Genomic DNA, 59,055 nt, shown 5'->3' on the forward strand with positions numbered 1-59,055 from the left:
AAACAAAAATTTGTGTGAGACGTTCTAACTGGTCATATTTTGTGAGACGGATCTCTTATTTGAGTCATCCATGAAAAAATATTAATTTTTATGTTAAGAGTTTTACTTTTTATGGTGAATATCGATATGACTGATCTATCTCACACATAAAGATTCGTGAGACCGTCTGAAAAAAATCAGTATCCCTAAAATATACATTCAAAATGAGAATATAATGCTTGGAGTAATAATAATGATCTGAAAAAGTAAATAAATCCTTGAAAGTTGAGAAATAACGAGCAATGTACAAAATGAAGCAGTTTACTTTTTACCATTCGAGTCCACTAACCCTACAAAACTAGAAATATGATTCGCAAACAGGCCCTCATAGTCTAATCAAATTGCAATTTCTCCTTCCGCGATCTTTTAATTCAACCTCTGCGTTGACTCAAAAACAAGAAGCTGAGCGTCGCTACCGCCGGCAGAGATCTCCGGCAACACACCTCGAACATGCCGGTGTTCCCCCTCGTAGGTAACAATCAGCATCTTTGGCTCATCCTTCGCCCTCTCCACATGCTTCCTCGCCGGGCAATCCTTCGCCGTACTGCATCTATAATAACCCCTGAAATTTGGCGCAAAAAGATCGATTAGCCAAACTGTTTGTCGATTAACGCGAATTCGTTTAATCTATGGTAGATTAGTATTGGTGCACCGAAATTACCGTGGGTATGGGGATCCCTTGATTGGTTTTTGACCGTATTTTCTCCAAGAGTAATCGTCCGCGGGTATATCTGCAACTTTTGAGCTAATGGCTGGCACTCTAATGGTTTTCTTCACCCTCAATTTCCTACAGTCACAAAAGGCGCTATTTTAATAAGAAACGGTCCCAAGTTCAATAAATTCAGCACTTGAATCTGTAATAAATCATTGCGTTAAATTGCTCATGAACAAGAGCGGCCAACAGACACTAATCTACGCCGGGAGTTTTTCTTAAGGTTCAGCTTTTATCATCTGTCCACTTTGTTTCTACCCAATTTTAATTTTATCTGTGTGCCAGTTAGCGCCTGGCCTTCTTCAATAACGCCAAATTACATGGTCAAAATTTCGTCGCCTAAGATTTGTTTTTCGCACCCAACATTTTTCATAGTAATATTATCTTGACTGAATCTGGTTTCAATTTGATGAGCAAAAAAATTCTAGTAATTTTGTTAGATGAGACAGAGAAAGGCAAAAAGGGCAACCGATGGATGAATTCGATAAGATGTTGAGCAAAGAACATGGTATGAAATTACTTCTTTTTGCAGTGGCAGCGGCCAGAACCCGAGATCTTGCCGGAGAAGTTTTCAGAGTGGTCATGCTCCCTGCATCTCTTCCCTGACAGAGGCGGCTTCCCCGCGGAGAAAGCCGGCGCCAGAATCGTCGACGGCGACCCACCCTTTCCATTTGAAACGCTTCCTTCACCAGTAATCGAAGACAAAAAAGTTGAACACGAGTTTCCTGATGTTGTCACCGCCGTCGATAAGCTAAATCCCTCCTTTCCCATTACCTCAGACGTCTCTTTAACTAAGGCCAGCGCCGAGGGTTTGGAGAAATCAAGCGTCGAAGGCTGCGTCGCCGCCGGAGTAGTGGACTCGGGGAAGAAACTCAGAGGCTGATGTTGGTAGATTCCAGAAGCCGGATTTTGACGCTCGCAAGATCCAGATGTTTGGGTTTGAAGCTGAGGAGCATCCGACCCCGCGGCGTGAGGTAGTGGTTGAACAGGAGCACGGCGGAATCGGGCATGCCCGCTACGGTTGAGAATAGAAAAAACTTTTTTGAACTTGGAAACCGTGAAATCGGTTATTTCTTTGCAGTTGAGTTGCTGATTTTGGCTCTGCTGCTGCTGCTGATTGTGAGAGACCGCTCGAATCCAATGCTCCATTGATTTAATCCCGGCCAATGCAGCATCCTGAATCGCCATTTGCTCGTTTCGATTGGAGTAGCCGAGCAATTCCACAGCCATTTTCTGCTGACGAATGAAAAGGGACACCTTAAAAATCCAATATGGAGAGTTTTCTGCTGTAAATTATTCAGTTTTGTTGACGGAATTCAAACAGAACGAAAGAAATGTGAATGTTGAGAGAAGAGTGAGGGGGGAATATATGGGATAAGACGAAAGGTGAACTGGAAGATAGTCAAAGGTCGATTACCATCCAACGGCTGATATTCGGTCTTTGAAAACTACTATGCGGTGGGCAAAAATGCCAAAATACTGGCTTTTTTTTTTTTTTTTTGGAAAACGGGGGAGGTGGGACACCCCTTGAGGGGAATATTTAGGAAATTGGTATTGCCAGATCGATTTTACTTGCTTCCAAATCTTTGTACAGTTTGTGAAGGGCAACGTACTACACCCTTTGCTCTCCCATTAAGACCAAATACTGAAATAACATAAATCTCAAAGTTTTATTTGACTCGTAAGCTTTTTATATATTTTCCTGACATTTAACAAAGCATGGAGGTCAAAAGAAAATCCTTCTGATCTTATTAAATAAAATTATATTATTATTATAATATAATGTTAATAATATTATATTATTTTTTAAAAGGCTGACTAAATAGCTGGAAGACGTAATGTGGGGTTGGGAGATGGTTGACCCACTTTTTGAATTTTCCTATATCCCCACTAAAGGCTCCGAACTTACTTACAACCGCACGATGAAGATAGCTTCATCAACGGCCGTGATGCATTGGGCGGACGCTGACTCTTACTTTTTGGTTTAAAAAATATCTTGCATTAATCATCAAAACCATTAATATGACTCCGCGTGTCTTAATATTCCATTTAATTTAATTAAAAAAATATCGATTTTTTATTTTACTAATAAATTTCTTTTGAATAAAAAATGGAAAGCCATCGGATCCAACATAAAAGTAAATCCCAACTCTTCACTTTATTTAAAAAAAAGCAGTCAAATGCAATTGAAAGCAAGTGTATTCCGCTAATGCTATTTAATACATAAAGATTTTATGAGTTTGAATAGATCTCTTGTGAGATAGTCTCACGAATCTTTATATGTGAGACGGATTCATGAGATGTGTCAACCCTACCGATATTCACAATAAAAAATAATACTCTTAGCATAAAAAATAATATTTTTCATGGATTATTCAAATAAGAGATTTGTATCATAAAATACGATCAAATGTATGCCACTGATGCTATTTAATATATACAAGACTTTATGCGTAATCGGAGTTTTAATCTACATCGTCAAACTTTTGACTTTCTGTTTTTCCATAATTAAAGGGCCAATACTCGCTGACTTTTTTATTTCTTTGAAAATGTGAGCGTTGTACACTTTTTTATAATTAATTTAATTTATATTCAAATCATAATTATAAAAATTAATGATTAAATATAATTTTGAAAAAAACAAAACAAAATCAAAAACAGATAATGAATTTAAGTTTTTTGGTTATATTATTCTCAAACTTAATATTTTACTTCTCCTATATAATTTTAAGCCTTATTTTAATAACAATAGATGAGATCATAAGAAATTTTTTTAAAATAAAAATGTAATTAGTGATGATACCTCCTAAGTTCCAACTAAATTGAATAGTTTTATATGGTAATGGGAAATGTCAATGAACATGTTAGAATATAAATTGGATCAAGCTGCCGATGACATCACTCCCGACCAGTGTAATTGGGAGTAGAACTCTTGTGAGACGGTCTCACGAATTTTTATTTGCGAGACGAGTCAACACTACCGATATTCACAATAAAAAATAATATTTTTAGTATAAAAAGTAATATTTTTCATGGATGACCCAAATTAGACATCCGTCTCACAAATACGACCCATGAAACCATCTCACACGAATATTTGTCTGTGATTAGGATGCCATTTGTATGCGTATCTAGAAAAAAGACAATATTTTATTTAAATACATTTATTTCCTTATCGTAGTAAGAACTCAGTTTTATTTTCGGACAACAAATCAAACTCAAATCTTCCGTCACTTCTATTAATTGGTCCACCGGGCAATAAACAGGATTATTTTGAGTATTTTTCTCCATCGGATATCGTCAATTATTAGGTTTAAGATCATCAACATATATGTCAGCTTTCATAAAAACGAGAGAGACTCCCATGATATATGTGCATGTGTGTGATGTGAAATTTTTAGAAAATTGTGCGTATCAATTAAGACTCATAAGCCATATAAGTTTTTGTTATCTCCTTCAAATTTTTATCATTGATATACAATGTTTATAATAGAAAAAAAGGGTTTAAAAGAACTTAAAAGTAAAAATCAACAACAAATAGCAAATATAAGCTTTCCAATAGTAATTTAATCTAATCTTTAGTTGAGCTGTATCAGCAAACTAAGATCTTTTCGCAATCGCTAACCTAGCTAGAAAAAAAGTAGTTGTCGGACATGAATCTTCACAATTAGGATTGACTTAAATTGTGATGTCAAGATGTTCACGATTTGCTCTAGAAACTACGGATTTTGAGTGGTAAAAAAAAAAAAAAAAACAATATGTCGAGTTACGCTCCAATTCAATCACTATATATTTTATTAATGAAATCATTGAACAAATACTTTTGGCATTTTCATGTTCAACGCTAGCTGATCAAGGCTGCTAATGCTCAAGTGGCGACATTTGGTCCCTTTTGCTCATGCGATTGAATTTTTCAGTTCAAAGACCAAAGCATCTTCGCGTCATTCTTCTAGTAATAGTTTTGATAGCTTAAATTTTCCATAACGTGAACCACTACATTTTGTCTAAAAAAATCTGGTCAACTTTAAATTTTGCCATCAATATGAAACAATAAAAGTCAAATTCCACGTGTGAGGTTAAAAACAAGACAACAGAGGAGGCGATGTTTGACTTTTACATTTCAAAATCCATAAAATAAAACACCCAATTGGAAATGATAATAAATAACACAAATCCTTGGAATTTTTTATTAGATTATAGTAATTCTGAAAAAAATTTATCAAAATTTTGTGGTTTTTTAAATTATTATAAAAAAATAACAAAATTTTGTGTCACGTTGCCCCGCCCTTTCTAAATTATTATAAAAAAAATAACAAAATTTTGTGTCACGTTGGCCCCGCCCTTGGAAGAGACGGGTTCCACTCCCCTGAGTGTTTTAATTTATTAATTTTCACTATCTCGCTTGTACAACGGACGCCTGATTTGTATTATATATAATTTATATATTAGGCAAATAATATATAATATAATAATTTATATATTTCATAATATATAAATATATATGTATTCATAAATAGGTATTTGAAAATAAAAGAATTCAATATTACAAATTTGAGATGATGAAAATTATTCATTTTCAAATATGAATTTAAACTCTAATTTGCTCAAAATAATTTAAATCAAATTTAATGGATACCAAAATTTTACTTTGGGTTTGGTCTGGAGAGCTAGTATTCGAATCTTCACAGCTGAGTGGATCGGGTGGCTGCTCTGGGTTCTGCGTAGACAGAAGTAGGGTTAGGGCGAGTCAGAGAGTTTTCTGGTGTGACCCCTCCAATGCTTAAGTTATTCAGGAGAGCAAAATTAAAAAAGATATATAGTAATGTTAAGTCAACAAGAGAATTTGATTGCTCTAAAACTGTGATCAATACCTGATATTTATAGAAACAAAATATGTTAGTTACCTTGTTGGATTAGAATTCTTGCTTTGAGGGAATCCAACATGAGATAGGAAACATCATACGGTAGGACTCATTAACCATGGAGGCTAGGACTCTTGATGGCAGCTAAGATTTGTGCCTTGTATCGATGAGATTTGATTGAATCTCATATTTGTTTGGACCTCTTATTTATTTACGAGAATCTCTTCACATTCCTTAACTGCATTAGGGATCGGGCTTCCTGACCCCCTGAGAGGACTCAGACTTCTAGTAATCAGTTCAGACATTTAATAAATAGGGTTGAGGAGTCCGGCCCTATTAAAAATTCATGAGCTCGGACTGTTGGGCTTGGACACCTTACTGTATGGTGATAGGCTCATAATAGTTTATATTTTTGTTGTCATATCTCTCATTGTTATCACTTTTAACATGCTTAATTGACACATTTTTGTGTGATTTTATTGTAGGATGAAGTTTTCTATTCTTGGGATAAATATGTGCTAAAAATAGTGATTTTATATCACAATTAAAGTTGCTGATACGATCTTAGTGGAAGCTATAAAAGCAGAAAATTTCAGAAGTGATTTTTGGACAAGGCGTGATCACGTCTTGTGACTATTCTTCAGCTGCCTAGTGAGAATCAATGAATTTTATATCAAGGAAGAATACTAGATAGTGTTTTTTCCATAAAAAAAAACTATATATTCTTGGATGAAATTTTCAAGTATCTTTTAATTTTTGGGGATTAGGTTTTATTTTAGGTTATTGGTCTTTTATGTTTTTGGGCCCATTATTCTTTTTTTTTTTTGATTGCCTGCAACTCACGAGAAGAAGGCACACAAGAAGATTGGAAAGAAAAAAAGAGAAGCTCCCTCCAACCAAAAAACAAAACGCACGATCAAGGAGGAGCAAGAAGAGAACTCTTCTATCACCAATAACTCACGAAAAGAAGAAGAAGAAAATGGCTCAAAGATTTTCTCTTCAATTTTCTCCACAATTCTAGTACTCTTCCTTTCTTTATTTATTTTATGGAGATTGTAAACCGAGTCATGCTTGGCTAATTTTCTAGTCTGGTTTAAGGGTTATTTTCACTGTGAGGCATTTGTTCTTATATTTAATATTTTTGTTATTCCAAGTATTTGTTGATTTATGAGTTAATTCTATGAATATTGTATATCAATTAATCTGAAAATTTATTTTGATATATGATTTTCTACTGCTAACCATGAATTCAGTTATCTGTAATTGTCATGAATGATTGGTACGTGAGTAACATAGATTAAACGTGTTGTTCTATCATAATATATTTAATCTAAATAAATCAACATAACTGAATTTTTCAATTGCAACTATCTCGGTTGTTAGATTTCAGGATTAACTGTTTTCACGAATCTAAAAGCTATCTTTAATTAATATGGAACGCTATCGTGCCAAATTGGTTATTGATAAGTTTTGACGGGATGCTGGGTTCGATCAATTAATTTAGAAAAACACAAGAATTTTAGCGGCTATCCCTATAATTCTAAGGTTAATTACTTGGAACAACTTAAACAAATTATTTGTTAGCCGATGAACAATGATATAATGAAATAATAGAACTCCCTTGAATCAGATGTTTTCTCATATTAAATTCTTCATTTTATTCTAATTGACTGAATTATTTGTCTAATTTTATGAGTTATTCATGTTTTTACCGAATAATTTTTTGATTAGTTTTTCATATTACTGTGACTTTTGGTGAGTTATTATATATTTGTAATATTACCAAATTATTTCACGATTAACATTGTAATTTTTTTACGTGGATTAGAAATGACGAAGACTAAAAAGAAGACTAAAGAAAATACAAATGATAACGGTAGAGATGCTTGACCAACCGTAAAAGGAGGATACTGATAAATTTTTGCTCCAGCAAAATTTTGATGTGTAATGGAGCAATTGGTTCCCAAATTGGGTGAATTACAATTAAAGAGGATAGAGGCTGTCAGTACTTATTTTTCCCTAGACAAAAAATTGTTTGACACGGTCTCACATGTCGTATTTTGTGAGACGGATCTCTTATAATATGTAATAAAATATTTGATATTCGAATATGCAATGTAAGTTCACCAAGTGTTGGTCTTTCCATGAAAGATGCATTTGGATGACATATTCATCGTATTTAATATTTTTTTATTAAAAAAAAAAAGACAAATTCCCAACTAAGTATGAAATTTTAAAGTAATCTGTTTTACTTGAAAAGTACCTATTTTGAGTTTGCAAATACTTGATTTTGTAAATGACATAATATGTATTAAAATACTGGATATTCGAATAGGCAACATAAGTTCACCAAGTGTTGGTATTTCCATGGAAGAGGCAATATTTAGCTGACATATTCATCTCATTTAATATATTTTTGTAAAAAAAAAATCCCAACTAAGCGTGGAAATTTTAATGAAAATTTTAAAGTACTTAGTTTTACTTGAAAAATACATAATTTGAGTTTGCAAATACACGATATCGTAAATGAGATACTCACAATATGTATTAAAATACTATATATTCGAATATGCATTGTAAGTTCATCGAGTGTTGGTGTTTCAATGAAAGAAGCATTTGGATGACATATTTATCTCATTTAATATTTTAAAAAACAAAAAACAAAAAACAACTTCTCAACTAAGCCTGAAAATTTTAAAGTACTTCTTTTTATTTGAGAAATACCTAATTTCATATTGCAAATACTTGATTTGGTACATGAGATACTCATAATATGTAATAGAAAATTGGATATTCAAATATGCAATGTAAGTTCACCAAGTGTTGGTCTTTCCATGGAAGATGATCATTTAATATATTTTTTTTGAAAAAAAAAAACAAATTTCCAACTAAGCATTGAAATTTTAAAATACTTAGTTTTACTTGGGAAATATCTAATTTGAGTTTGCAAATACTTAATATCGTAAATGAGATACTCAAAATATGTATTAAAATACTGATAATCAAATAGACAACGTAAGTTCACCGAGTGTTGGTCTTTCAATTGAAGATGCATTTGGATGACATATTCATCTAATTTAATATATTTTTTGTTTTAAAAAAACAAATACCTAACTAAGCATGAAAATTTTAAAGTACTTAGTTTTATTTGAAAAGTACCTAATTTGAGTTTTCAAATACTTGATATCGTAAATGAGATACTCACAATATGTATTACTGGATATTCGAATAGACAACGTAAGTTCACAAAGTATTGTTCTTTCCATGGAATGTGCATTTGGATGACATATTCATTCCATTTAATATTTTTTTGTAAAGCACGCCATATCACCAGGTGGTGAATCCTTCTTGAAGTTCCGATTAGGATTTTGGTAAACTCGTTGATTCTTCTTCATGAACCTGGAGAACTTTTTCACAAAGAGAGACATAGCATCATTGCTGATCTTTTCAGTAGTTATTTCAGAAGTACTCTCAATGAATGTAGCAGCTACTGCTTGTGGAATGACTACAGCAGTAGTAGTAGAAGTAGTAGCATCAGTGACAGCAAGAGCTTTGGTTGGTAGACTTGTTGAGGGCTCTTCTCCGCTTCTTACTTCTAGCTCGAACTCATAGGCTTTTAAGTCGGCGAACAAGTCATGTAACTCCAACTTGTTTAGATCCTTAGAAACTCTCATAGCCATTATTTTGACATCCCATTCCCTAGGTAAAGTTCTCATCACCTTGAGTGCTATTTCTCTGTTGCTATGCTCTTTACCAAGGGCTGCTAGTTCATTAACCAGGCTGCTGAATCTTTCATCAAACTCATTTAAAGTTTCACCAGCCTTCATTTTCAGATTTTCAAACTTCTGCATTGCTACAGACAGTTTGTTTTCCTTTGTCTCCTAATTTCCTTCACATATTTGAATGAGCTTTTCCCAGATTTCTTTCGCGGTAGAACACATCTTGATTTTACTGAAGGTGTTTTTATCAAGAGTTTTATAAAGAATATCCTTTGCAACATTGTCGAGATTATCTTTCTTCTTATCTTCTCCAGTCCATTCATTTCTTGGTTTTTCAACCATTTGCGGTGCTCCTTCAGTAACAGCAATAGTTGTATTTGGCTTTAAGATCTTCAATGGGCCGTCTGTGATGACATACCACATGTCATCATCTTGGGCTGCAAGATGAGCTTGCATCCTGATCTTCCAATCATCAAAATCTTCCTTCGAGAACATAGGAACCTTGCTAAAATGTGCCATAACTGTTGCAAATTTTCAGAACAAGAGAAATCTGCTCTGATACCACTTGTTGGGGATCGATATAGAGTTTAGAGGGGGTGAATTAACTCTTTTCCTTTGATGATAGATTTTTACAAAGGGTGCTAGAATCCTGTTAGAGATTGTAGCTGTTCTTGTTCGAGTGTAGTTCCAGTAGATCACTAAAGTAAGTGCGAAAACGATCCAATGGAGTACGGTGAAAAACAGTAATAGCAGTAGGTAATAGAACAGTAGTTGTTTCTGGAAGTTCGAAGATAAAATCTTCTACGTCTGATTCAATACAACAAAGTTATGGAAAAGACTCTTTTCCAGTTTACAAACTCTTCTTCGAAATATGGTAACGTGTTTTGCTTGAAGAGATGAAGAAACAGCAGTACAAAATGATCTCCAAAGATCAGATGTAATATGAAGCGGGGACTGCTTTTCTGTAAGTTTGAGCTTTAGAAGATGATGATTGATTCGCGGTTGCTCAAAGTAATTTTGGATAGATAAAAATAGTCAGCGATAATCTCTGAATGGTTTTGATCCATATATATAGATAACTTGAATCCAACGTCAGTAATAAAAAACGGCTCTTTTGATTTATGAAAGAAACAGCTTTATTCCTTAAATGGATCCTGCAAAAGGCTTTCAACACAATCAGTCTTGTTACTTACCAAAATGGGTAAAGCGAATTAAATGACTTAGTAAAGCATTTAATGGTGCAATAAATACTTGAACTCGATAAAGTAACGGTAACATTTAAGACTACTTTCGTTAGCATAGAAGACGTCAAGTTATCCTAATTCCAGACTAGGTTCTGCTTCTGGTTATCTAAGTTCTGAAAACTTAGTCCTGCTTTTATATTGTCTACTGATTTTTAACTAACGGTCTGCTGGTTTTGATTCTTATCGCCACAGTTAATTTCAGTCTAACAACGAGTGAGCTACTATATTTTTGTTAAGAGTAAGTGCTTATTTTGATCTACAAACAACTTATTCTTATCTCCGATGAGTAATGAACTATGTTTATTTATTTAAATGACATGGATAAATATCCTAATAAATTTTCCATGGCAAGACCAACAATGATTGAATTTGTGTTGCCAACTCGAATATCAAGTATTCTATTATATATTATGAGTATCGCATGTACCAAATCAAGTATTTGCAATATCAAATTAGGTACTTCTCAAGTAAAACTAAATACTTTAAAATTTCATGCTTAGTTGGGAATTTGATTTTTTTTTACAAAAAATATATTAAATAAGATCAATATGTATCCAAATGCATCTTCCATAGAAAGATCAACACTTGGTGAACCTACGTTACATATTCGAATATCCAGTATTCTATTACATATTATGTGTATCTAATGTACCAAATCAAGTATTTGCAATCTGAAATTAGGTACTTCTCAAATAAATCTAAGTACTTTAAAATTTTCACGTTTAGTTGATAATTTATTTTTTTACAAAAAAATTATTAAATGAAATGAATATGTCATCCAAATGCATCCTCCATGGAAATACCAACACGTGGTGAATTTACGTTGCATATTCGAATATCCAGTATTCTATTACATATTATGAGTATCTCATGTACCAAATCAAGTATTTGCAATATGAAATTAGGTACTTCTCAAGTAAAACTAAGTACTTTAAAATTTTCATACTTAGTTGGGATTTTTTAAAAAAAAAAATATTAAATGAGATGAAAATGTCATCCAAATGCATCTTCCATGGAAAGACCAACACTTGGTGAACTTGCATTTCCTATTCGAATATCCAGTATTTTAATACATATTGTGAATATCTCATTTATAATATCAAATATTTGAAAACTCAATTTAGGTATTTCTTAAGTAAATTAATTACTTTAAAATTTCAATGCTCAGTTGAAAATTTGTTTTTTTTTACAAAAAAAATATTAAATGAAATGAATATGTCATTCAAACGCATCTTTCATTGAAATATCAACACTTGGTGAACTTAAATATGCATTGTATATTCCATGGAAAGACGAACACTTGATGAACTTACGATGTATATTCGAATATCCAGTATTCTATTACATATTATGAGTATCTCATGTCACAAATCAAGTATTTGTAATATGAAATTTGGTACTTCTCAAATAAAAATAAGTATTTTAACATTTTCATGCTTAGTTGAGAATTTGTTTTTTTTTTTTGTTTTTTTACAAAAAAAATATATTAAATGAGATTAATATGTCATACAAATGCTTCTTTTATAGAAATACCAACACTTGGTGAACTTACATTGTCTATTCGAATATATAATATTTTAATACATATTGTGAGTATTTCATTTTCAATATCAAGTATTTGCAAACTCAAATTATGTATTTATCAAGTAAAACTAAGTACTTTAAAATTTCAAAGCTTAGTTTGGATTTTTTTTTACAAAATATATTAAATGAGATGAATATGTCAGCCAAATGCATATTTAATGAAAATACCCGCATTTGATGAACTTACGTTGCCTATTCAAATATCCAGTATTTTACTATATATTGTGAGTATCTTATTTACAAAATCAAGTAATTGCAAATTCAAATAAGGTACTTCTCAAATAAAACTAAGTACTTCAAAATTTTCACGCTTAATTGAGATTTTTTTTTTTTACAAAAAAAAATTAAATGAGAACGTCCATATGTAACATCTCTATACAAAAATAAAAAGCAAAACATGGTTCGAACCAAATTTTAGGCAATCAAACAAAACTTGCGTAATTACTAAACCAATCAATAACCACAAAATATTATTCAACAACATTCCCTCATAGGCTCCTTGTCTTTAGCCTTGGGAAGCTGTTGAGGTGATAGATCAAAAGAATTGTAGCATTCTTAGCTTCCGCAACATTGACAATTCCTGAGCCTCCACCAACAGCAACAACACTCATACCATTATTATTCAAAATTTAATGATTGTTCCTATATATGTAAAAAATTTACAGTTTTGAAAGTATTGGCTTCAAACAATTCCAACTCTTTAAAATGATTGTACAATCTTGTGTTAATTAAGTCTCATATTATCAAGTGGCTCAAAATTCAATCCTCTTAACTCTTGCTTTGACCTCAGGAGAAGAGAACTTTTCGTGTACAAATTCACTCTACGAGGGACAAAGAAAACGGTTGAAGTTCATAATAATCACGTAAAGGTAACATTTCAATGTTCCCAAATGCTTCTACGTTTTAAAAAAACACTGACCAAAGTAGTTGAATTAAAAGCGAGATATGGTTGAAACTCGAAACAAAATAATAACAATAAAATGCAATCGGCTTAATTGCTTCTCACAACTAAAACAAATCATCAAACACGTAAAATGTATGAATTTAACCAACAATATACTCATATTCATGAAAATTACTAAAACAAAATCGGAATAAGAGACTGATATTTACCTTCAACAAGGCCGATCTTAGCAATTTTTGGGCCCGAGTCTAAGTTTTTTAAAAAATTCTCTCATCGTGTGTTCATATTTTTTAGTTCCATAACAACTTTTTCGAATTAAATCAAAATATTAAATTTAATATAAAAAATAAACGAATAAAAAGATCAAACATGTCCAAAATGATAACTAAAAAAATCACCTTATAGAGCAGATTTATACATTTCGTCGAACAGATTGTAGATAACAGATGGAATTGTCGGATACTATAGCAATACTACTGGTCTAGTGCTATGATACAAAATTTTAGTGCTATGAAGCAAAAAAATCTTGTACGAGAAAATAAAAAAGAAAAACCAACCGCCAAAAATAGTCAGATATGGTAAAGAATATAACGGAAGATTCATGATTATCTAGAAAGATCGAGAAACTTTATGGTTTAGACTTTCTAGAGAATTCACTATTAATCGAATAACACCAAATGAATCTCGATTCTAGGCGCGACTGTCCCGCTTGCTGGCGACAAGAAGCGGCAGCGAACGTTTTTTTCAATAGGTTCTCTGTAGTCAAATATTTCATACAAACTAGTAGTGTTTGGGCATGAGGATTGCGCGAGTTAAAAAATAGGGTCAAAAATATTTTGTCCACTAATTAAACATTGAGTAGGCAGAGCAATTTTTTTCTTTTATGCGGGTTAAGACTTAAGAAATACTAGTTACTCTGCACACACGATGTGTATGTACAGTCTTTTTTTCATTATCGATGGATTAAAGTGAAATTTGACAAATTATGGAGGGACTAAATTGATATTTGAATTGTTGAAATAAAAAAAATAAAAATAAAAGTCTGTGTTGAAATTTAAAAATAAAAAACAAAAGTGTAATATTATTATCATATAAGAGTAAAATTGGAAGAAAAAGTTGGTGTCCTTCCTAGGTAGTTACTATCATGTACTCAACTTTAATAAAATAGAATAGATACATGAAATATTAAATTGAAATTAACAAAAAGAATGACTGTTATTTTTGTAATAAAAATATGGAGATACCAACTTACCAAAGGTAGTTATTATAATATTCATATTTTTAATAATATAATTGTAAGAAATATTGAATATTGGAATGTGTGGAATAAATTCTGAGGAAGACAATGACTTTGTTATGAAAAAACCCAAAATAATATATTTATGTTGGAAAAACATATACTAATATATAATAAAATTTTCAAAAAATTATAGGTCCCATAAAATAAATGGGCTTGAGTCAATGGACTCTCATGCCTCTACATAGGCACGGCCCTGACCTTCAATCACTATTTTTCAAGCCGCGAGGAAGGATGATAGATATATGTATATATTTTAATTATATATAAATAAAAATAAACAATCAGTTTTTTTAGCAAAATTTCAACTTCAATGCTGAAACAAATTCTTGAATATTTTGATCGGAGCTCCCTCCTTCATCCACAGCTTCCCTAGCCAATTCCTTCCACTTGGTCGAATTCGATCTCATCTCTCTCCCCGTCTCGCTTCCCATCACATGTTTTACACAATTAACTATCTCCGCTCGTCCAACGAGTCTTCTATCGTCCGTTTTCGCCCTGATCCCCATGCGCCAAACATCCTCGACAAACTTTGCATTCGTGTACTGATCGCTCCACTGTGGCATCGCCACCACCGGGACGCCCAAACTCAGCGCCTCTAACGTCGAATTCCACCCACAATGTGTCACGAAACACCCTACCGCCTCGTGTTTCAAGACTTGTAGTTGAGGGCACCACGCCAGAACGAGCCCCTTGTCACGTATCTCCTCCTCATAATTTTTTGGAAGTTTAGATTCCTCGGATGCTCTAACTACCCACAAGAAAGGCCAATCGAGTGATTTTAGTGCAAGCGCTAATTCTTCCATCTGCTCGACTGATGGCCTTGCGAAGCTTCCAAATGATACGTAGACCACCGACCCGATGGGCTGGTTATCGAGCCATTTGAAGCAAGTATCGGTTATTGGCGCGAAAATACTAAGTCCATATTGGCTGTCGTCTGGAATGCGTTTGTCCAGGAACATCGATGGTATGGTTGGGCCTATCGGCCTCATAGCCATGAACTTTGACATCCAATCTGTTACCTACTTTAGACGAATGGATTAAATAAGTTGGTGGCATTTTATTGATGTATTAAATTATCTCTATTAATTGATGAGTAAATTAGTTGTTGGGAGCATTTAAACGTTATCTCCAATTTCTAATTGAACAATAAATTATGAAATTAACATGTTGCAATAAGGGAAGGGAAAAACTTGTGTGAGACGGTGTCACGGGTCGTATTTTGTGAGATAAATCTCTTATTTGGGTCATCCATGAAAAAATATTATTTATTGTGAACAAATATTTTATGCTAAGAGTATTACTTTTTACTGTGAATATCGGTAGGATTGACCCGTCTTACAGATAAAGATTCGTGAGACATTCTCACAAGAGAACTAGTCAGAAAGAAAATTGGTAGGGTGCTTAAATTTTAATTTGCCATCTTAGATACCTTTATCTTGTTTCCTGACTCGCTGGTCCGTCAAATATTCGAAGTTTAGTTTTGTTGCAGTCACTTTGATTTTTCAGTCTTTTGTTTTATTTTACCAATGTTGATGTAATGACATAAAATGTTGACGTGTCGTTTGAAAATGCTGATATTATATAAAATGATGCTGACACGACATTAGAAATTGATAATGTGTTTGACATTACGTGGGCAATTCCATCGAAATAATCGAAAATTAAATATTAATGCAATGAAGCAAAAAATTTACAAGGTGATGGACTAAGCCAAAACCAAGTAAACTAGTGGAAGAAAAAATAATTTCCATAAATTTTATTAAGCTTAATAGTCAAATATTAAAAAGTTTTTGACTAAATAAATGTTGGAATAGTGCCCTAAAAGCATTGTTATTAGACTATGTTTTTATATTATTAATAAAAGTGACATTTATTATTGAACATATTTACATGAAATTTATTGTCTTAAATATCATAGAAAAATCCTTAGTTTATTGGATGTAACCATGATTTTAGTATATATAAAATTTATATATACAAGAGGATTAAAATTATGGATAATAAACTTAAATTAAGTCCGTGATGAAATTAATTAAATTATGGGATCTTTAATTAAAGCATCATTAATGCGGCCCATAAACATTAAGAATGTGACCGTCTTATCCGGACTGTCGATGTAGAGACATCTAGATGGGGGAATTTATATATAATGAGATTATGTAGCACTTGGACCGATTTAATTAGACATTTCATAATAAATTCCGTTGTTAATATGAAATTTAAATTAAATCATAAAGATGATCATATATGAATAAATCTGAATCCTGAGTGATTATAGACTCCTGTTCATTTCAATGTGATTCTTGATTTGCTTGTTTAAAGTTTGCAATTATGCATTCTCAATACTTGCATTTTAGATTTACATTTGAAATTAATGGCTGGGAATATGAATTCACAGACATGGAATCCATTCATTCTTGCGAGAAGCAGAAAGATAATTCTCTCATGTGTTAATTCTAGAACTGAGTTGTTAATTCTAGAACTGAGTGTGGGCCCAATTAATTTATAATTGAATTATAAATTGAATCACTCACTAGTGAATTAATGGTAAATGAGGATAAAAGTAATTGAAGAGGTAAAACGGAAAATTCCTAGCTTCAATTATGAATTGTCTATGGAGGATTAATTCATATGTAATGATTATAAGAATGGACTACTCGTTTTGTAGAGTAAATATTTCATAATGAAGAAGGGTGCAATTTCATATTTTTAGTGGAGTAATTATGGAATTAATAAATTGGGTAAATTATTTAAAGAGTTTAATTATTTATCTAATTTATTGGAGCTTCTAATTATGAGTCCATGGTCCCCAGTACGTTTTTCAAATTAATGACGGATAAGAAATGCAATTTAGAAATCACTCGAGATAATGGAAATTTGTTTCCATATCATAAAAGGCTTAGATATAAATATAATTTAATATGAATTATTAATTATATTTAAATTATAATTATGAGATAATTATAAATTTAATTATCGTGATAATATTATAAATGGACATACACATTGTTTTAAAAAACGAGAGACAATTGATTTAAAATATATATATATATAAGTATATCAAATTATACTTATATATTATTGAATTAAACATGTGTAAATTGTTTTATTGTTTAAAAATCAATTACGTAGAAAAATTGATTTTCTATAATCATTTCTTTGCTATTGTTGAATTGATTGTTAAAATCTCAATTATTTAAAGAGAACATTACAGGCAATTCAATAAGAAAAAAAAAGAAAAATCGAGAATAAGTCATTTTGAGAAAATATATTTGAGCATAATATATTTTCTGAAAAATTTGATTTCTAAGTTTGTATATTTTTGAGTGCCCACACACTAGCGTATCGATAGAAAAGATTGTAATAGAAGTCTGTGGTTTCTACAGATCTCGGATTCACAAAAAGAAAGAAAAACTACAAAAAGGTTAGTTTTTCTAGAAACTAATTTTATTTAAATTCATCATTAATGTATATTGATATGTTCGATTATAATTTATGAAGTTATGTAATCGATTCCGCTGTGTTTCTGATTTGATCAAAATAGTTTTTATAGCCGGAATAGTTCCGAAGACTCTATAAATTTCCAACAATAAAAACATTTTGTTGCCATGTTGTCAAAATTTTAAAATAAGAAGACGATTAATAAATTGCGCACCTCTTGTTCCAATTGGTGAAATGTATTAACAAAAACCCAGTCGACCCGCTGCACATTCCTGAACTGCTCCATCATGATCTCGGACCTCGTGGGATCCGACTCATGATCCCGGATAAACGAAGGCAGATCGGAGCGGTCCATAACCGGAAACCCGCCGGGGATCCGAATCCTATCCTCCATAACCGGAAGTTTGAGCTCCCTTGTGTACGCGTTGAAGTAGATACAGTTGACCGAATTAGGCTGCGTAAAGAAAATGGCGGTCATCAATCCAAACTTCTCAGCCACGTCGAATACCCATGGGTAAAACGGGTCGTATATCACGCAATCAGCGGGAGACCCCGAGCTCCGAAGCTTCTCCACCAGCTCCGCCAATGTTCTCGACCCGTATTCAGAGCAACGACTGTAGGCTTCTTCGGGCTTCACGGCCTCCACGCCACCGTCGTCGAAACCGTCTGAGATTGTCTCCACCGGGAAGCAGGCGTCGGGGAAATTTTGAACGGATTTAAGGAAGAATTTGGTGGTGACGAGGGTGATTTTCGGGATTCCGGTGTGTTTTAAGCGCTTGGAGAATTGGAACATGGGGTTAATGTGGCCTTGCAGAGGGAACGAGAGCACGAGGCAGTGGGGTTTTCCTTGTTCGTTTTGCTTTTTCTCCATTTTCGAATGATCTGATAGCTTTCGCTTCAAATATTAATATTTGCATGAGGTTTTCGTAACTTGTTGGGGGAATTTAAAGCTTCGACTCCCCCTATTGCCATTCTTTTTCCTTTTATTAATTAATAATAATAATAATAATTTATATTTCAATTTTAACTTCATTACTCGTACACTCTGACTTCATTCCAATTAAACTCGATAAAACATATCAAAATTGTACATTAATTAAATAAATATCTCTTTAATGAGAGACACAAAGATAAACATAATCGGTGCATATCATATCAATACCGCTTCTACAATATTATAACATAGTAGGAAAGATTTTAAAACATCGAACCAAGTGGTTTCTTATCGAAAAACTCCGTAAAATAAATATATATTAACACAAAAAAATTGTAGTAACACATAAAGATTTTTTATTTTGTATTTTTCTTTTAACACCCTATGATTTTCCATTTTTTTCAACTCTAGAATCAAAGATAATATATAAGAATGATAAATATTGACTAAATGGCAATATCGTCAAGATATTTATTTACATAATTTAATAATCAGTGTTACATTAAATATTGTGAGTATTTTATTTCGATTTTAATACTATATTCCAAGTGTCGTGTCTTCTATAATTAATTTGACTGATTCAATGTCAATCAAAAAAATTTATTATAATATGGAAATTATTTTGAGTTACGCAACGAACAAATATGGTTGAAAATTACTTGGGGGATTCAGCATATCTCTATTTAAATTAAGATAAAAATTTGTGTGAGACGATCTTACGGGTCGTATTTTGTGAGACGAGTCTCTTATTTGGGTCATTAATGAAAATATATTACTTTTTATGCTAAGAGTATTACTTCTTATTGTGAATATCGGTAGGATTGACCCGTCTCATAAGTAAAGATTCGTGAGACCGTCCCACAAGAGACATACTATTAAATTAATGTGAGTTATTTATTTTTAAAAAAAATCACTCTCTCTCCAGCATGAGTATAGAGGTCTCACCCTCAATTCCTGCATCGTTATCAAACCATATGTGGATCTAACTACGATCTTATAATAAGAATAAAAGATCTCCGATCCGAAGATTTTTTCAATCCAAAGACTCAAAGCACTTGCGTAATTAATTATGGTTCCCTGAATATTATTGATGGGGTTTGGAATAATAATCAAACGTGTTATCAATTGCTGATTGCATTAAGGACAAATAATTAACAATTATTAATAAGATAACTTGACGGGGAAGATAATTGAGATTTCCGGATAAAATATAGATTATATAAATGGACTTGATGTGATTTGTAAAGGATATAAAAACTCATAGTTCTATTAATTGTATTTTTTGCTCACAGTTGTGTGTATGAAACATATAAAATAAATTTTTAATTTTTAATTTTTTTATAGTATAAACTAAAATTATTATAAAGAAATAAAATATAATTATTAATGGTGGATTGTTTTGAATAATTTTAAAAATTATTATTAATGTGGGAATATTGAAATTTTGGTGATAAACATTGATATCATAAAAATTCAAAAGCATCAAAATTCAGCAACATTAGCATAAATCAGAAGCAAATAAATTCAGTACTCTAGTCAGAATCGATCATAAGGACTATCAAATATTTCGAAACATCGATTTTTGTATAAGATTACTGATCATTTAAATGGTCATATGAGAAAACATTTACTAAGCAGACGAAACATTCAGAAAAATGTCCAGTACGCTAAGTCGAGAATCAGACTTCCGCTGCTAATTCCAGTAAAAGTATTTGAGGACAAACCTAAAGAATTTGAGGAGGTGTTTATTCATCATCTCTAGCTAAATAACCTCTACATATCTTAATAAGTGGTATTTGAGACATTATTTGCTCAACCTCTGAACCGGTACACATCAATGGCATCCTTCAGCAAAATTCTCATGTTCTCAAAAGAAAAGTTTGACGATTGGAAGATCTGAATGAAAGCTCAACTGGATTCTCAAGATGATGATAAGTGTTATGTCATCACTGAGAGAACAATCAAAATAATGAAAGTCAACACTGTTTGTTGTGTTAGATAGAGAACCTTAGATGATTAAGAGGCATAGATCAGAGTGGAATACTGATGACAAGAAAAAAACAATTCTGAATAGCATGGAAAAATATATATTGTACATTACTTGATAAAAATATTTTTAGTAAAATCAAGATGTGCAACATTGCAAATAAAATATGGGAAAAGATGATTCAGCTCTGTGAGAAAAATAGTAAGACAAAAGAAAACCAATTCACAGTAGCCATGCAAAAGTTCGAAAATATCAAAATGAAACCAGGAGAATCTCTAAATGACTTTGATGAGAGATTCAGTAGCATTATCATTGAACTAGCTGCCCTTGGAGTACACCAATCTAGAATTATCACTCAAGTTGATGAGATCTCTCCTAAGGAAATGACACGTAAAACCAATTGCAATGAGAGAATTACAGGATTTGAACAATTTGGAATTGCATGAATCGTTTGCTAATCTAAAGACTTACGAGTTCGAGTAGGAAATCAGAAGTGGAGAAGAAATCACATCAAGCCATCCGACCAAGGTTTGTGCCATGACCATTGCTAACCCAGTACCGGAGAATACTGCTGAGCATATCAGCAACAATTTTACGTCTCTTTTATTCAAGAAATTCTCAAGATTCATGAAGAAAAGTTATAAAGCATATAAGAATCCCAACAAGAACTTCAAGGAGTCACCATCCCTCGACATGGCATGTATCAATTGTGGGAAGACCGATCACTTCATTGTTGATTGTCTTAAGCCCTATACAGATGATTACAATAAGAAAGAACAAAAGAGCAAGGGTTAAAGAAGTCCTGAAAAGATCACAAGACGATGGTTGCTAAGGAATAAAAAGTCAATAGACAAATTTAAGTTCTGAGTCTTCTGACTTGGAGAGTTAATTTAGTGATAGTGATTCTAAAGAATTTCAGTGTCTCATGGCCGATACTGACCCAAACTGCTGATGAGAGAAAGAAAAGCTCTACCTGACATTAGAAGCTCAGCGTGGTGCTTAGACAGTAGTTGCTCAAGACATATGACTGGTCAAGTTAATATACTTTCAGAAGTTATCAGTTGTAATGGAACAAAAATTACATTTGGAGACAACTAGAAAGAACAAGGGATACAACCAAAATATTCAGTAGCTCAAACACCTCAACAAAATGGAGTAGCTAAACGAATGAATATAACACTGTAAGAAGCAACACATACGATGCTTGATGATTCAGGAAAATCTAAAAAAAATTGGGCATAGTGAATCAATAATGCCTGCCACACTCGGAATTGGATCATGATCAACAAGAAAGGTGAAAAGACAACATATGAAATCTGGAATGAGAGTAAGCCGAATTTATGTTATCTAAATATTTTTGGATGCAAATGTTTTATTCAAAACAGTAGTAAGAATCATCTAGGTGCCTTTGATAAGAATTCAGATGTTGTTATATTTATTGGGTACTCATCAGTAATCAAAACATTCCGACTTTTTAATAATAGAACTTTAAATGTTGAAGAGTCGGTACATGTGCTATTTGATGAGTCCTATAATGACTCTAAACAATCTAACATGAATGATTGAGTATTAAAATAGAAAATGTTCAGTTGGAAGAAGACAGTGAGATTATGCTCTCAAGAGATCAAATCAGACCCTTGAACCCATTGTTCCTGGGAGAGAGTCGGTAGCAGAGACTGATAGAAAACATAATCAAGAGACTACTAATCAACCTATTCAAGATGATGCTGAAGTAACTTAGATAACAAGTAATCCTGATCCAACTAATATTTTATCAGGACCAAATTACTGATGGAGCAAAACTCACTCTCCCCCATTTGTAAACGGTAATCCCTCAGCACCTTTCAGAACTAGGGAGCAAATGATTCGTGAATATATGTATGCCGCTTTCATCTCTTATTTAGAACCTAAGAAAATAAATGAAGCTCTTATTGATTCTACTTGTATAGAGGTCATGCCAGATGAATTTAATCAATTTAAGAGGAATAATGTTTGGTATTTAGTTCTTATATCTCATCATCAAATTGTTATCGGTACACCATGAGTATTTAAAAATAAATTAAATGAGGAAATAGTAATCAGAATTAAAGCAAGATTTGTAACACATGGTTTTGTATAATAAGAAAGAATATATTTTGACGAAAATTTTGCACCGGTAGCCCGATTAGAATCTATCCGAATATTTCTTACTTTTTCTGCTTATAAGAATTTTAGGGTATATCAATTGGATATGAAGAGACCGATTTTAAATGGACTACTGTAAGAGGAAGTGTATATTGAACAACCTCCAGGATTCATTGATCATACACTACCGAATCACATATACAAACTACACAAAGCTCTTTATGGATTAAAACTGGCGACAAGCGCATAGGGGTGGACGCGGGTCGGGTTTTCGGGTTTGGGTATCCGAAATTTCGGGTACCCGACAAATCGGGTAGTAAATTTTACTAACCGACACCAACCCGATCATGTCGGGTACCCGAAATATTTTTTTTTATTTTTTTTGAAAAAATTATATATTTTTCACATTTAACAAAAAATCACGTCATCATGAGTTATGGCTAGTAAAATTTAAAAAAAACATGTATTTTTCATATTTCACAAAATATCATTATATCATTTTATGATTAATCATTTGTCATTATATCGGGTTACGACTAGCTACAAAAAAATATATGTATTTTTTAAATGAATAGACATATAAGCCTCATATTTTTTTAAAAAAAATTTCGGGTACCCGATATCCGATCAGGTATCGGTGAAATACCCGAATCTGAACCCGAAAATTATTTTCGGGTATCGGGTACCTGAAGAACCGATTTTTAAAAAAATACCCGACCCGATCGGGTTTTAACCGATCGGATCGGGTACCCGATACTCGAAAATAAACGCCCACCCCTACAAGCGCATGACATGATACTATGTCTCAATCCCTACTTAACATTGCTTTCAACATTGGATCAGTAGACAAAACTATGTTTAGATTTATTAAAAATGATAATATCTTATTTGTAAAAATTTATCTAGATAATATCATTTTCAGATCTAATAACCCAAAGTTGCACGAGAATTTGCCAAGTTAATGCAAGATAAATTTGAAATGAGTATGATGAGAGAATTAATATTCTTTCTGGGTTTGCAAGTCAAGAAAATGGAATCTGGCATTTTCATCAAAGTTAAATAAAACACGAAGGAGTTACTGAAAAGTTCAGGATGGAAAACTGTTCCTCACATCCACTCCAATGAGCTCAATAACCAAACCTGACAAAGATGAAATGTGAATCTTGGTAGTGGTAACTCAGTATTGAGGCCTAATTGGCTATTTATTATACCTAACTGCTAGAATACCAGATATTATGTTTGTTGTTAGCATTTGTGTTCGATTCCAATATATTCCTAAGCAATCTCATTTTCTTACTGTAAAGAAAATACTGAAATATTTGAAGGTAACTCGTAACGTTTCCATATGGTATCCCAAAGATTCATCATTTAATTTGGATACTCATATGCTAACTATATAGGATGTAAACAGGACATGAAAAGAAGTAGTGGTTCATATCAATTTCTAGGTGATCGACTCATATCATTGTTCAGTAAGTAGTGACTTCTATTGCTGCATCAACCGCCGAAGGCGAATATTTGTCCGCTAGAAGCTGTTGTGGATTCAGCAACAACTATGTGATCATGGAATACATGCTTCTGAATCTCTATTTTCTGCGACAACACCAATGCAATTGCGATTATATAAAATCCGGTGTTACATCCAGAACAAAGCATATATAAATATATCATATTGGATTATATATCCATCGAACAACATGATGCTGATATTTTTACAAACGACCACCGGAGGCGGAGGATGGGTTTTCCTACTTTTGAAATAATTAGGATTAATTAATTTTTCATAATTAAATTCTAGATGTGCGTGATTTTGGGGGAATCAAGAGGTTACTGATATACAATGAGATTACTGAAATGAGTCTCCTGTTGAATTCCGGTAGACCTTCATTCAGTACTCTTATCGCATAGCGTACTAAGTTCAATTTCCGACTCACTTTTATTAACCAATCAGGGCAGTCTTTGGGTCATTTTTGTTCACTTTAAACTCTTAATCTTTTCGAATTTATTTTACTTTTGTTGAAATTTTTGAAAATGACCACATGCCTACTGACACATGAGACTATGTATGTCATAGTTTGGCTGTACATATAAACTTTTACTATTGTATTTGAAACTTTTTACATTCTTGCTTTCACTATTCCTTGCAATCCTCGCATTCTATCATTCACTTTTGTTTTCGAGTTTCATCTTCAGATTGCAGAAATGTCCGCCCGCCTACACGATGAATGCTTAGTCCGTAAACTTCGAATATCTATATATGGATTGGAGTCATCAAAATTTCAATATTTAGGTGTGAACCGGTACCGAAATACCTTAAATATATATGTTCCCTAACGTATCCTTAGCCTATGCAATATATGCACCTTCCATCTGAGCTGTGATACAGCATAAGCGACATCGGCGGCAGTAATTTTCAGCGACATCCTTCTAAGTTCTCCCTTCTTTTATGTTTTTAGAATCCAATCCTAAAATATTACCATAGCTAGACCAAAATATACTAGCGTAGGAATACATTCAAATTCAAGTATCAGCCTATAATTTCTTGTGGAGTTGATGTGACAGACTAGTGAGTGGAGTTGATGTCATAGTAAACACAGTTCATCAAGTTAACGGAAAAGTGAACGACAAGAACTGAAGATGTAAAATGGAAAGCAAAAAATGTATTTATTGATGCACAATGAAATTACATAATAAAGAATAACCACTGCACTTCTGGAGGCAATAACCAAACATAATACACACAAATATATGAGATCAACCACAACAGAAGAATTGATCTTCCAACCTATACATAATGAAATTACATGTAAATTGTTACCGTTATCCTGTCTAAACTGAAAAATTGTCGAAAGAAGAAAACGACAGTATAAGGTGATCAACAGGACGGAACAAAACTTTATTTGGTGGGAATCTTGATGAATGATATTCACACTTTAAGAAAATTACCCTGAAAATGAGCTGGTGAAGGCATCAAAGTGACATAGGTTGTCTTGTCTTCATTTGGCCTTTCATCATGAGTTCTTTATCAACTGACCTGTTCTCCAATCAAATCAAGACCAACAAGTAGAAACGTGACACCTTGAAACAGTAGAAAGTAAAAATGAAGTCCATGAGCAGACAAAAGGCTTCTGATTGAAGCAGTTAGCAGAAGAAAAGCAAGAGCTAGCTCTTTTCGATAAATCTTGTTAGTTTTCTTGACCGGTTTGTTCACTGTTTGTTCCTTCAATAGGGTGAGATCAGAAAGACCATTTTCCAAAGCTCCCCTATTGATCTGTGGTTGGATAAGTGATTTCATATCCTTATCAGCAGCAGCTAACAAGTCGGATTCTGAAGGCCTTCCGGCCTTTTTGGTGACAATCCACTCGTAAGAGCTGCCTAATTGAAAGAGTCCAGATAACATGGCATTGAATTTAGTAACTGACATTGTGTTTTCAAATAGGAGATAGGGGGCAATGAAAGGGATGGATTTTGGTGAGGGGAGTATGTTAAGGAACGTCATTAGGATAGGAACGAAGCAAATGACCCACGTAGGTAGCTCAGCTTCGGGAATGAACATGGTCAATGGAAGAACTATGCAGAATAATGTGAACGAGTAGAAGGGAAGGATGAGTTTTCGAAGTAAGAAGAAGAAAAATATCAAGTTCACTTTCTTCCATATTGATATCTGCAGAAAAAATCAGCATCCGTGGATCATTAGTGAGGCTTTCATCTGAAAACTATCAGACTTTTAAAACTAATATTAAACGCACCTTTGATTTCAGGACAGCGGGAAGGCACAACCGGAACAGCTGCATAGGACCAGAATGCCATCGATGTTGTTGCTTCCTGTAAGCTTCAAACGACTCAGGAACTTCACATAGAACCTAAGTTTATATGCACGTAGAATACAATTGCATTAGTCATAATATTCAAGCATCATCAAAAAGTAGGAACGGCATGCTGGCTGAAAAACAAACTGAAATGACTGATTTTTTTTGCACCTTAACATCATTGAGATATATGAACTTCCAACCATTGAGATGGGCACGTACAGCAATGTCCATATCTTCTACAGTCGTCCGTTCAAGCCAACCGCCAGAATCTTCCAATGCTTTGATCCTCCAAACACCGGCAGTCCCATTGAAACCAAAGAAATTCAAGAACACCCCATTAACCTGCTGTTCTACCTCAAAATGATAACACAGATTTATGTTCTGGAGGCGGGTCAACAAGTTCTCATCCTTGTTGACAAATGTCCATCTCGCCTGAACTAATCCCAATTCAGGATTATCCTACAACAAAAGAACTTGTTTTGTTAAATTCGAAAGTTGACAGCGATTCAGGAATGAAAAAAATTAAAGTAAAAACCTTAAAATGTGGAACTGTCTGCTCGAGAAAATCAGGGGTTGGTTGAAAATCTGCATCGAATATAGCAACGAATTCGTAATCCTTCACATAGTCACAGCTCATGGCTGATTTAAGATTCCCAGCTTTATAACCAGTCCTAATCAGACGATGATGATAGATTATGTTAGTACCCTTTTGGCTCCATTTAGAGACCTCCGATTGAATCAACAACTGAATATTTTCATCATCAGAATCGTCAAGAATTTGAATTAGCAGACGTTCTCTCGGCCAATCTAGTTGACAGACTGCTGATATAGAAAGCTCATACACCTGTACGAATAATGCATATTTAGAAATTTCATTTACACGAAAGATTCCAAATCTTTGAATGACACTTTCTTTCCACTTATCCCATTAGACCAAGCTTATGTATTCTTACATTGTCTCACTGAGCTACGGTTAATGATCTAATAACAACAACAAATCAAACACTTAGCGACAAATAGAAGAAATATTGGAGGAAACTATATCATACCTCCAGCTCGTTACACATAGGAATTTGAACCAGAACCATGGGGTAATTCTGAGCTTCTCCTTCAAGATCTTTATATTCAAAAGGATCACCATTTATTGTAGGTTCAATCTTCTTCAACTTGATATATAAGAATCCCAAAAACAGAATTAACCGATCCAACGATTGGATTAAGAACAGAACGATACAAAAGGTCGTTAAAGAAAGCACAAATGGAGCAATATATTGAGCTCGAAACTCCAACCAAGCCGCATAAAACAGTTGGAACAGGCCTTGGATATCATAAGTGTGCGGAATGTGAAGATTTGGATTCTCAAAATAACGCCACCCTTTGAAATAAGCTACCACCTCAAAACCAAGAATTCCCAATAAAATCATTAAAAAGGACTTTATAACTTTCAACATCAATTTACCGTTGCCTAGTTTCTCGCTAGCAAAAGCCACTCCTTGCCTAAAGATCAACCTCTTCTTGATAACTCCAAGAAGACCCCATAATATGGCTCCAAGCCAAGCCACACAGCCGACAGCTCGATTTGCCTTAAGAAGCAAAACCCATTTCACTTGCTTGGAATTTTTAAGCCGGCTCTTGTCCACTGGCTTGAATGCAGCATCAGGGCCATCGATTTCAAGAATGGAGAAATTAGGATTTTCCATTTTCACTATCACTGGAGTTCCTTGAGCTGTATCGTTAGTCCACCAATAGAAAAGATTCATTCTGGGAGCCATTTTCTTGTTTCCTCTGCAGAATGGTGGCAAAATTTCACCCAGCAAGGAGAATAGAGAACGACCCAAAATTCAGATACAAGTTTAAGAGACAAAATGCATCAAATCTTTACATCTCAAGAATATACAAAAGAACAAAGTAAAATTGACACCACCAACTATGAGAAAATAGCCAAAATGATATAAAAACTTTCATTAATAAATAGCTACTTCTGTCTTCAGAAACAACGTATAGCAAAGTTAAAAAAACGAAAAGTCAAAACAAAAAATAGTTTAAAAATATTGTCAAATATTCTTTGCACACAACATTACACAAAACAAAGCACCATTTTAGAGAAAGGTATATAGCATCTACAAGAGAACTAATACCTTTAAAAAATGGATTCCATTTACTCTGCAAATCCCTAAATTTTACCACCTTGTAAACATGAACCTCAAAATCTCGCCTTTATAATTTTTCGAGTGAATACAAAGAAGAGGATCCCAAGAAGCATAAGAACTCGATTTCTTGAAATGGCAAATGCAAAGAATCACAAACATAGAAAGGTGAAAATCTCGGGCATGCTAACTCGAATGAACAACACGATTCACACAGTTAAAATTGTATCGCAAGTGGATAAGGTGAAAGTATGACACTGTAATATAGCGCAGATCCCTTGCTCAAAATGACATGCTTACAGTAACCATTAAAGTCGATCACCTCAGCCAATTGATTCCTCGCCCTTTAATTTAATCTTTTTTTGGTTAGTTTACAGATTTATTTATCTTTAATGACGCAATAGCCTTGAATTAAATAGAAATGAGCGATCAAACAGCATCTAGTCTAGAAGTAAAACAATGCAATGCTTTAACTTTTTAGAATTGTCTAAGTTCATGTTACAGTGTACTACATATCTGTTAGCAATCAAATAATTCGTAACTTGCTAATTAATTAAATTCGAGAAGAGTTCTCGGCTTCAAAACTCAATTGTAACAAAAAACTCTTCATTGAACTCAAAAAACGAGTGATTTATTTACAATGGAAATATGATATTTATCTAACTTTACGGATATATATATTTCTGGCAAAGTCAATAGCTTTGATGTAATCCGAGTAAATCAGCAAAGTCGAAACAATCTACCGGATTATGATATAAGTATTGTTTTTAGTAAAGTGAGCAGGGAAATACAACTTGTCATGAAGTTATTCTTCTGTAATATGGCATCAACTATGACCTGCAGACAATAAGATGAACTCGTGAATGGGCGTCGGAGGAGTGTCTGGCGTAACCACTCCGTTGCTTAAGTCAGCATGTGAAGAGGAGTAAAATGATTGTATATGTGGTGATATACGTGAGTGCTTGAGAGTTCAAAATTCCAGAATCTGTAAATGAGAAGTGTACCTGCTATTTATAAGAGGAAATCTCATAATTACCTTATTTTCAGTGCCCACCTGCTAAGTATGATAAGGCGGCTGTCCATACTCTACTTCTGATGACTTCTCTGACACGCCAAACTCATGACGTTCTGACAGAAATGATTGTCAAGTATAAGGTAGCTCATACCGATACATTCGAGTGTGGTGCGCTTCTCGAGATAGCTCGGGTAAAAAATCTCGGGAGCTTGCACGAGAGCTCGGGCTCCTGATTGCCCGGGGAGAAAATATCTCAGGCATCCCCATGCCCGGCTGCTGAAAAAAGTAGTTTGCATATTGACTCTGATTTTGGACTATCCATTTAGTTTTCTGGGTCATCCATGACCTGGGCTCTTATGGGGTAGCACCAAGCTTATATATTTTCCTTTGAAAACTTGTTAATTTTTGTTGGTTTGTGTTTAAATGGGAGGATTTATTTATTTTATTTTCGACTTCTTAGCATAAATCTCATCAAAATAATGTTTCGATTTAAACGTAATATTTTTTCATTAGTGATTCAAATAGAATATTTTTCTCATGAAATTAAAGTGTGATATCGTCTCCCATAAATAAATTTGTGTACGTTAGATTAGTGAAATGTTGTTGATTTCACATTATTCAAGGACAGGGCTTTTGCTGATAACACCTGTCTGAATTATACTCTTGGCTATTATTTATATTTATAATAATATAATAAAAAAGCAAAAAATAGGCCAACAAATATTATAAGTCAAACAAATTAATCTAAAGAATGTTTATTAACGAAATATTTACAATAACATTTTTTATGACATGATACATTATATATATTAAAATAATAAATTTATCTAAGATATAATTATAAGCATGGATATTATATTATATGGAAAAGTTACTAATTTGATCTTATATAGTTGTATATTTGTGATTTTAGTTATCTATATTGTCAAATATTAGCCTTAGTGAAATATTTTTAATTTTTTGACAATTTAAGTCTTTTTTCATCAGTGCTGATGCAACACTAAGTACATCAACATGTCTAACGTATCATTGTCATTTGTCACTATATCAGCGTCTCATAAAAAAGACTGAAATTGAAAAAAAATCGACTAAATTTGATTAAGATTGAAATTTTATAAGATAAGAAACTAAAATAAAATAGACAAATATATAAGATTAAAATCGCGGTTTTCTGTTTGTGAATTAACAACCACACTAAAAAGTATTAGAATTGAATTGTTGAAACAATGTTGGCTTAATAAAAACAAAAATGAGTAGATATTTTGTGAGATGGTATCATGAATTTTTATCCGTGACACAGGTCAATCCTACCGATATTCATAATAAAAAATAATTCTCTTAGCATGAAAAGTAATACTTTTTCATGGATGACACAAATAAGAGATCTGTCTCATAAAATACGACTCGATAGATACAAATTTTTACAAATAAAAATATGTTTGCTGATGAATGCAACTGTCCATAATTAAACGCCAACAATTTAATAATACTAAAGTCCGCATTTAAGACAGCAACCACCCATCTTCTAATTATTAAGCAATTATTACTTTTATTTTGACCCCCAACATTTAGCTCATAATATTCAGTTATATATATTCATAATTTTAAAAACTAAGTTTATTACGAGATGATGTCACGAATCTATTTTTATGAGAAATAATTTTCAGAGTTAAATAATATTTTCAACATAAAAATTTATATTTTTCACGAATCAAATCGGGTTAAAAATATATCTCATAAAATTGATATATGATATTATCACATGAATTTTTTTTATTTTAAAAAGAATCCTCCTGCAGATTAACTTTTAATATAAAAAATATTTTTTAATTAATAATAAATGGCATCAAAGTGGCCAACTGTCCAACTTGTTCCTTTCACGGCCCACGTATGCACATTTATTCCGGGGTTGAGTATGAAAATCATATATACATCTTATTGCAAATTATTTTAATTTGGTTTCTGGGAAATTATATGTATAATTTTTAAAATAAATTATCCACCATCGTCATCAGAATTTATATATAATATTATAAGTCTTTTGTGAGACAGTTTTTACATATTTTATTTGTGAGACGGATAAACCCTATCCATTTTACCATAAAAATAATATTTTTACCATAAAAAATAATAATTTTTCTAATTACCATGTGAACTAAGTTAATTAAGGCAGCCTAACAGATTTTGACGTATTAGTGGAGGATCAAATGATAAGACAAACGGCTAATTATTAGTTATTTAGTTAATTAATTAATTAGATAAAGAGAATATCATCAAGTCTAGTGAAGGAATTATGTTTGGTAGATTGGTTCTACATTTGTATTAAATAACGAAAAGTGTCGGTTTAAAATATTCTATTATTTCTTTCTCTCTTTCTTTTTTTCTTATTATTTTTTCTCTCTTTCTATTATTTCTCGGGCTTTTTTTCTTATTATTCAAGTCGGGGTCGAACTTGATTTATTAATAGCCTGTTTATCATGTTTAACAAGCTTGGCTTGAGCTCAGCTCGTTTTCGAGCTTGTAAAGCATAGAATTGAGCTCGAGTTTGAGCTTGATTCGAGCGAGCTTGTTAATAATTAAATTTGTCTTTGAACTAATTTTAAATCAGATATAAAAATATAAATTCATTCATAAATAACTAAAATGACAAAAATAACAACTAAAAAAAACATAAATTCATTATATTATTGAATATCCCAAAATAATACATCTAGCATCCAAATAACAAAAATTCGTCATACATTGATATCACAATATAAATAACATTGCAATAACTTCATTCTTTAATATTCCATTCGTTGTTTCAAATAAATTTTATTTTTTAATCAATATAAATTCATTATATTCAATTTAATATAATATTTTAGGATAATAATTTGTAAAGTTACTCAACGTGTATATGACTTGGTGATGCAAATTTTTTTGGGAAAAAAGAATAAGTCGGTGTATTTCTGTTAATTTAATATGTTTTAAAGAACATTTTAGTGTAATGATATGCAATTAAGATAACAAAAAATATAATAGTAACTATGTGGTGTAAATTCGTCTTTTTTCAATTATGTTTTGTGTTCAATTCCTCTAATTGACATTAGTATTAATATTTATATTTGTTAACTCAACAAATGAGCCAAGTTCGAGCTTACGAGCCACTTAAACGAGTCAAGCTCGAACTTACGAGCCACTTAAATAAGCCGAGCTCGAGCTCGCGAGCTTATTATCGAACATTTTTGCGAAATTAAATTTTTGAGCTCAAAATCGAGCTTGAGCTTGGCTAGATATGATTAAAAAATGAACTCAAACTAGCTTTTTATCGAGCCGAGTTTCGAATAACTCGCAAACAGTTTAGTTCATTTGCATCTCTAAGTATGATGGCTGGATTATAGAATTTGAGAGGCCTAAATTTTTTTGGTCAATATAATGAAATTAAAATTTAAAATTCTAATAGAGTAGGTCTCATGTGAGATAATCTGTGAAACGAATTGATCATATTTGTATTTGAAATGAAAAATAATACTTTTCATGAGTCAATTCGGATAAGAGATCTGCCTCATAAAATTGACATGTAAGACGATTTCATAAAATTTTTGTGTTGACATGTGAGACGGATCTTATAAAATTTTTGTGTTAAAATAAGGTATAGACCTATTTTAGCTGAATTAACAAACAAAATCTAATGAGTAGGAATAGCAACGAGGCGGGGCAGATGTATCATCATCATCTCCATCCTCGAATTCTATTCCCGCCCTAGCTTTTTTGCGTTCGACAAATCCTCAAATTCGAACTTGAACCAGCGGAGATCAAATTCTCATCATCGTTTCAAAAATATTAATGGGGCGAAGAGAATCTCGAACTTATTATTATTAATGATAATATTAATATTAATATCAATATTATTTAAATATTTTTATTAATATTTTCAAAAAATAATAATATTATTATAGTATTAATATTAATAATAACAATATTATTTTCGGAACAAGTTTAGGAATGAAGTTAGTATCCATATACTCATCCCGAATTATTTTGAGGATTCATGTATTAACAAAGAAGTGGAATAAAAAATAAAACGAGAGAGCTGGAAAGAATAAAACAAAAACGGTTCACCGACAGGTGCCACAGGTACAAACATCTTCCCAACTAGTAGTAAGGTATATGCCTAATTGATAGGCACAATTTTTGTGTGTAGATCATATATACAACAAATAATATATACTATTATTTATTTACACATAGAAAACTTGTTTTTTTAATAGAAAAATCTTGTAAATTTTTTTAATATTTAAAACAAAAGAATCAAGTCCTTTTATATTACTTTCCAACACATAGTAGACAAAATATCAACAAGTAGATCTCATATTAGATAATTTTACGGATCTATATCCGCGAGACAAGTCGACCCTATTCATAATCGGAGTGAAGCATAATACTTTGATATAAAAATTAACATTTCTCCATAAATCAGGTCGAGCATGTGACATGTCTCACAAAATAGATTGATGAGACACTCTCATAAAAATTTTTGTGAACACGAAATGTCTAGTCGTCATTTACAACATTCTCAGATTTTTTTTTTCTAAGTTTTAAAAAAAGAACTAATATACTTATGTTAAAAATAAAAATTTACGGTAAAAAGTAAAAATCTCAAACTCACAAAATAAATTAAAGTACACACTTTTATAAAATTTTCTCTATTCAATTGTGTTTTTCTTCACAAAATGAGAGACTTATTTATAGAATTTCTTTGGAAAAAATCCAAAAAATAAATACATCATTACATACATCGTCACACATTAATTTTCAATATTTACAACTCTTATTTTCTACACTCAATCTCTTATTTTCAACACTCCCCTTTGTGATGATGATCATGACACAATGATTGTCTTTATTACGTATTTTCATATTGTCTCGTTAAAAATCTTACTAGGAAAAACCCATTGGGATAAAAATTATAGTAAGAGAAAAAGATTGCAGTCACGTAAACTCCCCTTCATGTTAACACGAATGATTCTTCACAAATTTCGTAGATTGTGAATCCCAATATTATATATATGCTTTCTAAATATTATCGTAGGAAGTGTATTTGTGAAGAGATTTGATGAGATTTCACTTGACTGAATGTGACGAATATCAATATCCTTATTCTAAACTTAGGGAGAATATGTTTAGTTATGTCGCTTTTAATGTATCCTTTTTTAATTTGAGTAACACATGCAACATTTATCTTCTTATAGTATCACAGGCTTCTTGTCGAATGATAATCCACATGAGATTTGGATATGTTCTGTCATTGAATTTAGCCATACACAGTCACGACTTGCTTCATGTAGTGCAATAATCTCGGCGTGATTTGATGAAGTTGTTACGAGTTTTTTGTTTCTCTGAATGCCAATAAATTGCAGCGCCTCCACGAGTAAATACATATCCGGTTTGAGAACGTGCCTTATGTGGATCAGATAAATACCCAGCATTAGCATAACCAATTATGCTTTGATTGATATCTTTTTAATACAAAAATTCCAAGTCTATCATTCCTCGTAGATAACTGAATATATATTTAATTCTGTTCCATTGTCTATTTGTTAGATATGAGCTAAATCTTGCCAATAAATTTACAGTAAAAGATATATCAGGTCTTGTACAATTCGAAGATACATAAGGGCACCAATAGCACTTAGATATTGTATTTCTGGACCAAGAATAACATCACCATCTTCACATGAACGGAATGGATCATTTTCTATGTTTAATGATCTAACAACCATTAGAGTACTTAAAGGATTTGATTTATCCATATTAAAATGTTTAAGGAACTTTTCTCTATAATTTGACAGGTGAACAAATATTTCACATTCTTTTTGTTCAATTTGCAAACACAAAAAATACTTTGTTTCTGAGCAGCTCTTTATACCTCTCCCAAGCTTCATACAGTTTCTCAAACTCATTATGTCTAAATTTGCTGATATCGATCTTGAGTTGAGCAGACTTGGCTGCCGGTAAGTATTTTACCAAAAAATTTGCAGCCAAGTCCTCCCAAGTAGTTATGGTTTCCCAAAGGTAAACTTTGCAGCCAACTCCTCGCATTATCCCTGAGAGAAAACGGAAACAAAGTAAGACTAATAATATCTTCAAAAATACCATTTATCTTACCGTGTATATAATCTCCAGGAATGTTCTGAGATGCATATGAGATCTGCAGTAACTGCTCCCCCAAATTGGTTTTGCTGAACCACATTTATCAGTGTAGGCTTCAGCTCGAAATTGTTTGCATTTATAGTCCCTCGAGCTATCCAGAATAATGAATATTGGTCACTGGTCTGAAGTGATCTCAGATTGGCACCACCGGAGGAGGTTGATTTTCATTATTCTCTCTGTTATCAGTCATTGCTTTAACTTCCTCTCGCCTCGCTTTTCTCAATCTCCTAGCTGTTCTTTTGATTTCAGAATCAAATAAAGCAAGTCAAGACACTGCGATCTTTGCAAAAACTACACAGAAGAGAACCAGATTAGTGAATAAATAAATAATAATAAAAATCTAAATTAAAGTCTAGACTAATTGGTAGCGATACTAATATTAAAATTAATTAGAGCAATCCACAGCAACGACGCCAAAAACTTGTTGCTGTATTTGCTACTCGTAAGGGTACGATGTCAACTTATAGTACTCGGTAGAGCACGGATGTCGATCCCACAGGGAGTGTAATTTAATTATAAATTAAGTACCACAATTAGAATAACTAGTCTTTATTTAGAAAATTCACTAGATTGTTTGTTGTTAATTATGAACTAAAATTAAGGAAAGTGAGCAATCGTTTTAAAATCAGCGAGAATAAGATACTAGAGGTATGATTTCACTTGGTCTTCACTATATTAAATTATCATTGACTTCAACATTTATAATTTCAATGCGTTTACTACCCAAGAATTCTTGCATATTGTACTCCATTTTCCAAATGGTGCGTATAAATCAATTATCTAAAGTCAATTTCAAAATCCTTATAAACAATCAAACCATAAACAATTTCAATTGCACAATAATTCTTTTAATGGATTCGTAGGAGTTATCGGCCTTCCGAGCCCTATAAACACCAACGATATATTTTCCTACGGTCCTATTCAAAACCCCCTCTCCCAAGTGATAGATCCCAAATAAATAAGACGATTCAAAATATTGATCAAGTGATTGGACACAATAAAATTCAGAAAATATAAATAAATAAGAAGAAATTCGCATATATAAGTCAAAAATTCATAAATAAATATTCGACCAAGATACACCATCCTCTAGATTAAAGAAATTAGTTTATAACGGAAAAACGATAAAACAAATTCATGTTTTCCAACATCACTAACATAATAAAATTAAGTAAAAAGAAGGGAAGAAGAAGGGAATCAGAATTGCGACTCCATCCCTTGTAGATGCGCTCTTCCTCTTCGTTTTTCGTTCTCGCTCTTTGGATTTTTTGTGTGTGACTGCGGCTTCCTTTTCTGTCCTTTCGGATCTATCTCATGTTCCAGGGTTTTTCTCCCTTTTTATATACGCGTGGAGGCTAGGGTTGTATTTATGCACGCCTCTTGCGCGCGGGTGCTCCAGAACCGGCGCCACTGCCCGCAAGCTTCTGGATTTTTTCTTCAGCTCTGCGCACGCGGCTACACGTGATCTAGCGCTGCTGCACGCGTTCTTCTGTCTTCCTTTTGGCATGATGTTGCTGCATGTACACCATTTTGTCCCTTCTTGCATTGACACTCAAAACGACTCAAAAATGCATAACTCTGTTCGAAACTAACACAATTCATGCCTATGAATTGAGTAATATACGTGCAAACATATGCCCTCATCACATTGCAAACATGCAATTGAATCTGACAATCTGGAAGTCGATACTCATTGACAAACATTATATCTTATTCCGACCAAGCATCGTAATAAAACAAATTAAAACTTTGTTGCACACCAATAAAACCTACTTGATTTGTATTCCGCTGGTGAAGAAAATCAACTCTAATTATGTTAATGTCAACCTGAGCTTCGAACTTACTATCCAAACAAGCTGAATTTCAAGCTATGCGACCAACGATGCCAATGGATATCAAATTCAAGAGATTTAATGAAATCACTCCTGAGCTTTACGAAAATGAACACCAACGTAAGCTTCATCTTCAAACATCATTTCGAAATGTTTTCAAAACAATGGTTCATCAACTTTGTGAAAACTTTGCAGAAATAATTGGTTTTGTCAAGAACGGACGAGACTGATGATTAGAACAATTGGACATTTAAGAAAAATCGTCATGTTAGTCATGATAAACAATGACTAAATACACCTAAAAAAATTCTTATCTTTGCTACTGTACTTTACCCATTTTCTGCCGCAATGGTTAAATTTTCAACAGGTACGAGACTATAAATATTAGATTGTGGGATGATTTAGCTTTCAATGAAGGCCAACTGATGAAAAAATGAGGCTCATGCACTTATTGTGGCTACTTGCAATCTCAGAATGCAAACACACTATAGTCTATCTCATTTTTACTTTAGTTACATCATCGCTTATCTGGTGGCTATTTAATTACATCGTAAAAACACAAAAAATTATATCCAAAATTCTACGTACTTTCACACATTCTTCAGCATTTATGCTGACCCTTGTTCACCTGTAGCAAATTTGCACTCTCGAAATATTCTGCATGAAACCATTAAAGAGCATAAAATAAGACATGAACAAAATAACTAAATATTCTCTCTTTTTTAGAACTACTATTATGTTTGGGAGACAATAAAGAGGATCGAAAACAATTCTTCTTTGTTTTATGATGTGTGCAACCATTGTTACAAATAATTAGCCATAAAAACAACCAGTGGAATGTCTTGCCTTGACTGTACAAATATATCCATTTAGATAGTTTCAAGATTTTAAGTAACTCTACTTTCGATCTTTGTTAAATATATCTTAATGACTACGTATAGTGATGCACCTATTACATACCCTCTCAAGTATAAACTTACTGTGTTGATTGAAGATGGAACTGGAATTGCAAGAGTAGTAACTATGTTTGGGGAAATTGTCACATTGTTAATTGGTCGTCCTGTTGAAGAATACATCAAAATCAGCAATCATAGGCAAAAATACATATAAATTAAGATTAATTGTTTACTACTCAGTGGAGAAAAAATCATTTTTACCACATCTTGCAAGTGTATAATCTAATGCAATATATCTCACATATGGTGTAGGGTATATAGGCTGGGAAAAAATACCGAATTTTCGGTATACCGAGATTACCGTACCGAAACAATACCGAATTTTCGGTATACCAAAGATTTCGGTACAATAAAGTAAAGATACCGAATTTTTAGGTACGGTAACTGTATGAAATTTGAAAATTTCGGTGTGTATCGGAATACCAAAATAATATATAAAATTTTTAAAATATATAATATTTTAAAACAATAAATATAAAAAATTTAAGAAATATAAGGTTTTTTGGGTATAAAACAGTCTATGTCGATGTCGTACCGAAATCTTGGTATACCGTAAAATTTCGATACGATCTGTATGGTAGTTATACGTACGTTTTCTGTATAATATCAGTATAAAATTTGTTTATACCGTAATTATCGATACGGTACAATACAATATACCACCCTAAAGACATCGATGATATAATTAGCCACAAGAAAAAGGGCCATATATTTCAGTTAAAATTGGATAGGACCGTCACTAACAGTGAAGACATGGTTTCAATAATTGTTGAAAGCGTTCGAAAACATGCACGCTTCACTCCAACAATATCTAAACAAAAAATCAAATATCATTAGGAAAGCTAAATAATGTCAGCAAAGAAGTATCAAAGAGCTACCTTCCACATCTTCGAAGAGAAACATTCCCGCTTGAAGTGAAACACACGACACTACTATTGAAATAAAGGATGATGAGCTTCTTGAGGAGTATAGAAAGCGAATTAAGAGACGGATTGCATGCAACAAAAAAGTGCTACCATGATGAACAAATAAGGGAAACATTTAGACATTTCTCATTGTATTATCAACACTCGTTTCACTGTTTTTAAGTATTCGTTTCACTTTTTAAGCAACTACTTTCTCGCTTTTTTGCCTGAATTTGACATATCACATAATATAATTAGTTATATGTAATTTTGATTTCACCGTCTAAAATAATTCGATTTCATTACTATCACACCTGCAACTCACACGTTCATCGTCGTAGTATATATAAGTATATAAATAAAATACATACAAAATGGTAGAAAATGTTAATGCATTAAAATCCATCCAAACTCTGCGGATGAGAGACGTTCCCTCTCTTCCTCCTTCCTCACAATCATAATCCCTCCAGTGTTCTATATATACACACACACAATCCCCAAAAATATTCCAATATCAGCGGAGGCTCGTTTTCTTGCTTACCTTTTCCAGCAAAAATGAGCCCCTCCACAATCCTCGCCATCTCGGCCGTGCTCCTCCTCTCGACCGCCACCTCCGCCTTCAATGTCACCCGAATCCTCAACCAATACCCTGATTTCAGCGAGTTTAATGGCCTCCTCACCAAGACCGGTCTCTTCGCAGATATAAACAGCCGTGCGGCCATCACCGTGCTTGCCCTCACCAACGACCATATTGCAGAACTCGCAGGCAAGCCCGAGGATGTTCAGAAGCGTCTGCTCAGTACCCACATTGTGTTGGATTATTACGATATCTTGAAACTCAACAAGCTTAGGGATACAAAGACAATTCTCACCACACTTTATCAGGTCCATATTTTTAGTTTTAATTGTTAAACTCCAATGATCTAAAGAAGGATACTAAATAATATATTTGAGGTTCATGAAAAATGATTAGACCCTCCCCACCCGACGTGCATTGAAATATTATTGGAGCGCATGAATTGACCAATTAAAGATGGTTTCATTTTATATATCTAAGTTTAATTTAGCTTGGAATAACCCGAAAATCATAACTTTTGTTGCTGTCTATAGTCCACCGGTGTTGCCGATGACATGCAAGGGTTCCTCGACGTTATCCACAAGGCGGACGGGAGCATCGTCTTTGGCTCAGCCATGAAAGGCGCCCCACACGACATCAAAGTGTTGGGCTCCGTCGCTTCACAGCCATACAATATCTCCGTTCTCAGCATTTCTAAACCCATTTTCGCACCAGGAATCGACGGCTCCTACAAGCCAGTTTCAGCACCGCCCCCGAAAGCTGCTGCTGCTCCAGCCAATAAAGTGCCTCCTCCTGCTGTTGCTGAAAGCCCCGAGGAAGAGGTGGCCGATGCTCCCGCTGAAGCTGACGGCCCTGTGGCTTCCGACGCTCCTGCTAATGCTCCTGCGGCTGACGCACCTGCCGATGCTCCGGTGGCTGACGGCCCGTCTGCTGATGCCAATGATCAACCCAAACCCAAAAGCGCAGCGGGGAAACATGTGATTTCCGGCATGTCTCTTGGGTTCGTGGTAGCGTTGGCTTCATTACTTGTAATTCATTAAATTAAAGTATTGGTTGTTAAGGATCGATAATTTAATGAGAATTTTGTGGGATATTTGTTTTGAATACATCATTGAGAAAATTCAAATAGATTTTTTTTTAAAAAAAAATTGTCGTTTAGAGTTCTTACAAGCGATTATCAATTTTATACTTATGTTTTGCACGCATGAGTATATATATTTAATGATTTTATTTTGCATAGCTTTTATAACAATTATATATCTTCGACATAGAAAGGGATATATACACAGCTAAGAATTTTGAGTCTTTTTTTTTTTTTTTGCTCTTTTCGAAAATGACCATCATTTATCTTAAAAACATGTAGTTTGTACTCCATCTAATATTATCCGATGCATATGTGAATTAGCAACTAGTATATATAATGGAGATGAAGGATTTTTCTATTGGAGTATCGTTTTTCGCACACAAAGCACAATGAAGTTTAAAATTTTTAATTTTCACGTTTAAAACGTTCCTTGAACGTCATATGATTTAAACTATTCATAAGGTGTATAGATCTGATTTACCTTTATATATATACCACATGCTCTAACTATTTTGGGTTTTAAGCGGATATAACCCTTCTTATAAATCTATACGAACATATATTAATTCTCATTCGATTCAAATCATGTCAACGATCAGAAACTTTGTAAATCGTATAGATTGCATTAGAGATCTAAACGAAGTTTGTGTCGAGATTGAATAGCCGAAATTTCATAAATCTAGCAGCATAGGGGCGGCGACGCAGTGGAAGGATGGTGGCCGAAATATTTTCTCCAAAATATAGGGGTGACTGATTTTCCTTGTGAGGAGAGGGAGAGAAGAGAAAAAATTTTATGGACAAAATTTGAGTAGGTCTCTTGTGAGACGGTCTCACGAATCTTTATTTGTGAGACTTGTCAACCATACCGATATTCACAATAAAAAGTAATACTCTTAGCATAAAAAGTAATATTTTTCATGGATGACCCAAATAAGATATCTGTCTCACAAAATACGACCCGTGAAACCGTCCCACACAAGTTTTTATGTAAAATTTATGTTATTTTGTATAACCCTTAATGAAATATTTATAAGTTTTAATTTATGATATAATAAGAAATCCTACTTGAATTATGATACAATAGTTACATTATTCAAAATCTCTCATATATCTATTTTCTACTCTTGAATATATATTTATCTGTATATCCACATATATATATGATATATATAACTTTTATTTACTTACTCAATTAATTAATTAATCTATTCTAGACTATTTTATAATGTTTTATGAGAATTTTACACTTAGTAGTTATCAAAATTAATATTATTATTTAATTAAAAGATTCTAAATTTACTAAATAAATAATTGTGAACTCGTTATAATCTCGATCGATGATAAGACAGTGCCGATGTGTCAAAGGTACACTTCTCGCAACCAAAACGTAGAAAATAAACTGGCTCTGATACCATTGTTGGAGTACCGTTTTTTCGCACCCAAAGTGTAGTGGAAGTTTAAAAATTTTAATTTTGACGTTCAAAGCGTTTCTTGGACGACATATGATTTAAAATACTCATAAGACGCTAGATCTGATTTATCTTTTATGTATTTAAAGTTGACTCTAATTATTTCTATTTTTAAGTGAATATAATATTTCTTGTAGATTTATATGAATGCATCTTTCTCTTTCTTCCATCATCAAATTACTCTATGATCAAACTACAGTCGTAAAACAGATGAGGATGTGCTAAACAACTAGAGATGAGCTGAAGTTGGTGATATGCTATGGAGTTAGGGATGAGCTAAGGAGCCGATGATGTGGTGACGAGCTAGAAATGTGCTAAAGAGTTGTGGATGTGCCCAGAAGTTAGAAGTATGAAGTACATGACCAATGAAATTAACAAGAGTGAAGGCCTACCCCTATCAAGAGAGCTTCTAGCTGTTGTCTCGGCGGCGCGTGTGTTATTCGCCTGTGGTCCCCTACCAAACATATGTGGTCCGCATATTGTTATATAATAAATACTAGGTTTGAAAATTTTCATTTGTTAATGACTACTCTCATTTTCAAGGATGACTTAACTAAAGTGTTCATATTTTTCGTCTCTAAATTGAGCGTTGGAGAAACTTTGTCGAGAAAATCTCTCGACCTCCTTCTAACATTCCGTTCTTGATTTCAGGCTGGCCGTGGTTGGAAACTGTGACTCGGGTCAGTTCAGGTCTCGGAAAAGAACCATGCAATTTTAGTGAGTAAGAGTTATAATAAATAGATTCATAAGATTCGAGTTGATTAACCATTTTTGAGTTATAAATATCGTGATAGCTAGTTTGGAATAAAATGTATGAAATGGGTAGAATTGTTGGAATACATTTCGCTTTTTTTAGTAGAATTTTTGCATTTTGCAGAAATGAAATCCCCATAAAATTTCTGATATCTTTGCATTTATGTCTAGGTAAAATATCCCGAGTGGTTGGAAAATTGATTAATTGATATCCGATTTTTCTATCCTCCTCCGCCCCATAGTAGTGGTCGGACAGTTCATGGAGGAGGCTGGTCGAAAGTATATCAGCAATCGTTTCTTTGATCTGTTTTTATAATTATTCTTAATGGCCATTACCTGTTTGTTGAAATGTTTTCATGTTTTTCCTTCATATAATATAATTGACTCCCGCTGATTCACATGTCTTCAAATGCCAACATATGACGAAGAAAAACAGCAATGGAGAGCGATGAGTTGGAAAACAGATTTTCTGAAAGAAAATAAAATTCGTGCCTCCATCAGTGACAATTGACAAACTCCCTCCACCCATGTGGGTTTTAACTTCCTTTTGCTCCTTCCCACTAACTCTGTTACATTTCCCATTTTCCATTTTCTGTGACACTTTGTGCCATGCTCTACATTTGCTGGCTTGGCTGATTTCCTTGCTGTTTTGCTCATATGATAACTGATGTTTGGGACGAAACATGATTTTCTTTAAAGTTGCAGTATTTATTAATTATTGTCTATAAATTTTGACTAATGTCATTCAATCATACGCAATGTCATCTTCGATCTTTGCAACATTTCCAGCTGAGAAATATGGAAGAAGTGACTACCAAGTTCAGGGAGAATTTTATACAAGAATTAGATCAAGAAGGTACAGTACCAACCCCACAGTTGAGTACAAAATGTCACCGATAGAGTAAGCTACAATATGTCTAGCTCAGTTAGTTAACTGCCTGTGCTGAGGTTGAGATTATTTGATCATTATCATTTTGATTAGCTAGCTCAATTTCCGGACTTCTTGTCTTAGATGCTTCTCCTTGTTTATTTGCTATTGGATTATCCACTGAATTCCCCTGATCTCCTTGAAAATTTGTGGTCTGCCCTCTTGGACTTGAGAAAATTGGACTTGGTGGTTCATTAGTAGGCAGAGAAGCCAAAACGAAATCTGATGGACTTACATGATGATTTTGAGGTGATGAATACATTGCCATGCCCATTGAGTCGTCCCTACATTTATTGTCTTTCTCTATAAGTCTAGAGTTCCTGAACGTATGAGAAGAGAGATCTTTGTTGTCGAACCTTCGAAGTAACTCAGCCATCTTTTTCCATATTGTCGATTCAGGATCAGACCATTCTACGACATGCCAATGTTCACGAAGGAACATGACCACATATATCATAAAGACTAATATTTCAATTATTCCTACAATTAAAAAGAGCCCCCAAAAACTTCTGAGCCCGAGACTTTTTTGTGAATTCAAGGTGCTAGGGTCTGGACAGTTGGTCTTTCCTGAAAACCACTTTCTCTCAATTTCCACTATCTTTTTACTCTCCGTGACATTTAAAATTGCTCTTGAAACATCATGTACTAGAGGCGAACCAATTGGGAAGACCTGCACAGTACAAAAATGAAAAATTTTGAAACTGGATAGACTTGTGCAAGACTTCTTATAAATCGCAATAGTGGAAAGAAGGATGAAGAGGGCAAGGAAGGAGGGTCACTTACAAAGCCAAAGCCGCCAGCCTTATATGTGGGATCAACCATGATGTATTTTAAGCAGTATTTAGAAAGGAACAATTTTATGTATGGGATCTCATGAAAAGCTGCAGCTATACCACCATTTTCACTTCCTTTGGAGAGAAGTCTATCCATTTCTTCTGGAGAGTTAAATTCCACAATTCTGGAATCATTGAAATTCAAGTGTTTCAGATATTCTAATATGAATGATCCTTTATTATATCCCACATAATCCTTGTTTTCAAGAAGCATGTTGACATCTGTGACCTTCGGCTGCAGCTTTTGAACTGTTAACATGGAGGCAAGACTGGCAGTATAACTTTGGGTTAGTATAAGAACCACCAAGAACCATATGATCAGCACAAACCTAGCCAAGTTGCTTATCACCCTCTCCTCTACAAAACAATGTAAGTGGTGAGTACAAGACTTAAATATTATATCATCTTTTATGTTATAAATCATGTAACTAAATGATCAGTAATGAACCCGTTCCCCATGTTTGCATAGCTAAAAGTTTTGGTTTAACGAATGATGGATGACTTACTGTGAGAAAAGACCATGGTTGAGAAAGAAAACCAGAAGATCATGCCAACTTGATACCAAGGGGGCCCCCTGAAATCTTCATTTATGCGATGTTCCAGAATCCAGATCAAAAACCCAATAAAAACAAATGAGCAAAAGCTTGTTAACCAAAGTTCCCAAGTCAGAGGTTTTACAAATACCCATGCATTTTTGCTCGTATCTTCTTTTATCGGTACAACCATTGAAACACCAGAAACTGAATATGGCAGTGTGAAATCAACATATTGTGACCTATTTGCTAAAATAGTTACATCTCCAGCAACAGCATCATAGTTCTGTTCATTGATCAGAAAAAAAGGTTAGCAATATATTCAATTACATGTTAAAATAGTGCAAGCGGCATACTGCTTTGAATATAAACTCTTACTGCCCTCCCCCCTCCCCACCCCCAAATAGTTGAAAGCAGTAGTGTTGATTGATACTCACTCCTAGGTATACTTGATATGTCAGATCATTGTTACTACCAGCCTTCTTGTGGTCAGGTGTTGCGAATGGAATATATTCATATGGTACAGCATATGGGAGTGCTGCCATTACTGCATCAAAAACATCTATGCAGTAACCCTCAACAGTTGTTGAATTATCAGCATTCCAATTGATACGAACAAACTCTGTGAAACCCATCTTTACAGGCACTCCTACTTTAAGTTTCTTCCCATTTGTTGGAATCACCCAGCCTTTAGATGGAGATGTTTTATCACCTGGCCACAAAGTGGATCCTAAGTTGAACTTGGAAGTGGAATATTTTTTTGTGTTAGCATCTGTGAAGTTAAGTTTTCTGGTAATTCCATATTCTTTCCTCCAATATCCTACCACCCGAACTGCAGGACTGACAACATTTACTATTTCATAAGGAGGTGATCGGAGTTGCCTATCATCTAATCGAAACTCTCCAGAAAGTCCTCTGAATGTAGTTCCTGATAAAGCTTGAATAAGTTTAGGTCCCGCATTAGAGACCCCAAAGGCTTCAAGATCAGTAGAATTTCTTGAGATATCTGCCTTATCAAATGTAGCATTTGTGAGTAGTGCTTTCTCGGCTGCCATGGCTAATGCTATGGCCGAATCATATGCCCATAACCCAAAAATGTTCAATTCCTGGCTAAGAGCCATTGGATTATTTTGCTGAAGCCTTACCTTGTATCGTATTTTGAAGTTTTTAAGCTCTTTTGTATTTGGAGTATGAGGTTGTACACCTATTACTCCAAGCATAACCTCCATGACAGAAGGGTCCATTGATTTTATTTCATTTGCCATGCCATCAGTTATAATCCATACATAGTCTTCACTCATCATTCCTAATTGTTCTGCTTTCATGAACAGGCGGGAACCTAGAGTAGCCCGCATATGGACAACAAAAACTCTTGTTTGCATTGCCATCAACTTATAAAGCTCTGTAAGAATCTGACTGTCTGTTGCTACCGGTGGAACAACACTTCTGTAAGGTACTCGGGCATTTACCTGTTCCAAAGCATCAGTCAAATATGGTACAATCCCTTCTCCAAATTCATTATCCTCGTAGATGGGCACGACTTCTCGCCAGCCGAAGGCTTGAATTATTCCAGCAATGGCTTGTACCTGGGAAGAGTCATCTAGATTTGCACGGAAGAAATATGAACTTCGAAATGATGAAAGAGAAGGGCTCGTTGCTGAAAATGTAATGATGGGAACTTGAGCTTTTTCTCCAAGAGCAATCAAGAAGTTTGCCTGTGTTGAGAACACGGGACCTATGATGGCTTGCACTTCGACATTCTTCAGTAGGTCTAGAGCTGGATTTCATGTGCAAGGGTGGTCAGACAAAGGTAAAGTTGGCTACTAAGTTTGTGCTATTTTCAAGTGTGTTAAATGGTTTAAATATCAAAATTCTGTAATCAGTTTGAACCACATGGATACCAATGTTGTTTGATGGTTGATTATCGTTTCATGCAGTGTTTCAGGTATTCTGTTAGTCGATGAGATCATGCAGAAAAAGGAGGACTTGCATGAATACTCCAAACTCCGAGAACGCATGGCTAATGAAACGTCAAGGTTATCATTATTGTTGATAAACTATTCTGTATCATATAAATAAGTTAATTTTTTTTAATGAATGTTGGTGTAGATTTTTGCACCTAAAAAGAAAAAAGAGAAAGTTGCAGAATTTTCGGCTGTTGTAGTACCTGCAGCTGCTGCCCCAACCACACTTCCTTTGGAGTCCCTAGCGTTGAGAACTAGCCTTGTCTTATAATGTATATTTTTACCATAAAAATCTGAAAGTGCCATTGAAATACAATTCAATCCCATTTCCCCAACATAATCACCCTTGTCCAGTATCACCCCCACCCTTACAGCGATAGGGGTGGCCTCTACCAAGGTCATTCTTGTAATTATGCACACAACGAAGAAAAATAGTGCATGGAAAATGGCAATTTGCATACAAGTTTTTTGCTTCATTTCATTAATATTCGAGCCTTTTCAGAGGGATCGAGGTAGTTTATATAGGTGGGAATTATTTAAATTATATTATATTAATAAAGTAAGTAAAATTATATGGCTTAATAGTGATTCGAAGTCTACTTTTGGTCAACTGATTACTTAATCGACCCTGTGGGGTTGAATGTCTAGTTTTTCAGGCCTCCACCCAACCAAGTTCCAATAAAGACAACTTTTTTCAATTTTAACTTTCATGTCAAAACGTCCATCAGTTTGGACAACGAAGTTGTAACATAAAAAAAACACTTAAATAAATTCAAAAATTTAAATTATTTTATTTTAAAGAACAGAAACGGTGTTGACATTTAGATAAATGTTGAAAAATATTTTTTTTTATATTTTTAAATAGAAATATAACAAAATCTAATGACGCCTATGTACTCTTGTTCATTTTACATTAGTATTATATCGTAGTTAAGTTACTAATTATTCAAATGGGATTAGGCCGATAAAAGAAACCTGATAAAAATAATTAAATTATACTCCAAAAGATTACGTGCAAAAAACTAATTTCTTTTTTTTTCCAGAAGAGAATATTGAATATAAATTTTAAAAAAATTTGAATTGAAATAGTCGTCCTTCTAAAGTCTGCTCTGCTCCTAGCTTGTTGGAAGGTTCCAAGTTGTTGGTATGTTTAACCGTTGATTTTGACTCTATCAAACTTGGATTGAAGTTGACAATGATCAGTGTCAAGATCTCAATCTGTCTCTCTCAACTCATGTTGGTCGTAAACTGAATTTGATCCGAAAATTCCGAGAAATTTACATTTTATTTGAATTGAATTCTTGGTGTTTTAGTTAATAATACGCATGATTCTCTAGTTTGAATCATTTTTTGACAGAAGAAGGAGAGTTGTTCATTGATCATAAGTCGAATTTCGAAACCGACAACATTAAGTTGTCGTTCATAAAAATTGTATCGACAAAGTTTAATATGGCCGGATCGCGATTCTGTGAAGTTGTATTCTGAGGTGTAAATTGACTAATGCGATGCATTAGATTCAGTCATCAAATGAATCTTTCGTGAAGTCAATTGTTCATGCTAAAATGACACATCTTGCCGACCAATCTGTTCAAACTTTGGAAATTTTTGTTAAATACTATTGACTTTGAGTTGCAAAGTTACTGAATCAATACATTGTACTTGCTCGTCTTCTATACGTTTTTCAATGAATACATATGGGATTTCCGACCTCAAATCAAACCATAGAATATCATACTCTATAAATTTCCCATCAAAAAGCTTAGTTACTTAGGTTTGAAATCATGGGACAAATTATCCACTCCACCCATTATGTTAATTAAACTTGTTGCGCTATACCTTCAGTTCTTGCCGGTGTTCGAGGCAGATGATTAAATAAGGATAGAATTCGAATATGTTTGGTTCATTGATTAAGTATTCTATTTTTTAAACACACGTTTGAACGAATTCATCGAGTTAATCGAATTATGAACACAAGATGGTCTGGCATGTTGCCGATACCCACCATCAGTGTAGTGCCGATAAGGTAACAAAAGGTCATTATGGTTGATAACTCGAGATAATTTAAAAGAGAGGAGATGTTGATAAGGGATAAAAGAATTCGATTTTACTATTTAACCAAAATAGGACACAAATTTGGTTAAAGCCACTTTCATGCTCTTGGATGAATGAATAATAAAAACTTTTTTTAAAAAACATTGAAAATTTGTAACTCCAATTCTAAATCAAATTGAAAATATGTGAAATTATGTAGCAGAAGCTTATGTATCAAGTATGAGCTAAAGAAACAAATCGTACTTGTACCCACACAATCCGACCCGGAATTTATCCATAAATACCCATTTTCACTTGAATTCGACACCACAATTTCTCCAGTGTGTTTGGCAACAGGATTTGAGAGGATTTCATGAGATTTGGATTTCAAAATTTTATTTTAACTGTTTGGCAAGGTGATTCAAAAAAAAATTTCGGATTTGTTTAGAATTTTATGGGATTTCATGGAGTATATCCAAATCCCATCAAATTTGGTGGGATTTGGATTTTAAAAACATACAATTATTTTTTTTTTATCCAAATCCCATCAAATTTTATTTATGTTTAGATGATTTCTAAAGTTAGCTTAGTAAAATTTTAAAATTCCAAATTCGAATCCTTTTTTATTCAAACAAAAAATCGGTTTGTAAATATCATTTTTAAATTTTAAACCAATCACCAAATAGAATTTCAAATAATTGAATTTTCAAATCCAAATCCAATTCCAAATCCAAATCCAAATCACGCTGGTGGTCTTCCCCCAAGAACTCACACAAGATGCAAAATGAGAACAGACGGTGGCGCCATGTTTCACCCCATTCACGGATCAGATCTTACAGCCGTCGTCGCCAAAACCGCCGAGCCAACCTTATCGCCACCGGCCACCGTCCAACGCTTCCCATGTCACTCCCCTGTCCCGTACCTCTTTGCGGGCGTAGCGGTAATGCTGGGAGTAGTAGTCTTTGCTCTCTTGGTCCTCACCTGCTCCTACTGGAAACTCTCCGGCGGGATGCTGAACGATGAAGCGAACGGTGGACGGATAGAGAAAGGAGAGAGAAACTCGGAGGAGAAAGCTTTGCTTTTGTCGGAAGAGAAATGTTTAGTGATCATGGCGGGTGAAATGAATCCTACTTTCTTGGCCACCCTCACGAGTAGTTGTAGCAGGGTTAGTTCTTGTAGTGGATAAAATTATAGCGAGTAATAAAGAAAATGAAAATACTAAAAAAATGGATAAATGATAATCGATGAAAAACAACTGCACAAGAAAATCAAGAAATGATCCAAGAACAAATCCACTAGTCTAAAGTTTCAGGTTACTTTTAACTGATTTTATTTATTTTTCCTCATTTTGAATACTGACATTTGAAATTTATCATAATTAATATTAAAATTGTATAATTTTTATATTAAGTGAATTTGAAATCTACTTCAATTTTTTTATTCAAAATAAGTGGAAAAAAATTTGAAATCAAATATATAAAATTCATACATCCATTAGTAGTTCATGTCCATCATCTAAGAATGTGGCGATTGACTCACAACTGGATATTAAAGTTATAAAATGCAAACAACTTCATTTTTTTCCACAAAAATGTGCATGCAACCGTTGATCGCATCTTGAATATGGAACTATGGCATACTTCTACTCAAGAAATTTGAAGTTATTGGAAACAAATATTATATATTAAGCATGTATTCTTTCCTTGGATAGTGTAGATATTTAGGAGATTTGATTGTACTTATTTATTGCTAAGATCTTTGTATTAGAATGTATATAAACATGTAATATTATGAATGAAGGGTACACTTTTCCCATCCAAAATATTCTTGTTCCATGGTATCAGAGCCATAAACATGGCTGGAAAAGATGACGACAAAAAAAAAGAAGGAGGAGATGCGTCTTCGAAGTTCACATCTCCATTTTATCTTTTTGCCAGCGACAACCCAGAAACATCGTCACACAAGTTCAACTAAAGGGTGAGAACTATGATGAATTGGCGCGAGCTATGAAGACGGCGTTACGGGCCAAGAAAAAGTTCAATTTCATCGATGGTTCGGTAAAGACACCTTCCGATGACTCTGTGGAAATAAAGGATTGGTGGACAGTCAATTCCATGTTAGTGTCATGGATATTGAATACGATTCAACCATGCGCTCAACCATCATTACAAGAAAATATGTATTCAACAACATATCAAAGACAACGGTTTTTTATTAAAATGTTGCGTTTTTTCTTGTAATGGTTTAAACAAAAAATGTTGTCGTAGCCTAGAAACCATTGTGTTTTTTCTTTTAACAACAGTTTCAACAAAAAATGTTGTCGTAGCCTAAAAAAACCCGTTCCTAGACAGCAGTTTTTTAAAAACCGTTGTCTTTGATGTGTCTACGACAACGGTTTTCTAAAAACCGTTGTCTTTTAGCGTTTTTTTGGGGATAAAAAACAACGGTTTTAAAACCGTTGTCTATTAGCGTGTTTTTTTGGACAAACGACAATGATTTTAGAAAATTGTTGTGGATTAGCGTGTTTTTTCGACAAACAACAACGGTAAACTTAAACTGTTGTTATATTTAGCGACGGTTTTTCTTAAACCGTCGCTATATTTAGCGACGGTTTTAGTTTAAAATAGCGATCGTTTTTTCTTAACCGTCGGTAATAGCGACGATTTTTAAACGACCATCGCTATTTAACCAAAACCCGTCGCAAATTGTTTATAAATATCCTCATTTTCGGTCCATTTTCCTTCACACGAAATTTTTTTTTTCTCTTAGACGATTTTAGTTTCGATTTAGGGTAAGTTTTTTCACTTTCAATTCTTGGTAAATTTATAAGTGTTAGTTAAGATAATGAATATTATTAGCTTTAGGTAGATTTATTAAATTATAAAAGCAAGTTTTTTTATTTTACATAAAAAAATTAGCGACAGATTATGTTAAACCGTCGCTAATTGACGACGATGTTATGAAAAAACATCGCTAATTAGCGACGGTTTTTCTCATTAGCAACGGTTTTGTAAAAATTGGTCGCTAATTAGCGACGGTTTAGTCAGTAACCGTCGCTAATTTTAGCGACGATTTATCTTAAACCGTTGCTAATGGACGACGGAAACCATATCATAAACTGTCGCTAAAAACCGCCGCTAATGATAGCTACGACAACGGTTTAAGTCATGTCTGTTATGAATTATTATGCCAAAATGAAAATGATCTGGGAAGAGCTGGGAAACTATGAACAATACCAACATGTCTATGTGGAGGATGCAAGTGCAACATCAGAGCAGATCTGGATAAAAGACGTGAAGAGGAAATACTTCATCAATTTTTGATGGGGTTGGATGACACAACTTATGGAACTGTCCGTCAAATATCTTAAGCACTAAACCACTGTCGAACTTGAATCAAGCCTATGCTATGATCATGCAAGAGGATCGAGTATATGATATAACTCGCAGAAAATAACATTGAAGTGAGGCCATGGCCTTTGCTATCCAAACTCCTAGTTATTCTAAGGGACGAGCGGATGGCAAGGAGAAAATTGTGGCATGCTCGAGTTGCAAGAGAACTAGTCATGGTGCAGGTTCATGCTTTGAATTCATTGGTTATCCCAATTGGTGGGAGATAGACCTAGAGAAAGAAGGCGTGGAGTGACAAGCCGTGCACAAAGTGGACATCAACCTGCTGGTAATGCAACTGGAGGGAGAGGTCGTGGAGGTCAAATTCGAGCCAATTCAGCCAAAGTGACATGACATGGAAGCATAGCTCAAGGACAAATAACAGAAACAGACAAAAGTGGAATAAGTGGGCTGAGCAGTGAGCAATGGAATGTGTTGATGAACCTCCTGAATATACAAAAGGATGGAAATCAAGGAATACTGAATGGTAAGCATAGAACAATGGAGTGGATAATTGACACCAGAGCCTCTCATCATATAACTGGAAGACTTGAGTTGATGAGTTGTGTGGAGAGAGTGCTTGCATGTCCAGTTGGGCTGCCAGATGGAAAGGAGACAATAGCCGAAAAAAGCGGGACTATGGTGTTGAATGAATATTTGAAATTGAACAATGTGTTATATGTACCCAACTTGAAATGTAGCTTGATTTCAGTATCACAATTGGATGAGGAGTTGAATTGTGTAGTTCAGTTTAATGATCAAATATGTGTTATGCAGGACTGCAATTCAAGGATTCTGATTGGTGTGGTTGAGCAACGTGAAGGGATTTACTACTTCAGAGGGATAGTACCAGCACGAGCTATGACTATAGTGATGATGGACACCTTTGACTTGTGGCATCGAAAGTTGGGACATCCTTATAGTAAAATTATTCAGTTATTGCCCGTTGTTAAAGGAATTAGCAATGATTCTGTTAGAACTTGTGATATATTTCTATGAGCAAAACGATTTCGGGGAGAATTTTTCTTAAGTAATAATAAGGCATCCATCATTTTTTAAATGATTTATTGTGATTGTGGGGTCCTTATAGAACTCTGACCTTTTGTGGTGCACATTATTTTTTGACAATTGTTGATGATCATTCCAAAAAAGTATGGGTCTATTTATTGAATGATAAAGTCAAGGCGAGACAACTCTTCAAAATTTTATCACTGTGATACATAGAAAATTTAATGAACATGTGAAAATTGTGCGAAGTGATAATGGAACTGAGTTTACTTGCTAGAGTAAATACTTTGTGGAAAACGAGATAATACATCAAACTTCGTGTATTGGACTCCTCAACAAAATGGAAGAGTGGAACGTAAAAATTGCCACATCCTCAATGTCGCACGATCACTGCACTTTCAAGCTAGTCTACCTATTGAGTTTTGGGGAGAGTGTGTCTTGACAGTTGCGTACCTGATTAATCGTACTCCTTCTATTTTTCTAGAAGGAAAAACACCTTATGAATTGTTATTTGGTGATGTTCCTTCATATAAGAATGTCTGAGTTTTTGGTTGCTTGGCGTATGCTCATAATCAGAAACGTGGTGGTGATAAATTCGCTAATCGAAGTAGGAAATGCGTTTTTGTCGGTTACCCATTTGGAAAGAAAGGATGGAGCTTGTATGATCTTGATTCTAAGGAGTTATTTGTTTTGAGAGAGATTGTATTCTTGGAAAAAATGTTCCCTTACGAGAATAAGGTTGAACATGACAAATTCGACAACAATGGGACTGATGGTTATTTTGGTGAAGAAAAAATGCCCTCAGGGACGATCGAACAAGAAAAAGGTTCTAGTGAAAATGGAGACATAACAGGAGGACAATTTAATGGAGCCCGAACTATAGGAATAGAAAAAGTTAGGGGGGCACTAACGAAGATATCGACAACAAAACCGAAAAATCATTGCGGCGTGGTCACAGACAGCGACGAGAATCCACTCTCCTACACGATTATGTCTTGCACACAGTTCAGAAGTTCACTTCATCCTTGAACCCCTCTCCAGGCTCACCTGACCATATGCATTCCTCAGGTAGTCACTATCCCATTGAACATTACGTAAACTGTGATAAATTCTCTGTGGCACATCGTGCTTTCTTGGCAGCTGTAACTAGGGGTGTGGAACCAAGTTCGTTTGGTACAGTAGCGCAAGATGAGAAATGGAGGGACGCGATGCAGAAAGTAATATAAGATTTGGAGGATAATGTGACATGGACTGTAGTGCCCTTGCCACATGGAAAAAGAGCCATCAAATGTAAGTGGGTGTACAAGATCAAATACGGTAGCTTCGATGCTACATGTGGTGGCACTGCCCCCACATGGTTTGGATGGACAAGATTCACACACATATGTAATTTTAAAAAAATTAGTGGACCCCATGTATGTGTGGCTAAATTTGGACCCTTGATTTTATCATGGGGGTAATGCCCCTATATGTAGGATGGAATCAACCATCAAATACAATTCTGATGGCGCTATCGAGTGCTACAAGGCCCGAATGGTGATTCTAGGCAATCGACAACTTAAAGGGACCAACTATCATGAGACGTTTGCACCAGTGGAAAAAATGGTTACAATTCGTACTTTTCTGGCAGCGGCAGTGGCTAAAGATTGGGAAGTTCATCAAATGGATGTGCATAATGCTTTCTTACATGGGGTTTTGAATGAAGAAGTGTACATGAATATGCCTCATGGTTTCAATTTGGGGAAACTAGGGATGGTTTGTCGTCTGAATAAGTCGTTGTACGGATTACGACAAGCTCCTCGGTGTTGGTTCGCAAAATTGGCTGCTGCTTTGAAGCATTATGGGTTCAACCAATCCCACTCTGACTACTCTCTTTTCGCTTTGAGAAGGGACCTTAGAATAACCTTATTGTGTTGAACCAAGTCCATGTTCTCGTGTATGTCGATGACCTTATTGTCTCAAGAAACTGTAAAATCCAAGATTTTCGTTCAATCGTGATAATATTTAATGATACTAGGATTTTGTGCAATCTTGGAGATTTATCTCATTAGAGGATGTAAGATTTGCAGTATTATCTAAGTTGAGTGAATAATTTTATCGTGTACAATATTTTGAGCTCAAGATTTAAGATATTATCGTGTATATATTTTCGAACTGATGAAGAGATAAAGATATAAGATTGTAGATGATATTGAGATAACCAGATAAAGACATAAGATTTGATAGATGGATTCACATGGATAAAGATTTAAGCAAGAGGATAATTCCATCTAGGAATTTCGAAATTTTGGTATGATTATTTGGGATTTTCGAAATTCTAGATATAGGAAGAGTCTACATAGGAAAAAAACACAGACATGGGAAAATATAAAAGTTTGTCTACCAGAATTTTAGGAAAAATCAAAAGTCCTATTTTTTGGGAGAAATTACCATTAAATTCGTATTACAAAAAGGAAATTTTGGGATTTAAGAAAAATAATTTACTTGTACTGGAAAATAAAAGATCTACCGAATATTGGAAATTAGGCACAAAACTCGAAATTTTGCAGGCTGGGACAAGGTATGAATTTCGAAATTAATCCAAGGGATGGATAGTTGGATTTCGAAATATTATTCAGAATCAGAGATAAATAATGATTATTATCCTAGATTTAAGTTTGATTCAAAAGAAAATTCAAACGCAAAGATAATTACACGATCGGGATAGCAGCCAATCCCAATAAATAGGAGGGCCCTATAACTCGAAATTCACACCTCTCAACCCATCAATTTTCGAGTTTCTCCCTCTCTAATCTCCCTAGGATTTTCGAGAGCTTGCTCTCTTAGTGTGCCGAGTAGCGAAGCGCTGCCGCAGTCCAGCCGCCAAAGCAGGAATTCGAAATTACAGTGCAAGAAAACCCCTTTTCTTTCACGTTTTTCTCAAGAATCTACGGTAAGTGGGCTTGTTTTAAATATGTAAATTTCGGTTATACATTTCGTGTGTTTTAAAATTTAGTCAAGCGCAAATTCTTCTTCTACCCCTTTTGTTAAGATTTTTGCATGAGTTATGTTTTGACACTGTGAGAATTCAATTCGATATGGGTGGAAATCCCAACCATGATATGACCCTTACACAATGGGGATATAACCGATTTGGCCTCGTCCCCTTAGAGGAGTAAAAGTTAGGGACTGATATAAGTAAACCATAGAAAGTTGAAGAATCTCAATGTCTGGTAAATGTTATGCAAGTAATGTGATTTTGAAATTTTATGCATGTTGTTATTTTGTGCTCGAACGGCCCCCACTTGCTGAGTATTCCCAAAATACTCACCCATTACTCTCCCCTCCCCAGATTTATCCGAAGAACAGGTTGAGGATGAGGAGTCCGAACAATTTTGGGGCTGGTGATTCACGGGATATTAACAGCCATGTTATTTTTGTTATTTTCGAATTTCGCATTTCTTATTCCATGTAAGACGTTTCCGCATTAGTTATTTCAGTTGTAAAGACATTGTTATCTTTTTGAGAATTTATGAAATAAACTGGTTTCGGTTTATACTATGCTACGAGGCTGGTTGTTTTTCGATTTTGTGATTGATAAACAACACCGATGTCGACTAACCCCTATTTCGGGGCGTGACAGAAACGATCATGATGCCGTTAGAAGTTTCAAAGAATACTTGAGCACATGTTTTCATATGAAGGACTTGGGAATGTTGAAATATTTCTTGGGGATCGAAGTGGCTAGAAATTCTGAAAGTATCTTCTTATGTCAATGTAAATACGCATTAGATATTATATCTTAGGTCGGACTACTTGGCGCAAAGCCTGCCTCTTTCCCACTCGAGAAAATCATAACTTGGCATTGGTCACTGGGGCATATCTCGCCAATCCTGAAGCTTACTGACGATTGGTGGGATGACTTATTTATCTCTCGGTTACACGTCCTGAGTTAGCCTATTGTGTTCATGTGTTAGCTTAATTCATGAAGCATCCACGAAAACACATTAGGAGATTGCGCTCCTTGTTGTTCATTACTAGAAGGGGAAGCCTGGGCAAGGAAATATGTTGCGATCGGACAATGATTTGCGTTTGTATGCTTGGTGCGACTCCGATTGGGTTGATTGCCCGCTTACGCGTCGTTCTCTGACTGAATGGTTAATTTTTCTTGGGAATTCCCCAATCTCTTGGAAGACTAAGAAACAACATATAGTATCACGTTCTTCGGCTAAGGCGGAGTATCGTACGATGGTTGCAACTACGTGTGAATTGAAATGGCTGCAAGATCTTCTGTTGGCTCTCAATGTGGATCATCTGACTCCTATTAATTTATATTGTGACAGTCAAGCAGCATTACATGTCGCGGCCAACCCGGTGTTTCATGAGCGAACAAAACACATCGAGATCGATTGCCACTTTGTACGAGATGCCATACACAATGGCATGATCAAGCCAACTCATGTCAAGACCTCCGAAAAACTCGCTGATTTGTTTACAAAAGCGCTGGGAAACACTCATTTGAGCATTTACTTCTCAAGTTGGGCATTCAAAATTTGCATGCTCCAATTTGAGGGGGTATTGGAAAAAAATATTGTATATTAAGCATGTATTCTTTCCTTGGTTAGTGTAGATATTTAGGAGATTTGATTATACTTATTTATGCTAAGATCTTTGTATTATGATGTATATAAGCATGTAATATTATGAACAAAGGGTACACTTTTCCCATCCAAAATATTCTTGTTTCAGAAGTTTTTTACATGGGAGATGTCGGTATTTTCCAATCAACACAAGT

The 59,055-nt window shown here is 34.0% G+C and overlaps 5 protein-coding genes and 1 long non-coding RNA gene across 8 annotated transcripts; 2 read left to right on the plus strand and 4 right to left on the minus strand.

Moving 5' to 3' along the window:
- Window positions 1-224: 224 nt before the first annotated feature.
- LOC142543003 (putative WRKY transcription factor 11) lies at window positions 225-2,115 on the minus strand. The gene is made up of 3 exons (XM_075649959.1): window positions 1,272-2,115; window positions 701-826; window positions 225-601 (listed from the first exon to the last, which is right to left on the minus strand). The coding sequence occupies exons 1-3, from the start codon at window positions 1,979-1,981 to the stop codon at window positions 406-408; spliced, it is 1,032 nt and encodes a 343-aa protein (XP_075506074.1). The 5' UTR covers window positions 1,982-2,115; the 3' UTR covers window positions 225-405.
- Window positions 2,116-12,530: 10,415 nt separating this feature from the next.
- On the minus strand, window positions 12,531-18,756 carry LOC142543004 (mogroside I-E synthase-like). Of its 2 annotated transcripts, XR_012819618.1 has the most exons (3): window positions 18,020-18,756; window positions 14,563-15,383; window positions 12,531-12,945 (listed from the first exon to the last, which is right to left on the minus strand). XR_012819618.1 is itself a non-coding variant. In XM_075649960.1 (2 exons), the coding sequence occupies exons 1-2, from the start codon at window positions 18,674-18,676 to the stop codon at window positions 14,655-14,657; spliced, it is 1,386 nt and encodes a 461-aa protein (XP_075506075.1). In that variant the 5' UTR covers window positions 18,677-18,756; the 3' UTR covers window positions 14,257-14,654. The 2 variants fall into 2 exon arrangements, 1 of the variants encoding a protein (XP_075506075.1); XM_075649960.1 differs by lacking the exon at window positions 12,531-12,945 and having other exon boundaries at window positions 14,257-15,383.
- Window positions 18,757-25,573: 6,817 nt separating this feature from the next.
- LOC142543005 (putative xyloglucan glycosyltransferase 5) lies at window positions 25,574-29,103 on the minus strand. Its single transcript, XM_075649961.1, has 6 exons — window positions 28,801-29,103; window positions 27,712-28,447; window positions 27,198-27,506; window positions 26,831-27,121; window positions 26,600-26,713; window positions 25,574-26,514 (listed from the first exon to the last, which is right to left on the minus strand). Exons 2-6 carry the CDS (start codon window positions 28,432-28,434, stop codon window positions 25,876-25,878), a joined length of 2,076 nt encoding a protein of 691 aa, XP_075506076.1. The 5' UTR covers window positions 28,435-28,447; window positions 28,801-29,103; the 3' UTR covers window positions 25,574-25,875.
- Window positions 29,104-40,218: 11,115 nt separating this feature from the next.
- LOC142541526 (fasciclin-like arabinogalactan protein 3) lies at window positions 40,219-41,394 on the plus strand. The gene is made up of 2 exons (XM_075648050.1): window positions 40,219-40,597; window positions 40,823-41,394. The coding sequence occupies exons 1-2, from the start codon at window positions 40,268-40,270 to the stop codon at window positions 41,327-41,329; spliced, it is 837 nt and encodes a 278-aa protein (XP_075504165.1). The 5' UTR covers window positions 40,219-40,267; the 3' UTR covers window positions 41,330-41,394.
- A 1,640-nt stretch (window positions 41,395-43,034) lies between these two features.
- On the plus strand, window positions 43,035-47,925 carry LOC142543007 (uncharacterized). Of its 2 annotated transcripts, XR_012819619.1 has the most exons (8): window positions 43,035-43,342; window positions 43,494-43,532; window positions 43,767-44,451; window positions 45,598-45,732; window positions 45,826-46,027; window positions 47,221-47,342; window positions 47,420-47,699; window positions 47,827-47,925. It is a non-coding gene; the product is annotated as an uncharacterized LOC142543007 (long non-coding RNA). The 2 variants fall into 2 exon arrangements; XR_012819620.1 differs by lacking the exons at window positions 43,035-43,342; window positions 43,494-43,532 and adding an exon at window positions 43,603-43,653.
- Window positions 43,935-48,330, minus strand: LOC142543006 (glutamate receptor 2.2-like). Its single transcript, XM_075649962.1, has 5 exons — window positions 48,057-48,330; window positions 46,327-47,666; window positions 45,854-46,175; window positions 45,307-45,725; window positions 43,935-45,193 (listed from the first exon to the last, which is right to left on the minus strand). The coding sequence occupies exons 1-5, from the start codon at window positions 48,328-48,330 to the stop codon at window positions 44,522-44,524; spliced, it is 3,027 nt and encodes a 1,008-aa protein (XP_075506077.1). The 3' UTR covers window positions 43,935-44,521.
- Between the last annotated feature and the right edge of the window lie 10,725 nt (window positions 48,331-59,055).

This window comes from Primulina tabacum, chromosome 4 (assembly GCF_025594145.1).
Source record: "Primulina tabacum isolate GXHZ01 chromosome 4, ASM2559414v2, whole genome shotgun sequence".
Classification (NCBI taxonomy): Eukaryota; Viridiplantae; Streptophyta; class Magnoliopsida; order Lamiales; family Gesneriaceae; genus Primulina; species Primulina tabacum.

Bases quoted from the DNA above. Each gene is read 5' to 3' on its own strand.
- LOC142543003 (XM_075649959.1), bottom strand. From the start codon at position 1,981: ATGGCTGTGGAATTGCTCGGCTACTCCAATCGAAACGAGCAAATGGCG. The intron at 827-1,271 runs GTAATTTCATAC...TTGTGACTGTAG, and splicing joins CGCTGCCACTGCAAAAAGAA to GAAATTGAGGGTGAAGAAAA. The intron at 602-700 runs GTAATTTCGGTG...GCCAAATTTCAG, and splicing joins AAGGGATCCCCATACCCACG to GGGTTATTATAGATGCAGTA.
- LOC142543004 (XM_075649960.1), bottom strand. From the start codon at position 18,676: ATGGAGAAAAAGCAAAACGAACAAGGAAAACCCCACTGCCTCGTGCTC. The intron at 15,384-18,019 runs GTGCGCAATTTA...CGTCTAAAGTAG, and splicing joins TTCACCAATTGGAACAAGAG to GTAACAGATTGGATGTCAAA.
- LOC142543005 (XM_075649961.1), bottom strand. From the start codon at position 28,434: ATGGCTCCCAGAATGAATCTTTTCTATTGGTGGACTAACGATACAGCT. The intron at 27,507-27,711 runs GTATGATATAGT...TTATTCGTACAG, and splicing joins CTATGTGTAACGAGCTGGAG to GTGTATGAGCTTTCTATATC. The intron at 27,122-27,197 runs GTTTTTACTTTA...CTTTTGTTGTAG, and splicing joins AGACAGTTCCACATTTTAAG to GATAATCCTGAATTGGGATT.
- LOC142541526 (XM_075648050.1), top strand. From the start codon at position 40,268: ATGAGCCCCTCCACAATCCTCGCCATCTCGGCCGTGCTCCTCCTCTCG. The intron at 40,598-40,822 runs GTCCATATTTTT...TGCTGTCTATAG, and splicing joins TTCTCACCACACTTTATCAG to TCCACCGGTGTTGCCGATGA.
- LOC142543006 (XM_075649962.1), bottom strand. From the start codon at position 48,330: ATGAAGCAAAAAACTTGTATGCAAATTGCCATTTTCCATGCACTATTT. The intron at 47,667-48,056 runs GTACTACAACAG...CATGAAATCCAG, and splicing joins GGTTGGGGCAGCAGCTGCAG to CTCTAGACCTACTGAAGAAT. The intron at 45,726-45,853 runs CCATCATTCGTT...CTCACCACTTAC, and splicing joins CTTTTCTCACAGTAAGTCAT to ATTGTTTTGTAGAGGAGAGG.